General features: G+C 38.4%; 1 protein-coding gene and 1 long non-coding RNA gene across 2 annotated transcripts; both read right to left on the reverse strand.

The window, feature by feature from the left end:
• Window positions 1-21192: 21192 nt before the first annotated feature.
• Window positions 21193-25444, reverse strand: LOC139725641 (uncharacterized). The gene is made up of 3 exons (XR_011710559.1): window positions 24775-25444; window positions 24307-24404; window positions 21193-24146 (listed from the first exon to the last, which is right to left on the reverse strand). It is a non-coding gene; the product is annotated as an uncharacterized lncRNA (long non-coding RNA).
• A 924-nt stretch (window positions 25445-26368) lies between these two features.
• Window positions 26369-30060, reverse strand: LOC139725640 (uncharacterized). Its single transcript, XM_071636732.1, has one exon. The coding sequence runs from the start codon at window positions 29296-29298 to the stop codon at window positions 26620-26622; it is 2679 nt and encodes an 892-aa protein (XP_071492833.1). The 5' UTR covers window positions 29299-30060; the 3' UTR covers window positions 26369-26619.
• Between the last annotated feature and the right edge of the window lie 42029 nt (window positions 30061-72089).

Here is a 72089-nt window from a genome sequence, read left to right on the forward strand (position 1 = left end):
TGACTAAAATAAGGGATCAAAGACTCTATTGTGATAGCACAGTCTATAGCGATAATGCTGTTGTTTGATTGGCGTGTGAACCGTCACATCCAAGTCCTTGTACTGTTAACACTGCTTCGGTAAAGGAACAAATTGCCTGGTAATCTATATCCTTGAATTTGACCATGTAGATGGTCACCTTGGTAGTATTCAACTTGACACTTTCAATTACCAATACAGTAGCCATGGATACAAGCATTTGGTAGTCCAGGAAGAGTTATCTGTTTGAAAGAATACCTTACCCGTGTTCTTTAAAACACTACCGGGTACTTACTTTTTATTGTTATTTCCATTGCACCCACCATCAATATTCAGCATGCATAGGCTGGTTCATTTTTCAGCTCTTCTCTTTTGGTGTCCTGTTACATCAATTCTTGCACTTCAGTGCCAGATTTCAAAGTGGTTGGATGAGGCAGATGGAGATTTTTGCGTACGAATTCGTACGCCTGGACTCTGTAAAAGATGTAATGTAACTGCAATCTTTTTTTAACTTGTCTGAATAGCGGTGGTCAGTTCTGTATTTCTTGTTTGCGGTCAGTTCATTTTCGAACAGTTTTTATTTCCAAAATATCTTTCAGGAAAAGGTTTTGCTGAACTTGGCTGAGGGTATCTTTTCCCTTCATGTTTTTTTTTTTTTTTTTTTTTTTTTGGGGGGGGGGGGGTGTTAAATATCAATTGTGTTTCCCTCCTTCCTTGTGGAGCAATTAAGTAAATGTGTATATCGTGACATGCTTACACCACAGACTCAAGGGAGGTTACGAAGCTTATCAAACAAGCTGTTTTCGGCTTTTCTGAGAGGCTGTCATATCTTTCAACTCAGCGGGCTGGGACGTGGCTCTGTCAGCCAAATCGCCTTGCAGTCAGATTGAATTAATTGTTTGGTGTCTCGACGCCTTTGAATCTACGTGAATTAGAATTCATGAAGTCAAATAACTTGACAACTGTGCTGATGAAATCTGTCGTCTTTAGGCTTTCTGCGAATTGCCTGAATCCCAGATTATCTCAAAAAAAAAAAAAATCGATCGCATCTGCAGCTGCACAATTTAATGCTTAAGCTGCAACTTCAAGTTCATCCCCCCCCCCCCTTGTTGCTTCCACCAAAGATATTTTGCCTCGTAGTGTTTGCAAGATACAATCATTTTGTTGAATCTCATAGAGGTATTGCACGTTTGACAGATATTGGTTGGTCATTATGACTGTACCCATCGTTGCCAGACAATTCGGTACTAGACAAGATGACATGTGCCGTATGTACTGGAAGTAGACTTTGTCGTCGGGATGTAATGCGTGACATGAAATACGGGGTCAAAGACTCTGTAGTGATGGAACAGTCTAGCGACGATGCTGTTGCTTGATTCGCATGTGTACCGTCACACACAATTCCCTGAACTATAAACTTATTTCGTATTAAAAGTTATGGGACCAATTAATAGGGTTAAGACTTCGTGAAACAATCCTGATAGGGTTAGCAAACGGCGTGCACGATGCAGGTCACGGCGCAGCGACTTAATACAGCTCAGCGACTCGACAGGTGCAGGGCTGTGCTGGGAAGAGAAGATGCCACCTCCCTGGCCTGGTATACGATATATGGCTTGCTCACACTCACTGCACAGGCGAGTCCTGTGGCCAATGCAATGTGGACAGTATTATGAAATTCGGTATTGACCAACAGCTTTCCATAATAGTTGCAGGTCTCCAAAATGTTTAGATATAGATCTAGATCTACATAGTTCAAACACGTAAACTGAACGGTAAAAATACAACTAAACTTACGAAACTTTGCATATAATATGGTAGAACTCTGCAAAGCAAAAATCCGTGGTGTACGGGTGCAGAGTGCATGCAGCGCCCTCTCAGCTCTCTAAATTTAAATCAGCGTACCTGCACGAAAGGCAAACCAAACCAGAAGGATGCAGAGTGCCTCTACGCCCCCTACCAAGTATCCATTTCTGCACCGCACAGTGTCGGGTACCCTGAGTACTGTCTTTAAACGCAAGATGTCATCCTTCTTGAACCTTTAACGAAAAAAAAAAGAAAAGAAAAAAACGTCATCGAAAAAGTGTCATTTATTGAATGAGGCTGTTTTAATATTCAAATATTATCCATTCCACTTCAGTCAAATTATGACATCCAGGAGAATCCAATGTTCGAAGTCAACCTTTAAAAAAAAAAGAAAGAAAAAAAAGTAGTAACTGCACAATCCTAAATCATCTCCCTAACAAATTTACGGATTCTGAAAAATGCTTATCACCATGAATAATGTACTCTTATTTTTACTATTAGTATTATTATTTTTTTTTTTTTTTGGGGGGGGGGGCAGCCCCAAGGCCCCCTATATGTACTACAGTTTGGACGTAGTCATTCAACGTTGAGTTCATGAAGTTGTCGATCGATCATCGCCTAAATGATATGGGGTCAATGCATTCTAGCAGATACATACAATTACATTTTATTTGTCATGACATTATGGACAGATAAAATCGTCCATAGCTGGCCTAGTAGTTCTATATAACGGACTGCTGCTAAAAAAATAAATAAATAACGAGCTCTGTGAGTTACCGAGTACATGGCAGAGAGAGAGAGATAGAAAAAAAATTATGTTTATGTTGCTCACCTAAAGTACGAATTGCACTCATCATCGTTCAAGCCATTGATATTGAATGCATCGTAATTTCTGAATTGAAAATCCGGGTTGAATGGTTTGTTAGCATCATAAAGAAGAATGAACTCCTCGTCCTCAAGAAATCCAGTAAGATAGGTGAAAATAACCGCCTCTTGAACGACGTGCAAATTTCCTACAATAGATCGTCTGCTAACGAGCCATCTGATCTATGTTTTGATCGGGAGAAATTTCCCACGATACAACGAACGACATATGGGGGCGCTATTTTGCCTTTGCGTAGTTACGTCCCAGCGTAATCTAAAGCTACTTTTCAGCACAACGCAGGGGAGAGGAGATCGTCCACCGCACTCGTCGTCTCAAACGTCCGCGCGTCAAAATCTAAAGCTCCCTAATATCAAAGTGAAACCACAATACTCTCCTCATTATATATGTTAGGTCTCTTGGCAAACAGTCAATGAAATGCATGTTAATAGGCCTTCTTGGCTCTGCAAGTCAAAATGGTGAATGTAGATTGTCTTCTCAGCTGTATTAAATTGACAAAGCTCAGCCAACTTGGTTCTAAAATTTGAACACCAAACACCAAAGAGCGTGAGCATGAAGCACATCCAGATGGGGGATATGCGTTGCACTTGAGTTAACGCTAAGCTAGTAGATACCAAAACTTTGAAATATTCAAATGACACACATTAGACCTTCTTGGCTCAATAGTTGCAGAAATCATATTAAATACTGTGCATAAGTGTAATATATCATTTGAACGTATCTGTAAATTTTAAATTCCTTTTTAATCTGTTCTGTTACAAGTAATGATTAAAACACATGTGAAATATGGAACACAGTCGCCTGCTTGACAGAAGGGTGTTAACTTGAGCATCAAGGACATCCAGCCACAGGATATGCATCACACCTGAGTTGATGCTAAGCTAGCAAATGCCCTTCTGCCAGCTGGGTGGAGCGCGTTGCTCTCGAGTGCTGTAACACCCTTCTGCCAGCTGGAGGACGATATACAAAAATTCAAATGAAGCACATTAGGTTCCTTTTGCTCAAAAAATTGATTGCAATGAATTACATCAGGCCTTCTTGGCTCTATAATTCAAATATTCCTATGAAATACAGAAGCTTAGACAATGAACAATAACAAAGAGCAATATAGTACATGTACGTGTAACCATTCAAGCACATGTGAAACTTGTAACATGGAAATGAACATATATGTCTTCTTGGCCTTATAATTTGAATATTGAAATGAAATACATTAAGTACGCCATCTTGGCTCTTTTGGACTGTTCAAATTAGATACAGAAGCCTACTTGGTTTCTATGATTTAAAAATAGATTGAAATAATCATTTACTCAGTCATTTTTAATTTATGTAGTATTATAATGATTTAAGTATATGTGAAATTTGTAACATTGAAATGATATCCGTTAGGCCTTCTTGGCCCTAAAATTTGAAATTTCAATCGACATACAGCAAACTTTCTTGGGTCTGTAATGTAATATTCAAAGGAAGTACATCAGCCCTCCTTGGCTACATAGTGCAATATTCAAATGAAGTACATCAGGCCCTCCTGGCTCTGTAATCTAAATACTAAATTGGCATACAATAAGCTTTCTTACCTTTGTAATGTAACATTCAAATTAAATATATTTGGCCGTCTTGGCTCTGCAATATAAATAAATGGCAGAATGAAATACTTTCACTAAAGATGAAACAGACAATTCCATGCAGAGGATTTGCTAGTACATCTTCCAAGGCATTTTCTATCTTCTCAGACAACACGATCAAACTAATGTCCAGAAAAAAAGACTTTGTGACCACAACATTCATTTTACAGACTAAGTTACTGATTGAAGACCTAGGAGTGTATATTGTTTATCTCTTTTTTTTGGGGGGGGGGATCCTAATAGACTGAAGAGCTGACAGACCGCCGATTTCAGAAGAGCTATAGCCTTTATCTTTATGGTTTTATTCTAAAGGCTGTGAGTTTCAGTAAACATTGTCACACACATATGCACCCAAAACCAGGGTCCCGTTACATAAAACTAATTAGTAATGTTAACTTTGGTATCTATGGTAGCTATTATGGTAACTCTGCTCAACAGCCAAATTCAATTTCAGTGGAAGTTACCAACAATGGTTAGTTTTATGCAATAGGGTCCCGGACTTTGAATTTCTTTCCCTTTTACTACTAAGTGGAACTACAGGTGTATGAGTTACTCTATCCGCACAGTATGAAACAACGCGGCTAAAGAAAATGTGGAAAAAGTTGGAAAGGCATAAAATGGCATTAATAAAGTGATATCTAAGAAATTTAAAACTACCTTATTCACCATCAAATAACTTCCCCCTCATAATCATATAGGAGCAACATACAATGACAAAATTTTATTATAAGCAATTTGTACACACACAATTTCAGGTCTTCTGGTATGTCAAAGCATATTCAAGTTCATTGCAAAGTGTTTTAGCCCCCCGTTGTTGGTCTATCCACTCTTTAGTTTAGGATATGACTTTATTTCGTTTTTTTCTATTGGTATCTGTACTGGACAGATTGTTGAGTAAAGGCCTTTTAACCTTATAACGGTACGTAGTGTTTAGGATTAAATACTTCTAAATTTTTACTGCTAATAAAAATTGTATTTAATGTCAAGCCAACGTCGTCGTCGTAGCCGTTGTATTGTGGTTCGTTCGGAGTGTTTGGTTGTTGCTGCTGCGGTGTCTCTGGATCGTTTTCTCTTGGTGTATCTGGCGGTGTGTCAGGCGCCGCTTAAATCTCCCGTCTTTTCCTCTCTCTTTTGTCCGTGGCTTCCCTTTTGCGTTTTTGATTGGCGTTTCTGTACCTAAAGTATCTCTGTCTGTCTCCCATTTCTGGTCTGAATAATTTGTCCGTATTGACTAATTTGTCTGCTACGTATCGTTTTGCTGCAAATGCACCAACCGCTCTGTGAGCTAATGGATTTTTTGATAGTTGTGTAAGTCCGTCACCGATAAATTCGTCGTCTGCAGTCTTAGTGTTGCCTGATTGTCCGTACCGTACGTCGTGGTCGTATGCTATTTCGTCAAGTCCTCTGAATGCTCTGTCTTTTATTAGTTTTGTCTTGTCGACTGTGTTTCCTGGTCCTACGTGCGTGTGGAATGGTAGTCTGAGGTACGGTGGTTTAGATTTTGACATTTAGTCAGTTTAAAATTGCGTCACTAAGTTGTTGTTCAACTTTCCTGATATCACGGTCTTGTTGTATTTTAAGTGCTTGTTTCTTTGCGTTTGCTAAGTCCCGTCTTTGTTGATGGCTGAACGGAGTGTCGTCGTTTCTAAAACATGTTTGTGTGTCCTGTAGGTAAATGAGAAGGAAGGTTTACATGTCGTCAGTCTCCTCCTGCATCTGTGTGTCTGTAATGTGCAGGTCGTTGTCATAGTCATTGTCATTGTCACTTTCTTCATCTGAACTGCCGACTATGAACTTCTTGAGATTTTGCTGCATTTTGGTTTTGAGATCTGCGCGGAGCCAATTGCGTTTGCCGCCTGTTGCTGCTTCGCGATCTTGGAACCACTCATCCTGCTTTTCGGTTGTTATTTCTTGTTCTGTTCAAATTGCCATTACTGTCGGGTCAGTAATGTTGGCTGCTTCCCATGCTTTGCGGATGTGTTTTGTTGCTGTACTTTCAATGTGCTGTCCGTCTTGTGATTCGTGTTGTGGTTCTTGTTCAAGTTTTGCCGTGTCGATTTGTTCTACTTCTTGCAGTGTTTTGTCGCTGAAGGTGTGTATCAGTTCGCCCATGTCTTCCTTAGCATGTTGCATTACAGTTTTGAGATCGAGTTGTGTTGTCATCATGAATTCCTTGTATTCTTCGACGTGTTTTGTGTCTTTGACTTGTTTGAGTTGTTGGACTGTTTGGATGTAGTGTCCGATTGCATGTCGATCGTATGGTCGGATTGTCGTTGTTTCGTAATCTGTGAATGCGATCGTTTTTCCGATCGTTTGTCTGATGACTTCTTCGTAGTGTGTTTCTTTGTTGGCTGTCTCTTGTTGTGGAATGTGAAGTCGCTTTGTGATGGCTTTGACTACTTGTGTCATTCCTGCTACTGCTGTATCCATTCCTTGGATGATGTTTCTGATTGTTTCGTTTGTTTCTCTCTGTTGTGGTGTGTAGTCTGTGTTTCGGAGTACTCCTGGATGCATCATTTTTTGTTTGTGTTTGTTCAGTACGCCGCTTTTGCGCATTTGGACGATGTGCATCCTGTTTGCCATTGCCTCTCTGTCTGTGACTGTTACGAGTGTGTTCACAACGTTTGTGTTTGCCGTCCAAATAACTGGCGTTGGTGTGATCTCGACATCGTTCGGTGAATGTTTCTTCTGAACATAAACCGTGTCTCCTCCGCACACCCCTTTGAATGTGTCAACCATGTCTCCTGCTATGCGTGTTTCTTCTATTGCGATCATTCTGACCCCGTTACAGCTCTGAAATGTGAATCGGTTTCCTGTATGGCTACCGTCAACTTTTGCACTTGATGGTGCAAGTTTTGTGAGCAGTTTGACAATGTACGATTTTCCAGCGTTACTGTCTCCTGTGAGGTGGATCGTGTTCTTTTTTTTTTTTTTTTTTTTTTTTTTTTGGTCTGGTTGTGTTCGATCGTACCAGTTGTGCAGTGTCGTTATGAAGCCCGTTCCTAGGCCTGTTTGTTCGCTGATGAAGTTTTTCCAGATTTCTTGTGATTTTTGTAGTGTCTTGTTTCTGTTTCGTGTTCACCGTAGAGTCGGATGTATTTGTCAATTCGTGTCTCTAGTGTGTCCGCGCGTCCCTCTGCTGCATTGAATGCATTTGCCATGTCGATTGTATTTTTTGTCTGTACCCCTAATGCTGCCATGTTGTAGAGGTTGTTTGCTTCTTGTGTTCGTCCTTTTTGTGTTAGTGCTTCAATCACTTCTGGCAGATCATTTGCTGTGGCTATTTTGTAGCCTTCTGTGATGAGATTCTTGACTGTTTGCATTTTTGCCGTTGTTGTGTTTGTTGCTGTGATGTTGTTCATCTTTTGTGTTGTGTTTGATCAATGTTTGATGACGTTGTAGTAGTCAACTATGTCTTCCTCTGATGTGTGTTCGTAGAGATAGCGGAATTTGTTGTCTTCATCTGATGTTGTAGCGAATGTCTTTGGCGCGATGTGCATGTAACTAAACATTGCGTCGAATGATTTGACCGCTTGTTGCTCTTGTTTAATTGCGATGCCGATGTGTTTTGTCTGGATTTGCGTTGGAGAACGTCACTTGCATTTCTCCATGCGCGATTGTCTTTGAGATCTTGACCGTTTCGTAGATTGAGTGGTTTACCCGGATCGTTTGGCCGCCATGTTTTGATCATGAGTTATGCACATGATAACTTTGGTACGCTTGCTGTTTGCGTGGCTCTAGTCTATCTGTTGGTCCGTGAATTGCAGTGATTATGTTGCTACATTGTCGGTGTAACCATCGCGCAATATTGATGCATATCTCGATCTGTTCTTGGTCCGATAGGTTTGTTTGTGTTGTCGGGAGATTTTCGATGCTGAATACCCCACAGTGCCCTTCTAACTGGCCCATGCCCCGTTTTCGCATGTTAAATCGATTCATGAAGCCAATATGTTCGCTTTCGGGAAGCCATGGATGTTCGAGAGCGAGTTTTGTGTACATCTCACCTTGATGTTTCGTAAGCGGTAGTAGGTTGTCTGTAATTAGATGAGAATATGGTAATGGAGTCAAAAGGGGCCTGAGCTTTCGATCCTAGCAGAATCTTCGTCAGAGGCAAAATGACAAACAAGCAGGGAAAGCAATCACATATAAGGACTTCACACAACAAGAACAGACAGGGACAGGCTGGGTACACAAAACAAAGAAAACAAAGGAGAGGGTGGGAAGTCATGGGCAAGGAGCCCAACAGGCAAAGGGAGGGGGATTAGAGCGAGCAGGAGGGTGGACAGACAAAAGGCAGAGGAGAGCGGACAGACAAAAGGCGGAGGAGGGTCAGTAATGATCATGAGGATCAAGGAGGCAACCATTGAAGGAAAGGATGAATAGGGAGGCAACATCAAAGAAGATAAGGAACACCAGAAGGATATGGAAAGGGAAAGAGTGAAAAAAGCAACAGCAAGGGAAGGGGGGGGGGGCTGAACAAACAGGGAGCCCTAAAGGTGTACCAGGAGGAGGCAACAAAAGGAAGTAATCAAACATATCAAAGTATATACACATATAATAATGGCAAAAGTGACAATGGAATAACAGTAATGAAAAAAATAATTAATATATATATATACAGATAGATAGATAAAAGAAATAAAATAAAGCACATGTGAAAACTAGGGGAGAGAAAATTGTATACATGTATGTAGATAAGCAGGCAGGGCAAAATAAGCACAAGTATGTATAAACAAACAAACCTAGTGTGTGTATGTGTAGGCGGAAAAGGCTGTATAAAAAAGACTCGGGCTATAGGAAGGAATAAATTGGGGAAAAAAAGGATCTGCAAATGAAAAAAGCGCAAAGAAAGAACTGTTCTTTCTTCCTATTTTGCCCTGCCTGCTTATCTACATACATGTATACAATTTTCTCTCCCCTAGTTTTCACATGTGCTTTATTTTATTTCTTTTATCTATCTATCTGTATATATATATTAATTATTTTTTTCATTACTGTTATTCCATTGTCACTTTTGCCATTATTATATGTGTATATACTTTGATATGTTTGATTACTTCCTTTTGTTGCCTCCTCCTGGTACACCTTTAGGGCTCCCTGTTTGTTCAGCCCCCCCCCCCCCCCTTCCCTTGCTGTTGCTTTTTTCACTCTTTCCCTTTCCATATCCTTCTGGTGTTCCTTATCTTCTTTGATGTTGCCTCCCTATTCATCCTTTCCTTCAATGGTTGCCTCCTTGATCCTCATGATCATTACTGACCCTCCTCCGCCTTTTGTCTGTCCGCTCTCCTCTGCCTTTTGTCTGTCCACCCTCCTGCTCGCTCTAATCCCCCTCCCTTTGCCTGTTGGGCTCCTTGCCCATGACTTCCCACCCTCTCCTTTGTTTTCTTTGTTTTGTGTACCCAGCCTGTCCCTGTCTGTTCTTGTTGTGTGAAGTCCTTATATGTGATTGCTTTCCCTGCTTGTTTGTCATTTTGCCTCTGACGAAGATTCTGCTAGGATCGAAAGCTCAGGCCCCTTTTGACTCCATTTTACTTCATTGGCTCGCCTTCATTGGATAAGCAGTTTTCAGCAGCTTTTTTTGCTACATTGAGAATATGGTAATATTTAAATAATTTATTTATTTTATTGTTTTGGTTTATTTTTATTAGTTATGTTAGAAAATTGTTTTACTCACCATTTTCTCCGTTTGGGATGTCCCTTGGTCGTTGTGCTCCCTGTCGTAAGTTTGTTGCGCACTGCTGTTCAACTGTTACGTCGTCCGGTCCGCCCGTTGCCATGTCTTGTAGGTCGTTCCGGAGTTAAGTTTGTAGCAGTTGTCGTAAGTGTGCTGTGGTTGTGTCTTCCACAGTAGCCCTACTACGTCTTCTGCTATCTTCTGTATCTCCTCGATTGTATAAGCTGTCTGAATGGACGTCGTCATGAGCACAGTAATTGTCCCATTTGATTTGAGTTTAGGTTTCTTCTTCTATTTATACTGTTTATATTGTTTGTGACCTTTGACCTTTCTATTTTTATTGACCAATGAGCTTTTAGTATTTGTTTGGTGTGATGTTGTTTACTTGTGTTTTGTCCAATCAGGTTTCTTTATTTATCGTACCATCTGTTTGTCTATTTATAATATCTTTTGCGCGTATTTATTTTGTTTTGCCCGTATTTAAGGTTTCTTTTTTCTATTTATAGTATTATATTGTTACATTTATTTCCGTTGTTTATTTTAAGGTTTATTTTTTTTTTTAGTAACATTTTGTTTCTTTCTTGTTTACTTGGTGGCAAAAGGTCGTGAAAAGGGCCTTTTGCGGTCAACCGTCATTTGACTTAAGTGACCTGAGATGTAGTGACCTACATCTTCTTGATTGTTTTTCCGGTCCTGAGTTCTGTTCGGTAGAATCGTGGTCGAAGGGTAGCAAGTCGTCGTCTTCGTCGCCTCTGTTGTCTGATCTTCTTTTGCCTGAGTTGTTTCTTCTTCTCTTCTCAGTTGTCTTCTGCTCGTCTTGCGATCTCCTTTCTTCTCTCGCTTCCGATGCTCATGAAGATGTTGCTGTACCATTCGCGTGCCTGTAGTCTCTGCTCTTGTGTCGGGAGGATCACACAGAGGCAGTCCACCATCTTTTTCCAAAGACGGTAATACGCGTTGTACAGTGCCTTTGCCCTCCAGATCTCGATGTACAAGACGCTTCCACATCTCCACTTGAATTGCCTCATCCCCGCTTGTCCGCCTTCCCATATGTCATTTTTTTTAGTAGATCATGTCGCTCCACCACTCGACGAGGAGCCTGTTCATCCAATTCTCTACGTCCGTAGAGAGATTTAATGGCTCACTTCTCTCGATTGTTTCGACGACTTGATGAGGAACGTTGATGGCAAACTTCCAGAACAGGGTTAGGACAGATAGTCCGTGGTTCGCCCAGTTCTCCATTGCCTTGTTGTTACACAACGTACAATGGCAGATTGGTTGCGATTCGGCCATTGTGATGTTCGTTGCTTGCTAGTATAGAACGGAATGATCTAGACTGTTGTGGTACCTTCTTTTATACTGTTAGTTTGTCACGTGACCTTGTTAGTATTTAAGGAGGAGGACCAATGAGCGGCGCTCATCGTGTTCCCGCCTGTTTACGGCCCGCAGGGCCAGGCGACGATGACCCGGTATTACGTATCTCACTGCCCAGTATCTCGGTGATAGCATAGACGTCAAGTGGGTCACATTCCTACCTATCGTCAGTAATGGGACACAAACACCGCTTTCAAATAACCATCTTCTGACACTAAATCAGACCTCGACCGTTACTGTGCACTGGTCAGGCCTACCCTAGGCACACTCGATTGAGACACCTGTTAAATTTACTAAAAGTATTGAGTGAAAGGACAGACACACAAGGAGGATAAGGGGGGGGGGGGGACAGCAGCTTGCCATGACCAGGACATCAATCGCCAGATTGCAGCTAAGCCCTTGTAGTCTAAGCATCATTGAGACTCAACCTTCAGCTAAGCATCAAACTTGTCTTTCATCTCGAACCCAGTCTCTGATACTGCAACATCATCACAACTGCTGGCTTGGCATGGTACTAGTAACACGTCACTCATCAAGCTGTAGAATCTTCCGTCAGTCTTTCGCCTCATCAGGGAATGAAAGGAAGGGGGAGAAAGGGGAAGGGGAAAGGAAATCTGCCCAACACTCATCACAACCTACACCTATATTTATAACCCATTCGGCATTCAAATAATTAAAGAGCACTATTACTGTAGCATTTCACATCTTCATAAGATGTTAAACTAGAATCCATATCACACCTCATTATCAGTGTCAAATATTCTAAGTTCACAATGCTCCAAAGATGTCTAAGTGCTGTCACCATAGAATATTCTAAGTTGCCTCTCTGAAAATATCTCAGTGCCATTGCAACAAAACACTCTAAGTTTACACTTCCCCGAAAATGTCAAAGTGCTGTCACCTCAACATATTCTAAGTTGACACTCCTCTGAAAATGTCTAAGTTCTATCACCGTAAATTTTTCTAAGTTCACACTTCTTTGAACATGTCAAAGTGCTAACACCGTCAAATATTCTACGTTCACACTTTCTCCAAAAATGTTTAAGTGCTGACACTATTATATTCTAAGTTCACACTTCTCTGGAAATGTCTAGATTCTAAGTTATATCATCGTAGAATATTCTAAGTTCACATTCCTTTGAAAATGTCAAAGTGCTGACACTGTCAAATATTTCGAAGTCACACTTCTCTGAAAATGACAAAGTGCTGTCACTATCAAATGTTAGAGTCACACTTCTCTGAAAATGTCGAAGTGCTGACACCATAAGATATTCTAAGTTCATACTTCTCTGAAAAAATGTCTAAAGTCTCAACAACTGTCTCATACAAGTGCAGCACTAACAGTTAGATTCTAGACAACAATAACTAACATAGAATTCTAACGCAGTTTAAATTCCAAACACCCGTTACCAATGTCGATAAAAACAATAATTAGATTGAGTCTATCCTACGAGACAACGTTCATGGCCCCCTATCCCAGGGTCCAAGACCCTGCTTTGCTTCATCGCCATCTTTCTGTTCAACAAAGAAAATTACCTCTCAGTAGATTTGCCTAAGAGGCTGTGAGCATGTAAAACAATTGGAACACCATACTTGTCCTACTCTATCAAAAAACAAAGAGTTTATTTTCGCCTAAGTCACACGGGAAAGAAACCCTAAATTCGCTATCCATCTTCTCAATGGAATTGATTGATTCCAATTTCCCTAGCTAGGAAGACCATCAAAAATATTCCCTAGGGCTAGGTATTTGTTTATATCCTCATGTCACAGTTATAAGTTCTAAGATAATTTACTAACAACAATTTACGGACTTATCTTAGACTAACGATTGCTCTAACTTAGCCTCAGACTGTAAGAATCAGATCACAAAGCATCAAGAACATCAAAGACGTACAGAGTCAAAATCATCATCAAAATTGTCAGCCAGGGTAGGTTAAAGATTTAAGCTTCCCGGGCCCCTTTTATACCCTTTGACCCAGAGTCCTAAAGTGCAGACAATACGACTTTGAACGCTAATTGGCAAAAAAGTTTTTACGTCACACACAGCGGTAATTTGATTGGAAAGTACACTGCAGTAACCATTGTTCGCTGCGGAATTAACCTGGATTCAACAAAATTTACGCTCTCATCTTTGGATATTACACTTGCAAAGCAAATTCTGGCTATTCATCCACTTATTTCTCTTCCCCCAAGGTAAGCAGTGAGATTACACGTCTTGTAATGTCATTGCTCGGACGTGAATACACTTATCTTACCTCAGTCCCACATGCACGATTCTATGTTCTGTAATTGAGCTATAATAAGCACACAGGATTCACCGTTACCGATTAATTCTAGACATGCCAGTAAAACCACATAGTTTCATCTCATAATTGTAAAAAACATTTAAATGGCTTCAAACGTTGCCGATTAATCTTACACATGCCAGTAAAACTACATAGTCTCATCTCATACGTGTAAAAACATTTAAATTACTTAAAGTTTCTTCCAAAATTTGTTTATAATTAGCACACAGGATTCACCGTTGCCGATTAATTCTAGACATGCCAGTAAAACCACATAGTTTCATCTCATAATTGTAAAAACATTTAAATGGCTTCAAACGTTGCCGATTAATCTTAGACATGCCAGTAAAACTACATAGTCTCATCTCATACGTGTAAAAACATTTAAATTACTTTAAGTTTCTTCCAAAATCCAATCTTGTATACCAAAAAGATTTATAAAAGCCAAAATCTTTGTCATTAATTCTGAATACGTCTGTTGACATTCAGTTGTACGGTCACTATGACATACACTGTGCAATTGTCTATTGTAACCTGGGTAACGTCTACACTTTGGCATTTACGTGTGCATCCTGCTAATCTAATGTCATTACTTTCTTTGTTCATTACACATGTCCTTCAATAAAATCTTCCTTACTAAAATATACGTTTCCTATGAAAAGTTTCACATTTGTTATTTGGTATTTCTCAGAGTTTCATTTGCATTCAAATGATGTGTTCAAACGTTAACAATTTTGAAATGATCATTAACACATTGCCTGCATTCAGAGACAATATCGACATTATGTACTACTTGTATTGTTCTTCTTTTTCTTGGGGGGGGGGGGGTAACAGCGTTTTCCTCACAATATTAACAGTTCTGCCCACTTCCTGTCTTCAGCTCATTTATATCCCCCTCCGAAGATGCATACTTTCAAGTCTTTCAGTGAATGACTGGGGTCACTGAAATGGTTCGCTGCTGAGAGATATCCTGTCGGTTCTTTCAGATCGAGCTTTTGCGCTATATAGTTTAACTTCTGGGCATCTAGCGTAAATGATGCAGTAGAGCACATTGTGAGAGTCGCATGTATGGTTAGGTGGTTGGATACTGAATGACGGAGAAATGTTTACCACTGGTACTGTCACTAGGTGGTTGCAAGTTTGGCAGCGTGATTTACCGCACCTCTTGTTACCTTTGGGGATGTAGGTTTTAGTATGAAACTCACTCCGCACCAAGAGTGACCTCAAGTTGGACGGATGTAATGTGTGTGTGTGTGGGGGGGGGGGGTATTACTTAATGCCGCTGAAAGTTTGGGTCAAGCTAAATGTTTGCCTTTTCCTTCTTGGTGGTGGAAGCAAACTCTCGGACCTGAGAGTGATATGCAGTTATGTGGAGACAGTGTTTCCCGTCGAACACGAAGTAATTGTGTTTCAAGATGAATTCTGTCATGGACGTTATATCATCGATGTTACGATTGATAACCTAACTAGGAGCTGGGTAGTACTTCTCAAAATCAGTACTAGGTGAGGGTCAGACGTATTCAACTTTCAAGGTAGGAATTTTGATTTACTCCATTCGATTGTCCGGTAATGACTAATGTAGTAATTTTCATGTTTGCTAAAGCAAACAATGTCAATGTTGAGGTTTCAACGGGTACGGTGCCTTGATTGACATGGTTTTGACTTGTGTCAATTGTGAGTCGGTGAATCCAAGTCTAACGTTAGGACCTTTTCTTTACCGGTAATGGCATTATTATTATTATTTTCTCTTTTTTTTGGCATAATGACCTTCCAAATTTTTCTCCACATTTTTTTCTTTCTGAAATGTGCTTCTGGCAATCTCGAGCCTTATCTCAGTAATATTACTATTAAATTATTAATTTAATTATTATAAAATCAGAATCAAAACTTAGAATTGAAGGTACATTTTGGCCCCCCCCCCCAAAAAAAAAAAAAAAAATGTGACAAGATATAGTCGCAATCCTATACATATCACACACTAAAGAAAGCACACGGGTTTTTTTTTCCACAGTTGGGAGTATGTGGTTCTTTTTATTTTTAGCTTTAGAACCACATACATAACAGTAGGATAACAGTAGGTGTGCTTTTTTTAAATGTGCTTCTGGCAATTGAAAGTTATCTGGGTAATATGACTTCAAATTAACAGATTAATTGGTTCAATTAGAGTTACAGAGTCAGGATCCAAACTCACAATCGAAATAAGCATTTGTTGCGAATATTATAGGCCAATAACAACCAAAAACAAGAGGAGGGACTGTGAAAATACCTTAAAGCTGCAGAAACGAACTATTACGGTAAGTTTTTAAAAAAATTATCAATGGAATGAAAAATACTGCTTTGTGTTTCCCACTGCTGCAAGACGCCGCGGATAGAGTTGGCCATAGGCATGGCAGGGACTAGGCAGGGACCTGCCCATATCGGCGATCGTGCGAGCTGCTAAGTCGAAAAACTGAATTTAATCATTTCAGATTAGTCTGGAATTACATGTAGATTAAGTTTTCATCACTAATTCGAAATTTTGTTACTAATGTTAGCAGGATCAGCTCAGGGAATATAGAGAATAATGAATTTAATGAATTAAATGAAAATTTGTAAAAATCTAACTTTGAAGTTAAGCCTAACAAGTTTGAAAGCCAAGGCTAAAACTTAAGTAAGGCAAAGATGGAAGAGATACATTAAAGTCACAACATTCAATTCAAGTTCAAGTTTGTGAATTAAAGATTCAAAAAAGACTTACCTCATTTTCAGGCCACACATTGCCTGCGTCACCGATCGGACGATCCTGGTTATACTGTTGGGATGCTCCGGCCGTGGTGTACTGCACTATTGTCGAGGACTGAACCATGTCGCGTAGAAACACAGTGCATTAAATCGTCGGCGACCATCCGAACCGTCGTATACGTCAGCGGTGTGCGAGAACACGTTTTCGAGAAAAACGCGTTTGAAGTTTGGGGGTCCTTTGAAGTCTAGTGTGAAGAAATTTCTTGCTTTTATTCCCGATCTTTTTATATGAAAAGAAAGGCAAATTCCAGACGATTCGTATGATATATGTGTTTAGAATCATTTATGAATAAAACTAATGCTACGTTCACAAAAAGAAAGGCTTCCGCACAGGAAGAGTCGAAAAACAGGTATACGACGGTTCGGAGATCGCACTCTCAGTACGCGCGGTCATCCGAACTGACGTATCGGGGTGATACGTCAGTTTGCTGAACGCGCGTACCGACAGTGCGATCTCCGAACCGTCGTATCCTATTCTTATAACACGCGCGTCTATGCGGTATGCATGGTTACTTGGTATTTATCTATAAAACGAGTGATTTCGTGCATATTTTTGTGTGAATGCAACTATGCGGTGTCATAATTTCATGAGATGTAGTACAAATACGTCCAAGGTCTAGTTTTGACATGCATGATGAAACACTGGTGGGGGAGGGGGGAGGTTCCTCTGCAGATTTTTGCTGTGTTTTTTGTTTTTTTTTCACATGAATTACGCTTCAGGCATCAGACGGGTGTTCCTTTGATGTAAAAAACAAACAATAAAAAAACCCACTCCATGTTTAGGACACATTATCTTTAATCAGTTTGTATCTAATTTGTATCACGCAAAAAGTGGTTATACATGTATTGTGAAAGAGGTGGGGCCTACGAAATTATTGCTTTTTCATTGCAGCCTGCCTCTTCTTTTTCCTCTCATTTCATCTTCTCACTGCTCTCCTCCACCTCTTTCTTTCCCTTGCCACGCTTTAACCCTCTCTTCCACTCTCCAATACTATAAACAAAAACCAAAATCACACATCCAAACCTTGCTATTCTTTGTTATAATTCATGTCGCAATCATGACTGTAATGACCTAACTTTCATTCTTTCTAAGCTGCCAGGATGGATACCGGCTGTACATTTGAACCCATGAATAAAGATTTTCTTTTACAGCTTTAAACCAGACCACATGCATGGCAGACATAATTCATGATCATTCAGTTGGGTAAAACTCAATTATCAGCTTGCTCATCAGAAATAACAAGCAAAAAATTTACTTAGCCACATGTCTGTCTCACATTTTTTTTTTTTTAATATACGTTCAGGACTCTGAAACAGATGCAAATTAATTTTCTACACAGAAACATCCACACACACAAACATGGATTGTACTTGTTCACACAAATGATAAAAGGTGTATTGTCCTACAGACTTAAATGATATTCAAGTAGTACTATGAATATCATTTCACTTCCAATTATAAATACCGACATTTTAGTGTGCATAATAACATGATTTCCTCATGATATGAGATCACTGTACATAGAAGAGCAAAAACAAAACAAAACAAAGAAAGTGAGTCTTGAGACAAGGCTGCATGAAAATGCAGTGCACTTTAATATTTACAATGTATTTCAAAATCAATCCATATCTCACATCCAAAAAGAAAAGAAAAGGAATGAACATGTCCTTAAATACAATGGTCAAATTTTATTAATTTTTTTTTAAATTTACAGAATGATCAAGATGTCTGTGGTACTAGTAAAATAGATGTTGATTTAAATTCATTGATAATGAACATGTCCTTTTATACAATGGTTACATTTCCTCGAAAATTTTTTAATGTACAAATCAAGATGTCTTTGGTAAAATAAATATTGATCTAAATTAATTGTTAAACCGATTTTAACATGAGAAAATTGTACACAATACAGTTTATATTGAATTACATTCTGAAACATTCATTAGATGGAAATGGCTTAAAGCAGAAGGCCAACTTCCTCCTAATATTAGTGAATCTCTGATAACTCAGGTCTTAGGGCTAAAAAAAAAATCAGAATGATATGAGTTGTTATTATGTGCATGTTTGTGATTGTACTTTCATTTCAATATAACAGTAATATCTACGCAATGGTCCTGCAGAAATCAAATCACATTTGGACGGAGGAATAAAGCTATAACATGTACATCTTTCACATGAAAAAATATGACAATTATTGTTACAGAAATATCAAAGCTTATTATGATATCATAGAATGTTCAATAGCTATAGAATAGACAAATCATAACATGGCGAATTGTGGTGGGGAGATAGAGCTGAGTGATAAATTATCAAAAATATGAATACATGGACTAAATTGCTTTTGCATGCACAAACAACTGTAGGCATCATAGGCAAGCAATAATTAGTGAGAAGTTGGTCAGAGCTGACATTTTGCTGGGATGGATCTGATGGTGCTTCAGTGTTCGATTCTGGTACAAAGTGTGTATTGGTATCTCTTGAATGCAGTCCATGTCCTTGATGATGCCAACTAGAAATGAAGAAAACAAAAAGAAAAACAAGATACACATGGTGCATAAATATTACATTTGTTTTATCATGTTTATTCAAAGACTGAATTTATCGTTTCTTTGAAAGGACAAGATGTCATCCAGAGTACAACTCGTGGTGGATCCATGTGTGGACATATGGGGTGTAAGATGCCCTTATTGTTTTTGTTTTTTTAAACAAAAAATCAACAGAAAAAACTGGAGGACGTGCGTGTGCCCCCCACCCCCCCCCCCCCCCCACACACACACTTTACAGAATTCCTGGACCCACCCCTGACAACTGCAAAAAAAAAAAAAATAAATAAAGGTACATATTAGCCCGGATGCTACATTCTATGCTTGTGTATAGTTGATGTCATCCTTTCTATTTGTCATTATATGACAGCAATAGCATCATTTAATCGGGATTACTAATGGTTATTCCAACAAGATTGAGTCAGCAATATCTGGTTGGATTTCCCAATTAGATTAAGTGCTTTCCAAACACTCACCAGTGAGAAGTTGGTCAGAGCTGACATTCTGCAGGATGGATCTGACGGTGCTTCATTGTTCAATACTCGCATTGGTATCTCTCGAATGCAGTCCATGTCCTTGGTGATGCCAACTGGAAATGAAGAAAACAAAAAGAAAAACAAATACACATGGTGCATAAACATTTAATTTGTTTCCATCATATTTATTGATAGATTGACTTTATAATTTCTTTGACTAAGATTAACCTTTTTATAGCACAATTTTCAGATAGCCCTTTGCAAATGTCCACAAACAAGAGGGTATTTTTTGCCCATCAGCACTAGAGATCGGACAGACTGGTGATCTGCATTAATGTGAAAGTAGTCAAACGGTACATGCATCCTCATTTGAGAATTGCTCATAGATTAAATATCACTCTGCTTGGAAGGTCCAGGTACAATTGGCAGACAAGCTACATTCTCCAGTTGTGTGTTAGCCATTTGCTACAATATGAAAAGAAGGATAACATGTCATCCAGATTGCAACCACCGGTTGATTCATTTGGGACACATCAAGTGTAAGATACCCTTTATTTTTGTCTTTTTTTTAAACAAAAGAAATGAACAGAAAAACTGGAGGACATGTGTGTGGTCCCCCCCCCAACTTCACAGAATTCCTGGACCCACCCCTGACAACTGAAAAAAAAAAAACACTGGTACATTGTAGCCGGGATACTACACTCTTTGCTTGTGTGTAGTTTATGTGATCCTTTTTAATTGCTATTAAAGTGTATAAGACAGCAATAGCATTATTTCATCTTAATTACTAATGGATATGGGTGTTTCCATTTATTAAGGTACCAATGTGTGACATAGAGTGCAAAATTTGAAAATGGTTAAATCTTTTCAAACAATTCTTCTAATGATGGTCTAATGTGTTAATTTTTATAAACCGGTAAATTTTTCCAGATTCGATTAAGTTTGTCTGAGCAAGAACAGTTCAAATGGGCACGCGTCTGGCAAATTCCCCGTGTAAACGGGACACCAAAATGTAAAAAAGTCTTTTATACATAAATATATAAGTAAGTAAAACTATTAAAGTTTACACCAAATTAATACTTCTTCCAGACTCGATTAAGTTTGTCTTTTTAAAATTTAATGACATTTGGTCGAATTTCAAAGTTCGTTTCGACCAAAACCATATTTGGGCGACCGCATTTTCACAATTGAGGCCTTTACATTGTCATTTTGAGGCCCATCTTGGTTCAACATATTTTTTTAAACACCAAAACTGAATAATACCCAACTAAAGAACACTCTAATTTGTGGTATAGGATGTATTCAAACTATTTTGAAAGCATTCAACTGATTGCATTATGTACATGGCGAAATATCAAGCATTAAAAAATAAGTTCCCCGTGTAAATGGGACACCAAAGTTTTGGTGTCCCATTTACACGTGGAACAAACACCCAATTTCAATGGAGTTTCCGCTTCCTGTGATACAATTAAATCTACTGGAAAGCATACATCTTAGGTAGTCAGGAGCACAAATTACTGAATTGGAAAATGCACATAGGGCCAAAATATGCACAAAAGGTTCCCTCTGTAAACGGGACACCAAAAGTCTTGACGTCCCATTTACACGTGGAACAAAAACCAATTTCAATGGAATATAGGTTTCCTGTGATACAATTTAATTTGCATGTCTACACATACTTAATGAAGATTGTCAATAGCACAAAATTACTGAATTTTAAAATGCTCACAGCTCCACAACATGTACTAAAAGTTCCCCGTGTAAACGTGACACCAAGGTCTTGGCGTCCCTTTACATGTGAAACAAACACCTAATTTCAATGGAATTCAGGTTTCCTGTCATAACATTAAATCTGCGCGTCTGCACATACTTGAATACGATTGTCAATAGCACAATATTACTGAATTTGAAAATGTTCACAGGGTCAAATTAATAATCAGATGCTTGAGTAACATAATCTTATACTGTAGAACAAATTATCTGATCTGCTTTCCCTTTCCCTTTTCTCCCAATCATAGTTTTACTTTTACAAGACTGAAGTCCAGCATTTGAGAGAAGAAGATGTCGAAGACTAATCTCCCTGCCTAGCATGCAAGACCCATTAGCAAGAGTTCAGGCAACAACTACACCATGAAGAACTGACTCAAGACTAAGTTAGCCTCCCAGCTAGTATAGCACCTGACTGAAGTGTGAAGTCCTGCAAGACTGAAGTCCAGCATTTGAGAGAATTAGATGTAGAAGATTAATCTTCCTGCCTAGCATGCAAGACCCATTAGCAAGAGTTCAGGCAACAACTACACCATGAAGAACTGACTCAAGACTAAGTTAGCCTCCCAGCTAGTATAGCACCTGACTGAAGTGTGAAGTCCTGCAAGACTGAAGTCCAGCATTTGAGAGAATTAGATGTAGAAGATTAATCTCCCTGCCTAGCATGCAAGACCCATTAGCAAGAGTTCAGGCAAACAACTACACCATGAAGAACTGACTCAAGACTAAGTTAGCCTCCCAGCTAGTATAGGCTGTAATAGCACCTGGGTGAATGAAGCGCACTCACCATTGTTTCAAGCTCAAAGTGCTACTTAGTTAATGGGAAACAATGGACATTGCAGTTTAACTTTATACAGAAGGAAACTTTACAATGGACATTGGACATTGCAGTTCAACTTACACTTTTTACAGAAAACTTTTACTTCAAAAGTGTGAACTGATGTTTGATTATTGTTTAATTAATCATAGTTTTCTACTTACAGTGTAATTTGTAAGTAGATTATGCTTCTAATGTAAAGCGCATTGAAATTCTTTGCAAGCTTGAAATGCGCTATATAAGAACCAGCAGCTATTATTATTGTTAATAATAATATTCCATTGCACAAAATATGGTGCTCAATACAATAATAACATTCCATTTCAGTATAATAACAATATTCCATTTCAGAAATCAACTGTAAAACCCATTTAAACTTCCACTGATCATCATGTCTCTTTATGCCCATGAGGTTTAACATAGATCTGTGGACAGTTCTCTATCTGGGGGAAATTCAAGGTTTTGCAGTTTCTTAAATTGAGCAGTAAAACTAAAATTGCATTTCATATTAATACATTGTACAAAGAAAAGATTACTGCACTTCAATAGTACACTCTCTTGGTTATATTTTAGTACTGTGTGAAAAAAAATACAAGTTCAAATACTAATATATTGGTTTGTTATAGCCTGATTTTGCAATTTGGGTACATCCTAGAACAGTCAGCGCTTGCCATTGCAAGTGTTGACGACTGTTCTAGGATGTACACGACAGACTATAATGTGTAATAGACCTACTAACTTAATACTGTAAAAATAAAATACCATAGCACCTTGTGAATATAGAAAAACGAATAAAAAGCTGTATCTTAATGAAGTATAATAAAGAGAAAGCTTTCAGTCTCATACTGATTTGTTAATCCACACCATTTCCAACAGGTTGTATTTTGTCTGACAGTATGGAAATAAAATTGTGTAAGCAAGAGGCATTTCTTTACCTCAAAAATTTCAGTTTCATGTGTCCACATTTCAAATTTGTGGTAGAAATAGGATTGTCAGTTGAAAGTCGTCGGGTTAGTGCAATATAGTTATCGAGAAAGAAGCGATTTTGTGTTTCAATTTCTTTACTTCTTCTTTGTTTTTTGACATCTTATTTCCATCATACAAATACAACTGCATACATTCAAGGCTTGTAACACCCCTTAAAATGTGTGTATTTTCCTATATTTATCAAAAAACTCAATTGCACTAACCCGATGAAGTCTCAAATATGTTAACATTTTAACAAACATCAATTATTAACAAACATCAAGTCTTATCAAGCATAAAAGTTTCAACTAACATCAAGTTTTAAACATACTTACACTTCATGGAGTTAATTTTGAATTATATTGAGACTAAATTAATAGGTTTTTAAACTTCTACGCTACTTAAATTGACGAACTCACTGGAACGTTTTCGCTGGATCAACCAGCATCTTCAGCGGATGTTACTGCTCTGATTGTTGCTAGTGTTTCTAGGAAACCTCTGATGACGTCAAAGTTGGTGACGTCAAATGAGATGTCTCGTCCCCTCCCCCTTTGTTGCGGGAGGTCAAGAGGTTGTCCCAGACGGGGTCAATTTCCAACCCCAGGCATCTCATTTGACGTCATGACGTGAGGTCGTCAATTTAAGTAGCATAGAAGTTTAAAAACCTATTAATTCAGTTTATTACCGCTACGTATGCATACCTACAGCACACCTAAATATCTGGAGGAGTGGAATTTTTAGCACACCAGACCATTTTTAAAACTCAAGGCCTGCGTATGAATGGTCTCATAACAGAATAGGGACCAAAACCCGCACAGGTTTTCATTTTTCAATATGCACTAGCACTACTACAAAAGCACACAAATGTCACAGAGCTGTCTTGGTAAATAGTTCAGTACTTTTCTATTGTACTATTGTTCTATTTTTTGAAAAAGTCTTTCAGCATCTGTTAGGTCCATTCTATTTAGAAGGCGTGACCCAACCCAAACATATTCTGGTCCTGGAAGTTTGCATATTATATCGCGTTGTGGATGGGTGAAATAGACTTCGTCTCCTTGTGGCCAGGTATAAAGATTTCCGCTGCTTTGTACCATATATGACAGGCTGTATCCATCTTCAAGCACCGAAGCAACCTGTAATTTAGACACAAAAATGAAGAGTAAAATATAATTTTGAATCTTTCTGAACACAGTGTAGCTGTATAAATATGATCATGGAAGCTCTGTATCAATGAAATACTGAGTAACTTGATGTAGGGAGTTAGGTCCTGACAATGATTTAAAGAGAACTTACCTTAGCAACATGCATCTGATCTCCTTTGTTCTTTTTGCCAGCACTTTCCACTCTGACGGCTACAAAATCATGTACCTTTACCATATCAGTAGCTCCACCTATTTGATAAACACAACCAAATTGAATCAAGATTAATAACAATTTGTATTAAGTTGTTCTAAAATACTACTTAGAGGTTAATAACTGCGCATCAGTTATTTTGAGGGCATTGTGGAAAAATCTAACCATTTTGCCTTTGGAACTGAGGTCTAAAGCAAATTGTTAAGATTTTTCATGCCGCCTGAAAAATGACTGATGCAAAGTTATTAACCCCATCATACATAACCGTGACATTTCCTTCAGATCTATAACGACATTTCCACATTTTCAGAAGTAAATTCACTTTAAAATGCATTTTTTTAACAGTTTGTTGTGTATCTTTACTAATAAAGCATTGTACATTGTGTATACATACTAGTCGCACATTACCTTTATCACTGTCATCTGCCATGGTCTGGCTTTGGTCAACTCCGCTGTTGTCGCATTTACTCTCGGACTCGGTGTCATCTACAGATGGGGAAGCATCATCAAGATCAGGGAGTTTGGGGTTGATATGGGAAGCTTCATCATCATCAGGGAGTTTGGGGGTGACATGGGGAGCATCATCATGATCAGGGAGTTTGGGGGCGACATCTTGCTTGGCTCCAACGTCTTGGCTAGCTCGCCTGGCTGTGTCATGGCTGGGGGCGTCATGGCTAGTGGTCACCTTTGCTGTAATGACAACAAAATAAATTGTACAGAAACATAAATTGTGTGTATAGGAGGTTGTGAGCAGTGCATGATACAATATAGACCTACAGGTTGTACTGGAAGTGTCTTGAATTGAAGGTCGATAGATGTCAGCCGCAGGCCACCACCGCATAAACCGGTAAGTTTTAAGAATCTCTGCTCTGACATGTCTTGAACAAACTTTCTAGGAAGTCATCTGTAACATATAGCATTGGATATAAAGTGCAAGCTTTCAAAAGTGAACTTTTCATGTAAAAATTAAGACACAAAATTGTTCCCCAAAAAAGTACATAAATAGTTGTATTTCTTTCACTACAATGACTCGAGCATCTACATTGAAATTTACCCTTACTGGCCACATGCTTTGGTAATTGATGTGAACAATAAGCAATTACCCAAAATGACTTTATTAAGTGGTTAACAGTATTCATTTTTTGATCTAGCATAACAAGTTTATTTACCGGGGGGGGGGGGGGGGGGGGGGGGGGGGGGGGGGGCGCCTCCAGTGACGGTGGATATCATGCGCGTCCATGGGGTTTCAAAAAGCACCCTAAACACGTATTTTCCCAGTTCTGAAAAAGCACCCCTTAACAAGTATTGGCGTGTGAAACTTTACCCTTAACAAGTATTTTGTACGAAATCGTATCCTCAACACATATTCCGATAATTTGACCCCCTAAGCAAGTAGGTTACAACGATAATTTAACAACCCCATCATTTTATAAGTGCACGCTGATCCCTTTTTTATTATATCCCTTATCTTTCTGCTTTAAATTGATATATAACACATTGTATAAAAATAATCGGCTGCGGAGATATCGATGCTTAAAAGAGAGCATGTCGATACGTCTGGGAAATCTCTGTTTCGAGAAAAGCGCCCTAAAAGTTCTCCTTGCCACGCAATCACGATCAAAGCACACGCAAGTCAGTTTTCACCTCCGAACAATAGAAGGTAAGCCCTAGCAACCCCCGAAATGCTCATTCAAACACAGCGTCGGCGGTCTCCTCACCGACCAATCAGTGACCAGGATGGCAGGAGAAGCGGCTGGGCATAGCGCACCCCGCCAGCACGCACCAGTCGACTGGGCAGTGTGCGAGCTTCACGCTTCGGTTAGCGGCAAGCAGCAAACTGACCAATGAGATCACTCTGGTCGTTGTTAGGGGCGGAGCCGATGTGTGGCGCTCACTCCAAATGTTCGAACCAGTTTCTGCTTCGTTGAAACGCCAAAAAAAAAAAACATGGCCCAGAAAATTTATAAGCCTACCTCACTCGCAAATCGGACCCTAAACGCGTAGTTTTGGCTCAAAAAGTTCCCCCTTTTAGGTATAATAGTGTTTTTTAATACCCTCGCAAATCGAACCCTTAACACGTAAGATTCCGTGCGAAAAGTATACCATTTTTTCAGTATTTTAGTGTTTTTGACACCCTTATCACGTTACGTACGTTACATGCCCAGCCTTGAAAAAGATACCCTTTTTACGTGTTTTCTTGGACACGCATGATATTCACTTGTCAATGGAGGCCCCCTCCCCCCTCCCCCGGGTTTATTTACCTGTACTTAGTTGAACTTGCTTCCAAGGCTGTACATAAGCTGCATTTGCACATCTGCCACCACCACCTCTGAGACATGGGTAACAAAAGCAGGAGAGATTCCTTGTGCCAACTGTTCCTCCCTTTGTGCTCTTGATACTGTGTAACTTCCTTGTTCCTTTAACAGTTCTTGGGGCCCTCCCGTCTCGCCGCTCTCGCGAAACTTCTTCATGTTTTACAAAAATAACCGATCTCCTAAATGGACAGCAGCATTTGTCTTCGGTAGCTTCTTTTGTAACATTGGATTTCAGAAAATGATATAGTTGATCTGGGGTGCTGATTGTGGCAGTTCCTGCTCTGACTGCTTCACTTGCTTTCCTCTTAACAACTCCACTCTCGCCATCACTGGTGCCCTTACCATGCCTAGTCCCCGAATAGTTGTGATGTATGATGTGTCCAAAATCCTCCCTCCCGTAACTTATGTCCAAAATAGGTCCCTTGCTTTTATATTGGCTACTGCAGCCGTCAGAGAAACGGTAAAACTTAGTAATGTTCAACCCCCTGGTTGCAGTTAAATGCTTGGTGACTCTGCGATGGAATTCGTGCACAAGATGGTGGTCGTGGGTTAAATCATCACTAACCATTACAATACTCTCCGTCACAGTTTCCAAACATGTCGGACAGATGTAATATGTGACCACAGGGTGGACTGTTGCAGCATCGTGTGAATAATATGCGCTTTGAACCTCTCGCTGATGCTCGCACTTGAAATTTTCAGCAAAATCATACACCCCCAATACCTCATTCATTTGCAGATTCTTTCGGAGATTTTTTTCTTGATTACCTTGCCAATCCTTGTTAAACAAGTGTTCACTGAATGGGTCTATCTCCTCCTTAAGCTCCTTTACCAAATCCTGCACTGTTCCTTGTTTCTCTATTGGCTTACGTTTCTTCACTTCCTTGGTTCCCTTTTTGGTGTGGCATGTTGTTTTTATGATTGTCCACCGTTTCCACTTTACAATCATGGTCTTGTCAAGGTCTGCAAGGATAGGTTGCAGTCGTTGGTCTAACATATCCACGCCACATTTCTTGCACTTTCTGCTGATACAGGAATGATGGTTGAAATCCCATCCCGGTGGTTTCGGGCACATTGTTGCTTTGACAACATCATAGCCGTCTTTGAAGGTTCCTTTGTGGAGGCTGTTGATCGCTTGTATTTTCAAATTTATGTTTTCACAGTATTCACAAAGACAACCGATATATTTGGCTTGTCCTCTAGTTTTTACATGTTTTGGTCTGTAGCTGTAGAACATCCCTGCACTTACTGGGTTATCTGGATGTGCTTTGGTGTACTTCTGGTATAGATTTGCTATGGATGACTCCATTACATGTCTTGGTTTGTAGGTTTTTTTACTTACGAGTTTTTTATCTGGCAAAGTATTTGAGTTGGCTTCATAGAATTCTTGGACGAGTTTAATTGTTTTCAATGAGAGCGCTCTTCGGCCTGCTGATTTTTTTATTGCATTTCCCAGAAGTTTGCGGCTACAACCGAAGTATCTTCCAGCCGCTCTTTGTTGTTTATACTTCTTTATAGCAGCGAGAGACATGGCCATTTGCTTCCGTTTTGCAGACTTTTTCGGTCCTGAAAGGGCATCTGCGACGGCTTCCATCACTCCTTCATGCAATGGATTTCTGCCTGTTATTCCTGCCTTCTCCAGTGCAGCAGCTTTCAGTGGTGAAGCTTTCTGTACGAGGTCAACTGTGGTAGAAACAAAATGCGATCTTTGTTTTGGAAAAGCTCTTCTGACGCGTTGAAGGCTCTTTCGTCTGGCAGTATTAGATCTCACATCGATAGCGTCTTCACCTAACTCGGCGTTCTTTTCACGCATCTCAATCTCCTTTTCACGTAACTTTTCTTCCACATCTTTTACCTTCTGTTCCATCTCTTTCAACTTTCGATCCTTTTCTTCGTTTATCTTCTGAATCTCCATGTATTTCTCTGCCGCATATTTCTCTCTTCTTTTTTGATTTATCTTGGCCATTTCTGCTGCACTTTTTTTAGCACGTTGTTTCCTCTTCCTCTCTGCTTCATATGCTCTTTTCTTCTCACACTCTCTTCTAGTCATGGCTTTTTTTGTTTTTCCATTCTTCTCATCTTCCTTCTTTCTTGCATTCATCTTTCTCATTCTGTTTCTTGCAGTTTCATTATTACGTTCTTTTCTTTTCTTCCACATCTCGGCTTCTTCTCTTTCTTCTTTTGAAAGATTTCTTTTTTTCAAAGTTTCTTCCGCAGTGGCACATTGTAGCCGGTAGTACCTACTGTAGGTCTTGTCACGTTTTTTCAATTCAGCATGCTTCTCAGGGTTTTTCTGTTTTAGATTGTCTCGCCAATTTTGCGTTTTTCCTTTTCCCTTTGATTTGGATGGCAAGGGAGTAGTGGAAGTACCTTCATCTAGATTCCTATGCTCGCACCTAATTCGTAAGGTGTATGGTAGTGGCTGCCTTTTTTTCTTACGCTTTTCTTTCGAGCCATTTGCAGTGGTGCTTGTGGAAGCTTTTCCATTCCCCGTGTACGGTCGCATTTTGGAGCACCGCAAGCAAAACCTACAACAGCAAAGTACATTGGTTGACATTAATATGTGAAAACTTTGTGACAAAAATGGACCATAGGCCTGCAGTAATATGTGAACCATTCCTGGACAGCTTAATAATCATTAGACCGATAAGATCTGTCTCTAATTCGGGGGCTTCTCATTTATATATTGACTTTCGTCGGTCAGCTCCCCTCATCCGTAGACAGATGCTATACGATAGACCTATACTTAAGTATATTGGGTGTTTGTTCCACATGTAAATGGGACGCCAAGACCTTGGTGTCCCGTTTACACGGGGAACTTTTAGTACATGTTGTGGAGCTGTTAGCATTTTCAAATTCAGTAATTTTGTGCTATTGACAATCTTCATTAAGTATGTGTAGACATGCAAATTAAATTTTATCACAGGAAACCTATATTCCATTGAAATTGGTTTTTGTTCCACGTGTAAATGGGACGTCAAGACTTTTGGTGTCCCGTTTACAGAGGGAATTTTTCGTGCATATTTTGGCCCTGCACACGTTAACATACACCGCATACACACGTAAAATCGGCCCCCGACAACAACTGGCTAAATAAAATCAGGTTTTTCTTGGTATTGCAATAGTAATTCCAGGGGTGATATTCACTCTTGAAAAAAAAAATAGACAGGGTCTAAGTCTACTTCCGCGAGGGAGCGGAGCGACCGAGGAGGGGGGAGGGTGTGGGAGGGGGTGTCCCCCTCGTACGGTAAGGACTTTTTGCATTTTGGGACTTTAAATTGTGCAATTTTGTGCATACCTGGAGGGGAAATTTGGGCTTAAGATTTACTGTATCAGGACAAACATGTTATGATTTAAACAAGAAATCATATAGATCTAGATCTTGTTAATAACTTGTACCAAAAAAAAAAAAAAAAAAAAAAAAAATAAAAAAACTAAAAATCGGAATTCCGATTTAAATCTGAGGAATATCACCCCTGTAATTCATACATCAACAGCTTACAATTGCTTTCAGTAAGTTGTTGATGTATGAATTATTATTGAAATAGCACGAAAAACCCGGTTTTATTGAGCCAGTTGTTGTCGGGGGCCGAGTTTACCACAGGCACAGGTGCAGAGTTCTCCCAGTCCCACATGTACGGTAATTTGTTGAGATTTTAATCACAAATCCTTTATTAAATGCGACTGGTAGTATCTCAAAGTATATAGTCTAGATCTAGATATCTGAACATGCAGAATAATAAATCATAAATGTAACCAGAAGCTACAATTGACAAAATTATACACAACGTAAATCGGGACACGATTTAATTGGTTTTCTTTTGCACAATTTACGATGGGTTTACAACTTTCAATTTGCCTTTCAATACGCCTTTCAATTCGTCGCAATTTTCATCAAATCGCTTCATATAACTATTAAAATTAACCGCTTACACATAAACTTATCATTCATTAATTAATAGCACAATTAAGATAAACAGTGGGCGGCTACAAGATGACAGCGTAAATCGGGAAACGGAAATTTTCGTGTCCATATTTACGTTGTTCAACAACGACAATGCCCCTTTGGAAGCTTCTCAGACGAACACGCGCTTGCGACGTATTTTGGCACTTTTTAACAAATTAAGAGCATCAATAAATACAAAAATACGATACATAAGTTAAAGGAAGAACGAAATTACTCACGAATTTCTTGCTTAAAGGCAAATCCCAACCGTAAAAAGGTTCCACAGGGGCATCGTAAATGATGGGACACGAAAACTGTTTTCGTTCTCCGTCGATAGGAAGAAAATGGCGACCGTTGTCAAGAAGTACGTTGTAAGAAGCACTTCCGGGGCGTTGAATCACGTGGTCGTTCATTCATAAAAATGACCGATGGACTACTCCATTCTCAAGCGAATTCTTACGACGTAAATAAATCGTTGGGACACGAATGTTCGTATTTTTCGATAAAGTTGTAATATTTTCGACATACGGTGCTGGATGTTTTTGCTAAATATACCCATTAGTTAATTTATGTTTATCTACGTGAAGAACAACTGATTTGCCGCTTGCTATCGTTATTTTAAAAATTTACAGACCGTGGGAAAATGGGAATCCCTACGTAATGTTTGGGACACGAAAATTTACGTAGCGACCCCAACGTTGATTCATTGATTGCACAATAACGATGGGTTGCAAAATAGGCAACTTCTTAGGATATATGTTTATTCGTGATTTTTTCACATTATAAGCAAAACAATTAAATTCAAATATCATATGAATATTTTACAGCACTTAAAACAAAGGACATTATCTATATGTCACAAAAAAGCCTAAAAAAAACATGGGACACCACAGATTATTTGGCGCCAAAAATAAAAATCCCGAGATTTATATTAATTCCAATTTTGGGGTGGAATACCTTCATATGTATTTAATAAAGATATAAATATTTTTAAAATGTGTGTAATTGTTCAGAAGGGGAAAAGGGCCATTACAAACTGCATACCCATGAATTGACAACTGGCCCCCAAATAAATGGAAACACCCACATTCCAACAAGATTAATGCAGCTATATCTGGTTTGGTTTCCCAACAAGATTAAAGGTAGGGGATACCTTTTACAGACCTCCCAAAATGGAGAAAACATTAAATATGAACCTCAGGGGACTTGTTTAGGCCACTGCTGAGAAATTTGGAAGTCAACAGTTATCTACAATTTGAATAATGCACAAAACTCAACTACTCAGTAGTTCTGTGTGTCAGCCACACTTAAGCCTTTTTGTTGCAGTCTTCTCTATTTTTTAAAAAATCTATAAACACAAATCTAAAAGTATAAGAGCTGATGTAATAACATATAGAGTGTGTGACAAGAATGTATATAGAAATGTTTGTAAGTTTTGACTCATGAACTTTCTTCACAAAATATACATGATGGACACACATGCAGTGCATGGGTCTGCAAAAGTAGCCTAGTAATGTACTGGAATTTACGGTGAGCCCCGAAAAAAATTCAATTCAAAATCTAACAGTCAATAAAAATGTACTAAATGTGACCGTGCACCTCAAAACGAACATAAAGTCGCACACACTGATTTTGCGTGAGGACTAAAAATAAGTGAAACGGGTCAACCTAGCCGAACTTGACTTTTTCATATTTTCTGAAAGAGCGGGTCTTATTTTACATTATGCTAAAATTTGGTATCATAAAACGGGCAGGAAAGTGTGTTTTTTAAGCAGTTTATCTCAAACATATTGGATAGAACAGTGTGATTAGGTGTGTCTTTAGAATCCCTTTTTCATTTCTGAAAAACCTTGTCCACAATCTTCACTTTCAACTCTAATAACTTTTGAAAGGATAGCCCTACTGCTTTAAAAGTTGGCATTAATTATGGAGAGAATGTGTTAATGAGGCATGCTTAATTTCAGTTTAATCTGATAATCCCTTCATTGTTGTTACTGTGGTGGTTTACTTCCTGTTTTTTGTCCCATTCATCGCACAGCCAGCACGGTTTGGTAAAGATTAAGCGCTTGAATAGACACTGTACTTCAGAGCCTCTTTTCTCAGTTCACACTTTTCCTGAGTTTGTGCTTTCTTTCCAATATTTAGATAGGTTAGGAGAGTCCATTTGATTTGAGTTATATATCATTTTAAAGCTTAAAGTCTGCTCTTTTAGAAAATGGTCTAAACTAAAAATTCATGCCTGGCGACTTTTTGTTTGTTTTGAGGTGCACTGTCACAAATGTTACCTTCCACTTTCAATACTTTATGGGAGTTTCTAAAATGATACTCTCTTCAACATACCACTGTATTTATACAACTCTTCATTTAAGGCATGCAAATGGGATTCCCTACCTTTAAGGCTTTACAAACACTCACCAGTGAGAAGTTGGTCAGAGCTGACATTTTGCTGGGATGGAACTGCGGGTGCTTCGTTAATTGTGGTATTGGTATCTCTTGAATGCAGTCCATGTCCTTGGTGATGCCAACTGGAAATGAAGAAAACAAAAAGAAAAACAAATACACATGGTGCATAAACATTTAATTTGTTTCCATCAAATTTATTGAAAGATTGACTTTATAATTTCTTCGTCATCCAGATTACAACCCATGGTGGATCCATGCGGGGACACATGGGGTTTAAGATGCCCTTTTTTTTAAACAAAAAAGAAACAGAGAAAAACTGGTAGACGTGCGTGTGGTCCCCCCCCCCCCCAATTTACAGAATTCCTTGACCCACCCCTGACAACTGCAAATAATACTGGTACATGTTAGCCAGGATGCTACATTCTTTGCTTGTGTATAGTTGATGTCATTCTTTTTATTTGCTATTATATGACAGTAATAGCATAATTTAATCCAGATTACTAATTGATATTCCAACAAGGTTGATTCAACCATATCTACTTGGGTTTTTGAACAAGATTAAGGCTTTACAAACACTCACCATTGAGAAGTTGGTCAGAGCTGACATTCTGCTGGGATCGATCTAACAGTGCTCCTTCACTGTTCAATACACTGTACTAGCTTTGGTATCTCTGGAATGCAGCTGATGTCCTTTTTTATGGCAACTGTACATGAGGAAAACAAAATACACATAGTGCATATATTTTTCACTGTTACTATCTTAATTTTTTAAAAGTTGAATCTATTTTTGTTTTTATCAAGATTAACATTTTAATACCACATTTTTCAGATAGCCCTTTGTAAATGTCCACAAAAAAGAGTTTTTATTTTTGCCCATCAGCAGAGATCAAACAGACTGGTGATCTGCATTAAATGCAAAAGCAGTCAAGCGGTACATGCATCCTCTTTCCACAGTCAACTGCATGTACTTATGAAGAATACAAAAACATCATTGGAAGTGAGGCACAAAAATAGCATTTGCTGATAGGCTTACAAACTCTTTTGTTACGTATAGGGCACCGGAATGGGGGCAGCAAGTCAAAATTTTTTAAACTCAGCCTTGCTGGTTACACACATAGATCTTCAGTTTTGCAGCAAAACAAGGGCATTATAAAATTGGAAAAAGTAACTGAAACACAAAATACAAGCAGATGTGACACAGAAAAAGAAAAGATACTGATAGAAAGTCTGATCTGTTCATTAAAGTTTTTTTTTTTTTTTTTGTAGGCATAACACAAATGAACATGAATTAAGGCTACATAAGTACACGCTCATGTCTTTACTGTGAAAACATGGTATACCAGGTTGTGCTGTATATGAGTTGACACCATGAAAATGTAATATCCCAGGCACTACTTAAATGCATTCATACAGTATGGAGTAAGCTACTTCTAACATTACAGCACAGTTACGAAGTTATTAGAGGCATTGAATAAACACACACACTGTATACTGTCCATACTTTTTACTACAAGTATGTATTCATTTGTGTGCGCACAATCTTACCCAATTTCGCCAGGTAAATGTTGTCATCATTGCCATAATCAGAAGTATCATCTTCGCCACTGCTGTCTGCGGTGCTTGTGTTTCCATCATCGCTACTGCTTTCAGAATTCTCTCCCCCATACACAGCAGTAACTGTGCCTTTCCACAGTTTCCTGTGCCATCGCATTGACACACAAACTCCAAGTCGTGGGAAGCATGCCCTTCCTGAATTTCAGCTGATCAACAGCTACGGTATTCCTTGTACTATCTTTGTCCCAAAGGACTTCAACATCTGTTGGTTTCCCTGAGGACAAAGACCTGTAACAAACAAACACAAAAACATTCACTACAAGTGTATTAAAAATATTTTTAATTCTAGCAGAAATGTTTTACCGCAAGCTTATTTAGTGGTCTATTTTTACATTGATCATAAAAATGCCAAAGTACAATTCAACTCATATTATAGACGGATAGAGGGCGAAGATTCCCTGTGCTTATGGTACTGCAAAACTACTCTCTAGAATGTGTGGGCACCTATAGCCTAGCTAGGCTAGATCTGACAATTGGAACATTGCATTTAGACCTCAATTTATATACATGTATTTTAATTGTAGTGGAACATCAGCGTATTACTATTAGATATCACAGGAGGGGCTTACTCAAGTACTGCCCTCTGGCCTCTTAACACACTAAAGCCTTCATTGTAGTGATTTCAATATCATGAAGACTTGGCACTCACAGCGACATAAAAATGCATACGATAAAAATTCATACTCAGTAACGGTACGGTACAAAGCATTTGCAGTTGGCTAGATCTCTGAACAACACACATGTATTTAAGGGCCAGCATAATCTAATCCTACTCCTAGAGTACTAGGAATCCTAGTATCAGATAAATTTACAGACGTTGGTAAAATCATTCATTTTCACTATAGCCAGTATAGGCCCTACTTTAATACTACTACTAGATCCTTGGCTTACATTGGCAAATTCACATGAGATACATTACACTCAGATTTGGGTGTTTTTCTTTGTGTGTGTTTGCAAGCTTGGGGCTCAATCGGCCATAAATATAATTATGTTATAAGTAAGTAGAACCTTTCATCAGAACTCTAGGGCCCTACACTCAATGATGAACCAGCGATTAGCGGCTCTAAATTGTTGGCTGTGACTATACGTAACTTGTTAGACTCGTCTTACTCTTAGTAATCTCGTACTTTTTGTGTGGTAATTCCCAAACAATTCACCCTAAAGTGTTAACAGTTTGGCATTGCCCACACCCACTACGTATGAGGTCCATATATGCACCATAAGCACATAAAGCCAACTCAACGAGATCATTATGAACGTTGTTTTCTAGACTACAAAAGGGTCTATGATTTAAACCCTACTACTGAACTAGAGTATCCCTGCCTTTGTACCCACATATTTATCTATACACAGGACTACACCTACCAACACGACGAAATATTTTGGAAAACCCACGACAATCTGCGTATTTATCTTGACAAGTGACAATCTTACGGATAGAACTTGCTTGGGTATGTTCATTTTATTTGAAATTGCATGATTTCATAGCTACTCATTATAAAACTCACCGGTCCTGGGGAGGGTCTGGTTGGCGCTCCATCGTCTGCTTCTGCCAGTTCTGGCGATACGACACCTTCTCTGAACGCGACTCGACGTTTCGCGGCCACCCGAACCGACGTATAGCGATACGTCGGTTCGGATGGGTGAACGCCTGTAGCCAATTCGCGTTCAGGCAAAATGACGTATATCAAATTTCTCTGTTAAAAACACAAAATCCGGTTTCAAAATTTTGTGAGTAGAAAGAGTGTGTGCTGGGCTTTCTTAAAACGGCAAAATCTGAAATTCGAAAAATTTACCGAATTTTGACATATACGACGGTTCGGGTGGTCGTCGACGAAATACTTGTAGACTGGAAGGCACAGCATGGTTTCTTCGAGTTGGGTGCTCAAGCTAGCCTCTCAGTGTGTTGATAAGTATTTGCACAGCTGCACGAGTGAAATAATATTTTTTGAACATATCGATGTCATATAGTTCAAATGGGTGAAAACAATCCCTAAAAACTCGCTCTCGCCTCATTCCTCGTTGAGCACGCTCTGCCTCCAGCAGTAGGTACGCCATCTTGGTTAGTTGTCACTTCACCACTGGTTATTACATTGAAAGTTTACTCTTCAATGTTAAACGATTATTTTAGTCGCACGTATATAACCAGCGACAAGTATCTGCAACTAGAACGACTATTTTTGTCGTTCCAGCTGCTTGTTAGGAAAGTGGCTTTCAACGACAAAATTCAGAATAGTCGTTGAAAGTGGAAGATAGTCGATAGAAAGAGGACTTGTAGTTGTTCCACAGTAACTTTATGAAAAATGGAGCCCTGGGCCCCGTTGCATAAAAGTTACAATTATGGTAACTTAGCCATCCAATGGTAACTTCCTTGGAATTCTTGATTTTGATTGGCTGTTGAGTATTGTTACCATGGTAGTTACCATTGGGTGGCAAAGTTACCATAATTGTAACTTTTATGCAACGGACCCCAGGTGTATGGGTTGGTGACTGAATCTTATTCAGATAATTCGGCGTGTCTTTCTACTTGATTTTCGATTTTCATTTTATTAATTCGTAAATAGTAGACAGATAGTCTCCTGTAGACAATAGGACTCACTTTTCGACTCCAAGTCTTCCTACCCGTCTCTTTCCAAATAACTTCTCTCAGTAAGGGCATGGTTAACTCACTCCAATTAAATTAAGAAATAAAGCAATTATGAATAAAATCCTTCATTAACCACTCCGGTCACCCCTCAGAGACTATTATCCTTTAAAAAAAAACTGCTGCACCACACAAAAGACTACAAATGCGCCCCATGTACACGTTGTCGATGGCCACGCGTTGCTGCCTGTCTTCGGCAGAATTTGGCCTCAATTAAAAGCCTACACAATTTTACAGTGTTTTCCATTAAGCCTCTAAGCTCGTCGACTTGCTCATGACTGGTATCGCGACTTTCTTAAAACAAAAAGAAGAAATTTTGTTATGTCAACAAATTAGTATTGACTACTATGAGTCTTTGGAATAATTAGTATCAGGCCAAGTTGAAAAGTAACTTGTTACGTGAGTGTTTGAGAATGTAGCTTGCTACTATCTAACTGAGGGTGGGGAAAATTGAAAGGGCTGGAATGGGGGGGGGGGGGGGGGGTAAAGGGTCTGAACTCAGTCTGGTGAACAGCTTCCAATCTTCCCCAAATAGACATCAGTGTCACTACGCTCAGTCCATCAGCTACTATACGATAGGCCTGCTAGTCTGCCACCTTGAACACTCAGATACACAACTGTGTTGAGCACATTCAAGCTCTCAAAACTGGATAAGTGGACACAGCCCTGTCAATGTTGCCCTCAGTGGGTGCTTTCGGCCCTCCAAAGGGAAAAGGAGGGAGTGGAGAAGGTAGTGGACACCAGTCCCCTGTCACTGGCACAGTAGCACCCATCTGTTGATTTCGCTGTTTTCCTTAGGCATAGACTGCATTACCAGACCAATGAGACCCTCTCCTAAGGGCTGCAAACCCTGTCGTCGTCACTCTCCCCTAAGCCTCGCTTGTCCGCCAGCCCAATCGATTCCCAGCTCTTCCGCGATGTGGCCACGGTTGCAGGAGATGTGGAGAGTTGGGGGTGGGGAAACAGTTCCTATTCTCACACTCAAGTATTGTATATATATATATATATATATATATATATATATATATGTATATATATTGTATATATCATATATATATATATATATCATATATATATATATATATATATATATATATATATATTTGTTATACTAAACAGATGAGCCAGTTACTAATCTAATCTACGTCTTATTACAACCTTGGTCATATTCACTACTTGTGACAAAATGAAAGTGTCCTGTCAACGTTTAAGCTGGTACGATGCGTCTTCAAGCATCCGTTTTGATACAAATGTATTTACATAGAGCGTATAAGGTAGGCTCTCCATTATAAGAATGTGACGAGCATCTCTGTGCTCAATTTATTAATAAACAGTGCACATATTTACATTTGTTGTATACGCTATAGATTTAGCTATCAATGAGGGTACGCTTGGATTGAATCAAACACACACTATGTTATAGGTGGAGGGTACTCTATCCACTACACCTCCGTGATGTTAATTATCTGGTACGACTGGCATAAACATAAGAAAGATTAAAATAATTCTACTGTTCCGTACTTCCATGATACATATTTGTGTATAAAATCGACTATTAGGGACGCTGGAATGCATCAAATATATTTACTCACTAACACATCTATCAAAGGGCATTAATATCTACCAGAGATCCTAATTCTTAAAAAAAAAAATTATAAAGATAAAGATGGGAAAGCTTAATGAGCTCCAAAAATCCCTAACTCAAGTTTTAACTGGAGTTTCTAAACCAAATAATTGCTTTTATGCATTATTAAATTCAGCAAAACAAGCTGTATCTTCCTTTACTATGAATTATAACTCTGTTGAAAATAACCTTGAAACTCATACTGGATCTCGGAAGGAGTCATTCATCAAGTCAGCAATTAATTCCCAAAACCTGATAAAGAGCTTCAAAAATCAATAAATCCACTTTTACATGGAGGGAATGGACAAACAATGTACCGCCAAAACGAGCATACTGTGTAAAATAATCTTAACTCCAATTCTAACCCCAATTTTGACTAATTAAAATTTTTGTTCGTCAACTCCGTAGGCTACTGTGTTATAAAATTTCCCAAAACATGGTAAAGAGAGTAAAAATACCTAACTTCTGCAGTTTCATGAAAAAGCGCACAAAAACAACATTTCTACTTAACCAGAATATTATTTCCTATCATAATTGAAACAAATTATCTAATAATCCTGCATTCTAAAATTTATTTTCATTTTCTAACCCCTTTTCCAAATATTCCCACACTCTTCCTATACAACCTACATTGAATCATACCACCGTTGTACAACAGCAAACCCCAAAGACCTTAACTCCAATAGATATTCACATTCCACATGAAGTAATATCTTATATTATTCACATAAACCTTTAACCATCTCCTACTAATAGTAAAACCTATAAATCCTAGCATCTTCCTTACTTACATTGTCTCGGTATTGATCTTCAGCTACTTGTACTTGAAAGATTCGATGAACTCTGTTTGACCTTCAGTCAACAATTGAGTAGGGGTAGAGTAAATAAGTGTATCTACCCTGACTGAGACCCATTGGGCATACCGTGAGAATATGAGTAGTGGTGGCTCTCTCTTTGTGTTGTAAGCTGGATTAAATGATGACGCTGCGTGACGCTTTCAGTCTCCAGTTGAAATCAAGAATTTATTAGACAAATAAAACATCCCCTATAAAGGGTAAACAACACATAAATGATAGTCAAACTTTACAGTTATAGCTATGTCACACATGAAATGATTTCAACCATTCGCATTCTTGTGCGATGAATATAAATTACATTTCAACATCTCAATATTTTGATTTCATTCATTAATTCGGCACGTTTAACAGCAAGTTCAGTTCGGCTTAATAATAGAAATATGATAATAATAATAATAATAATAAGAAGAAGAAGAAGAAGAAGGAGAAGGAGAAAAATAATCATAATAAATCGAAAAGCCTTCACTCACCAGTCTGTCGATACATGTACTATATGATTACTTTAAACTCCGGTATTATCCCGCAGCTATGTATACGTACACGTACTGTATAGTGCTTCTAACAAATATATCAAGAGCTCGCAAAAAATACGTTCAATTGTCTCTGAACTATGGCATTCACATCTATCACATGTGATCATTTCTGTCGATGAAACCAGCAGACTCAAATCGTCGTCGTTTGTTTCTAAATCATCAACGTAAGAATCCTGGGACCTTTTTATCCTGGGCGACGTCCCAGCCAGTATGTCATCTCCTTCAGTTTGCTCGTCCAGTGAAAGGTACCGGTCTTTCCTGGTTGTCCACGGTCTTTCCCGCTGTCAAAAAGTCTTTTCCTGGTATTCAACCAAACTTTCTTGGTGGTCACTGATCAATCGAACAGGAATTATATGTGTGATAAACCAGAACGGCAAATTAAGGAAATTCCTTCCTGCCGGAGGAACTCACAAGTCACAATTGTACAAGCAGGTTGTCGCACTCTTCGTCAGCGGCCAGGGTGCGAAGAAAAGATGTACAAATCAAATCCGTTTTTGAAGCAAACGTACAAAATACGTTTGCTCGTGGCCGACAAGTCAATAAGTTGTTCACGTGTTGTCGTGATAATATCATAAGAAAACCCAAAACTAAAACCACGTTCATGATGTATTCACCAACAGCTTATTTTGTCACAAATTTTCGAGCGATTCACTCTTCTCAAGTGTTGATACTGTTCTATCAGTCAACAAAATTGATTATGGACGGACGGAAAGAGGAAAAGGCAAAGATATGAAAAAAAAATCAAGATATTCATGTCTCTACTGCATTGGGAATGGGGCAACTTCATGAAGACAATGCAGAGAACTTGCTCTTAAATTGATTTGGCCAAAAGATACATGATGTTTTTAGCAGTAATGAAGCAGTCGTATATGTATTCAAACTCACCCCATACAATGTGCCATAAAGCAGCCATTCTAATATAATATGCACACATTAGAAACATGCATACAGCATGGTGACTGTCGAGGCGTGACCACGCAGTGGTGGTGACCAGAACAGTGTTCAACTTCAAAATTTAATAATACAAAGTTGCCCATTTCTTTCACTTTGATTCCACATTCACTATCATTACACTGTGCTTACACTGTAAAAAGTCTCACAGATTCAAAGATCACATCCAGTACAGCAGATTTGTTACTGGCACACAGAGTCTTTCCTCCAAAAATCTATGTCATGATTAGTTCTGGCAAGTCTTAATGGAAGTTGCATAGTGAATATAACCTTCTACTACAAGGAGAAGCACTGGGTGATATACCACTCTCTACTACAAGGAGATGCACTGGGTGATGTCAGTAGACGGAGCTGGTCCACAGTCTTGTATTTACACTGTGCTATGATTTTGTCATAGAATGTTTACAGTTAAGATTAGAGCTCACTCTTCAAATCAAATATAATGAATATTATTGACAAGGTAATTAAGGATACCTTGCATGCACTATAGAACACAACACACTTAAGAGATTAAGATATATATCTGTGAGAAAAAAAAATGTATAGTTTTGGGAAAGAATGCATCAATACTCTTGGCATGTGATTCACAGATTGATGAAAAAGGGGTGTGTCTAAGCATGGGCAATTTATAGTCTTCATTTGTGTTGAAGCAGAGGCCCAGTTACTCAAGTTCTGAGACCTGGAATGTCTCAACAGGGAGGATCCAAATTCATAACGGAATGCTTAGTCTACTTAGGAATTATTTTGTTGATTTCTATAATGGTTCTTCATACAAAATCATTGGGAGTCAAGCATTAATAGTTAAGCATTGTTTTTATGAATATCATGTACGGCAGGTGTTTTATGAAAGAACAGTTGCTAGATCACTAGCTCACTAGTTTCAGTAGGTCACTAGTTTAAGAAAGTTTAGTATGACTTCTGATCTTGCCATGTCCGGGACCCACACAGTCATAATTATTCACATACAGTATCACATCGGCATGCAGAGGCACTTCTGAAAATGTGCACACAAGCAAACATCCACAGGCATATAATCATGCTCGCATACATTCACACATTTGTACGTATTTTAAATGTTGTGTGCAAGATTGAACAACATCACTTACCTGTATTATTTTGTATATTTACACTTGCAATATTATGTTATATTAAATTGGAGTTCTGTAATTTCACTGGTATATTTCTGTGTAGTAGGAAAAATATCACAAAGCTTTCGATTTCATCTTACAGGAGAATGTCTCATAATTTTGATGTGAAATATATATATATATATATATATATATATATATATATATATATATATGGCACCTACTAAACTGTGTAAACAACACATTCAAATTACTTTTGGAACGCAAAGAGTGGCAATTTTTTTCAAATCTTCCAGTGTATTGGTTGGTATAAGCTTGAGTAATGGATATTGGTAGATGAGTCATTAGTCGGAATTTCTGGTATAGAGAGGAGGTAATAGTAGCCAATCTGTGGTATGTTTCAAGATGTTACATGAGAATTTATAATTATTATCATGTCTTATAAGTTGTTTCATGTAATTTATTTTCATATTGTGACATGAATCCAAGAGGGGATGTGCGAGGAAATCGTGCTGATGTGCTTGTGTGGGATCTGGGAATCCTTGATTACATGTATTGAATTGTTGAATAGGTCTTTGTAATCATAACTTTGACATTCGGACCGTCTTTGCATGGATTATGTAATAGATCTGTATGAATAAAGTTTCAGACAATAATTATGGCTTGTCTTTGGAATATGGTTCAAAGTGTTTATACGTCTTATTCATGCTCTATTAGCATAATAATACCATATGCTTGCTGAGCCATGTTACTGTGCATATATATACGTTCTATAATAACAAGTGATTCAAATTTTATCGAAGCAGAACGTTGTAATAATTTCTTGTACTGTTCTAGTATACGAACCTGGTTGCCTGGCGTCATGATTAATGGACAGTGAGTGTTGGTGTGAAGTACCCGTAGTCATAACGTAACGTAGCTTATATAATAATAATAATAATAATAATAATAATAATAATAATAATAAAAATAATGATAATAATATATACACAAATGTCTATATATATATATATATATATATACCCTAAACAAATGGTCTTGTTTCAGATCAATGGTGTAACTAATGGACAAAAGGGCTACAATTCAGAATTGTTTTTCATGCTTCGAAATGTTGTTGGACATTTCATTTAGGGTTGGTATTTAATGGGAAAAAGGTTTCAGAACTTCCATTTCAATGAAAAGGAAATTAGGGAGAGCAATTGAAGCATGAAGCTAATTCTATGGAAAATTCATTTTTTCCATTTCTTGTCATAGAAGCATAAATATATTCAACTTCTCTATCCATCCTTATCAATATCTAATGCTTACAACAATAATGAACTCCACCTTTTAGTCAACATATTTTGATAAGGAGATGTAATTTTTGCATATCTGGGGGAGGAAAACTTAAATCATGTCAATTTTTCTTAACAAAATGACTCTTTCTTTTTTCAATTTCTTCCCCCCAAAATGAGAGAATATGAATCAGTGACAGTGGGTACAAAACATGCTCAGGAAGAAATACAATGATATCACCAGATTTCAGTCATTTTAACTTGTAGCGATATTTTTCTGACTCCGTGTTTCGGACGTGACGGTTAACAAAATGACATTGTTTCGGACGTGACACACTTGTTAACATATAACAAAATTGAATAACAAAGTAAGTATCACTAAAATTTCAAGCTTTAATGATGACTCAACCATTGTAACGCACAATTTTCACTTCAACTGTTTAACCATCAATAGAAAGCAGCTTACACTGTATTAACAAGGTCTGGGTGGCATTAAAGAAAGCCTGTACAAGGCAACTACACAAGAACTAACAACCAGAACACATTGAATATCCACCACGAAAGTCTCTTTCTCTGAAATGACCAGCCACCTAATTAGTCGATATCCATTGAAAAAAGAAGGCATAGCACAAAATATCAATACATGTACCATAGATTGTATGACATGTAAACCATGTTTCGGATGTGACGCACAATGTTTACGCAAAATGTATACAAAGCTTTCTTAAAGCCCAACTTGTGATAGAAAAGTCATTCAATGTTGTACATTGTATACCTCAAGCTTGCCTGACACATTGAAATAGTGAGGGAAATACAAAGCTATTACCTGATGGCAGAATTCACTTGTTGACAAAAAAGAAAGAAAGAAGAAGAAATGTTACAGCTGATTAAAAGCAAGTACCTGATTCATCAAAAAACAATATATTTCATTATTGGAATACAAGGTCATGGTAATGCTGAAGGATAATCAGGAACATTCAGTCTTGCATGATATGAATAATGATATAAAAGCCAAGAAGTATGTATCAGTAATGCTGTTTCGGATGTGACATTTTTTAGTTTACATGACCCATGATGAAATGAAGAACTTGAATTACACAAACCATTTATTATGTCAAGATGACAAAAACTCCTCTCAAAGATCCATTTCAAGAATCATGAAGATTACACTTGAATTTATGTTATATTCAGTTGCAATGCTTTGCTGACAAACCTACACCATACGATTGCAAGTGATGTACACAAACAAAATGTACAAAGCACGCTATGAGGTTACAGGGATGATCGTCCTTTCATGGCAAATGTTTTGGTTTTTCACCCACCGTCCCGTACAAATATTCAGCAAAGTCAATTTATAATACGAAGTACGGTACATCAGTCTCAACAATATTTTGTGTTCTACTGTAAATTCAAAACATGAACAACTCCCCAGCCGAAATCAGTATCCAGGCCTACACATATGATTCTGTAAAACGATTAACTGAGTTAGTAGTTCAGGCACATTAATGTCCATTTAACTCTGAAACATAGATACAGTGTATGTGTACATAATGCAAACAATACACAAGTAAGTGCAAGTAGCATTGACATCCTGTACGCCTGTGACAAAAGATTTAGTATTGCTCTCAAAATATTCTGGAAACTTTTAATACTGGAATGGTACTGTTCTCAACTGTCAGCAATACACACAAATTATTTGTTATATAAATGAAATGCTAGCTGTGCTCTTCTTGTGTTTTCTGTACTAACACAGTATACATGAACAATATTAGCTGGGTAAAACAACAATATCAATGTCTATAGATGAAGTCATTGTAATACTTGAGTTTAGGATCATCCCTTTTAATCTACTCTGTGTAGAATAAAGCAACATAATGGTACCAGTGTGTTTACAGTGTGATGATCAGTTAAGTATTCATGGTACTTATGTAAAATTCTTTTCCTGCCAGAAGATGAAAAAAAAATCTGAAAATCCGTGTAATTGCCAAACAGTTATGGCTAGAAGCAGTCTCAAGCTTCTAAGTGTTTATAATGCGGTTCTTTAATGTCTAGATTCTGTTGAAGATGCACTTGTTGAATCCAAAATGTCACTGCGATGTGGGATGTGGAGATTCTTCAATTGGACATGCAAAGGACTTCTTGCCAGTGGGATGACATCTGTCATTTTGTTTTGCGGCCAAACAAAGAAGTTTGACGATCCGGTGGGTTGCATGAAGGAGATTGTGAGATTTTCTCCAGAGACACCCTCGACTACTCCCGAGAACCACTTGTCATCATAGATTACGGCAACCCACGACCCATGCCCTATGTTGGAAAAGTGTGGAGCTGACGAGCTAGATGCTTCAGATACATCTGGTTTTTCATCTGTACATGGATCATAATTAAGGAATATTGGTTTTCAGAGAAATTTCAAAGGTAAAGTTTTAGCAACCAAGAAGTGATTATGAAGCCTGTGCCTACGGTTTTGTACTTCATGGAAAGGATACGTCTTTCATCTGAGCTATCAGGCGATTGCTCATCCTTTGGTTTGTCTGCGATCTGGACAGAGCTCTTTGGTATCTTCTGTTTTGACTTCTGCTTCCTCAATCCTCTAGTTTGGATGGAATGTTCAGGTTTCCTGTTTAATCGGAAATGCAGAATAAGAACAATTCAATTTCAATATTACTGGGTGATTTGAGAAGCTTTTCAGATTCGTTCTAGATTATGTGCATGTTATAATGGAACACTGCGTGTATGAGTACCTGTGAGTGAGTGTCCATTGTTTTGCTTGCATAAGTAGTGTGATATTGCTATTCCCCTACAGTCTTTCAGTATACTACATATATATCCAAGTTTATTGAGATTTAACAGATTTTTTCTTTCAAACAGCAACATAGCTTACAATATCATTCATGTATTGTGCATCTTTGTCATTGTAAAATACTCACTTTTGCTTTCCTTGTTTTTTTCTTTCAAGGCAACTTCCACTGAAACAAGTGTTGTTAAAGAATCAGTGGAAAGAGCTCTCTTGAGTAGGCAAGTCGTGATTGACTCTGCAACGTCAATGTACAAAAACTGCATGGCAAACTTGTCAATAGATGAGGTCAAAAGTCCCTATGCTTCTAAGCGTTCGTTCTTTTCGGTGGAAAGCGAGAGAATGAAAAAGATCAGCTCACAACGTGCCCCAGAACATGTTCTGGCAGTCATATTCCATTCGTAAGCAGGACACACAGAAGCATGACAGGTGTCGAGTCCCGATCCTCATGGCTCTGATGGCTCGAACGTTGTGGATTTTTCTCGTGTTTGGTACTGTCTGAACTTCTGGGGCACGTTGTGAGCTGATCTTTTTCATTCTCTCGCTTTCCACCGAAAAGAACGAACGCTTAGAAGCATAGGGACTTTTGACCTCATCTATTGACAAGTTTGTCATGCAGTATTTGTACATTGACGTTGCAGAGTCAATCACGACTTGCCTACTCAAGAGAGCTCTTTCCACTGATCCTTTACCAACACTTGTTTTACCATCTGACTCGCCCTTGCCATGCTCAGACTCATAAAAGTCTCGCTGAACTGGAAATCCGAACTCATCAACAGAGGAGCTGACATCTCTGAATGCGGATGCCTTTTTGTACTTTGCAGTACACCCATCATTGACTTGTACTTCAAGTTCAATGTTCAAACCTCTGACATCCTTCAAATAAGAGATTACAACTCTGTGGAACTCTGCCACAATGTTGTGATCATGTGTCATATCATATGCCAGACAACATCACAAGGGACTCCCTTGTGAATAACTGGGTTTGGGGATCCATATGATAATGTCACAATGGAATGGATTGTGACTTCTTTTTTAACCCAGTGTGCTGATATGATCTCATCTTGCAATTTCACAGCATAGTTGCGTCCGAAATCTTGAACAATGAGTAGCAGACCTGGGATACTTTGATTCTTTACAGCATCTTTGAGAACTCTTTCCACTTGGAAATTTTGCCGGCTTGATCTGAAGATGTGGTCAGGAAAGGATGACTGGGAAACTGAATGTACAGTATCAGAGATGAGGTCTTGGACTAGCTCACTTGCTGTTCCAGATTTCTGTACTAGAACCTTTCTTGTTGTTTCAACATCTTCGGTGTTTCCATTGTCGTGTCTTGTCACTTTTACACTTTGCTCTTCCATTTATTCCAGAAAAGTGGGTCTTGCCCAGATGCCTCAATGAAGTCCGCATGGAATTCTGTCATGGTTCTTTCAAGATCACCACTCTCCAGACACTTGCCAGTGATGCAGTCAGCTTGATGAATTCTGCGGTCAGCTGACTTCTCACCGAGAAGCATGTCAACAAAACCATATTCATCCCTGAGCCTGCAGTTTGCCAAGGTGATTTCCTTCTTCTGCATTGTGACTGAGCAAATCTTGTTGATGGTTTTGAGTTTCTCATGTTCAGACAGTAACAGTACACACAGAGGCAAGACAGATGTTTGGCCTTTGTGATTGGTTTGACATTGCGTGGGCGCAATCTGTAGAAAGAAGTGAAGGAAAGTGTGGTTTTGGGATTCTGCTGTTTTCACAGTGTAGTCGTCATCATGAGATACGTACGTTGGTTTCCCATCTTTCTCAAACTTTTTATTTGGTCTTGTCTGAGATACTTCTGGTGATGTGTAGAAGTTTTCCACCTTCTCTTGCATGTTTGGTGATACAGCATCAGAGCGTCTCAGTCTCATTGGTACTTGTGATGTACAAACGTATGAACTTTGGCAGATGAAAGCTTTTGTTTCTGGCGCCAATGGATCCGAAGTCTCTTTTAAGCAAAGTTCCAGGTTGTGTATTTTTTCCTGATAACTAATGATGAATTCTGCAGTCAGCTGAGTCAGCTGACTTCTCACAGAGAGGTATGTCAACGAAATCATTATTCATCTCTGAGCCTGCAGTTTGCCAAGGTAGATTCCTCCTTCTGCATTGTGACTTGGCAAATCGTGTTGCTGATGATTTTGAGTTTCTCATTAATGTTCAGACAGTAACAGTGCACACAGAGGCAAGACAGATGTTTGGCATCACGTTGGTTCATGGTATTTTGAATGATACGAGATGGCTTGCTGCCACTCTGACGAATGGTAGAAGAATTCACTGTTTCCGTCTCTCTTTCTAGGCCTTCATACAGTTTTCGTCGTCCCTTGTCATCTTTTGTGAAGCCACGCTCCCTATTAGGATGGTCTTCCTCTTTGGTGTGGCATTGTCAATCAGATACTCCACCACATCTGCGTACTAAGTATTGGTTAGGGTCTTCGGGTAAGGTTCCAGACACTTTCTTTCCCTTACGCTTTGTGTTCTTCATGCTTGAAGCAGCAGAAGACTGGGATGTATGACTTGCATCACTTACACCTGTATTTGTTATGTTTCCAGGTACAATTACGGTTGGTGTTTCTTCTCGATTAATGTGTTTTCTCTCTCTGTCATTGACTTGAAGTGCCATTTTTTCTGTCTTGACATCGTTTCTCGCCTCTTTCTCATGTATTCTCTCATGTATTCTTTTCGTGATTTTCTTTCTGATCCAGATGGCTCCTGTCTCTTTTCTAACTGCTTGTCTTTCTTTCTCGCTCGACAGAGTCTCTCCCTGATCTTTGCTTTTTCACTGTTTTCTTTCATTTTGAAGCGACCCTCGCGGCCTTTGTCAACTTTCTGCTTGTAATATGTCTGTGTCCTTCTAACTCTATCCTTTCTGAGCAGTTCTGCATATTTGCGTGGATCATTTTGTTTTACTCTTTCCCTCCACAGAGTTGATCTGGACTGTTGCTGGGAATTCGCTTTGGAAACACCCAGCTTTACAACAAGTCTCCATTTTTTTCTTGTTTCTTCTTCACCATTTTTCAGACTGACAAGAAGCAAGTCCACCATTGCCGTACACTATAGAAAACAGACCCAGTGAACGAAAAAAAAAGAGTATTATTTCCTTACTCTCTCTCTCTCTCTCTCTCTCCTTTCTGTTGTGTAAGGTGTTATATTGACGTGGTCATCCATTGTACTTTCATCCAGTATTTTCATTGTACACCACAATTGTCATTGTTTTTGTATAAAGTATTCAAGTCAAGCTATTTATTCCAAAAGCTGTGCATTCAGTTATTAACTTGCTTTGTGCTTGGTGATCACATTGACTATCAATGAACACCTTTTATTGTATATGTCGTGACAGTAAAATGTGCGACATATTCAGAGATAAACGCATGCATCCTAGTTATCCAATAATCTCACGATGTGAATACAGTCTGACATCGATCTATTCATTTTCATTTCCCAGCAAATCACAATTTTATTTTGAAGCTAACTCAACACCTACGGTACCTAGTTTTGAGTACATCTCTCATTATTGATGAATGGTAGGCCCTACCTTTGAAAGTGTATATTTATATTTCTGTATGTTACTATACCACAGTCCCTTTAAAGGAGTAATGAATGTTTTTCATTTAGTCCATAAATTTTATAAGATTTTACAATAATGATCTGGTTGTGGAAACTTGAGTTAAGGAAGATCTTAAACAGTCCACATTTGAGAAGGTGACCATTAAGAAAATAAAACTGCTCATTCCCTTCTCCCACCTATAATAATTTGACACACACATGTAATCTTCCCAAGCATATGTATGTGTTTATATATCTAAAAAACAACTCCTTACGTTTAGAAAGTTTGCTCAGCAATATTTATTGCTGTCAAAGTGTAGTGACACAATGATTCACTGCTGTCATCCTAACAAAATTGTCTTTTGATGGGACTGAAGTTTTGAGGAAACCAGTATGAGATCCTAGATCATAATGATTATTCTAAATCAGAAAAAAAAAATATATATATATGTAAATGTAGGTCTATTTTGCCACAGCACTCTGTGTGCTCTAGTCTATATAGATTTATTCAAAATTTGATGTAACAATATAGTAATGAAAGAGAGTGAAACTGATGATCCTTTCAAGTTTAAACTCACCATATACAGGATATCAGCATGACAGTGACTGAGAGCATGTGGCTGAAACACACAAGTCATTGTTACTAAGCAGCATTGGTACTGTTGAAGGGCATGTGAATGTCATGAGCACATGTGTGTACACACAACCACATTTACAAATGCTCAATACTCAAGCATTAGATGTTCTTAAAGAATAGAGGCTAAACGAAGAGAACTATGCAAGTAAGATACCGGTTAGTGATTGGCTAAACACAGCCACGTGATGGAGGAATATTATTGGTTATGTTCGCCCATGGGAGAAAAGTTTTGTATTGTTCTACCATGGGAAAACGTTTTCACGTAACAAATGACAGAAGGCCTAGAGCGATCGAGTACAATGTGCTGGTGGTTGACGTTGACGTATTTGACTATTTGACTAACCCATACAACATAACAGATGATGACTTTTGTTGTCGGGAACATGTACCAAACTTTCCACCCTCAGTGTTTGAAATGTTATTTCGGGAGACTATAAGTCCTACGACTTCGTCTCGTGACTTATAACCTCCCTCAATAGCATTTAGCACCCTTCGGGTGGAACATTCGGTATGTTCCCTCCCCCGCCAGCTATCATCTATATAATGTTGAAGTGAAAATGTTCTTGATAGTTTTTTTGTGAATGGGAAATTTACTGGAACTGAAAAAACAACAACAATCAAATAGTAAAAACTTGCATTGAATCCAAAGCATATCCATGTTAACACTGATGTGTCACATCCGAAACGACATTGCACTAAAAGGTACACAAGATCGTTTTTTTTTAAATAACAATAAGTCATGTATGTCTGAAAACATTTTGAGTGACAAACAATAATTATGTGAGTTATATTCTAAAGATAGTATACTTTTTCAGTCTTGTGTTGCTTGACGTTTTTCATGGTGAAGTAAATGAGGGAGAAAGATTTGCGATGACACCATTATTTTATATCTCAAAACCTGTAAAATAGTAATAATGCAGGGACAACTAAAGAGTCAAAGTATATGACTTTCTCCAGTCCATTATCTGATGTAGTTGTTAACACGTCACGTCCGAAACACAGTTTGTTCACATCACTCCCTACAGAATGCACAAACATACCTAGATTGGCCTGACGCTTTAATGTATTTGACCAGTTTGAGTGAAAGTCAGAAAAACAATGTATTAACCTTCTATGTTTGTTAGTAGATAACCTGATTTGAAAATTACACTGTATTGTGTTCATCTTTCGGACGCGACATGTATATTTACGGAAAACAAACAATTCAAAAGAAAATGTTTATTTGTAATGAAATGTTAAAATGTTACAGTCTCATGTGGATGTAAGAATAGGGATATAGAAGTTGTGAAAATATAAAATCATGTTTTCTTGTATTGATTATCTTCATCTGAGATATGTTTCGGACGTGACAAAAAGCTAACGGAAAATGTTAAAAAGGAACATATTTGCCCATATTTTCCTCTCAAGCAATGGTAACATCTTAATACTGCTATATGTTAAACGACACATCCCTGACCATGTATTTCATACACATTAATAACCTCTGCGAGAATTAACTAGTTTCTGTAAGACCTTAAGGTGTTAACGGAAAATGTCACGTCCGAAACACCCTTTTCAAGACTAGTGAGTATCCCAAGTACATATGAGATTTTGTTGTGTCCCAGTCATGAGGCAAATCTCTCTTTTGAAGAAGCTACACCCCTGTAGACAATGCCAGTGTATATCTTGGCAATCAAGGACTTAAAAACCAAAGATATAAAACACCTGTTTCTTGACCCTGGCCTAATCTAAGCATCAGTCACCGCCACAGGGGGGGGGGGGGGGGGGGGCTGGGGGCACCCGCGAGAGGAGGAGATTGTTTTGGTTTTGGCATGGGCTATGTAGCTCCATGGTGCATGTGTGTGTCGACAAACTTCTACAATGCTCTCCTTCTTATTCCTGTATTTTCGTTATCTATACATGAATAAATCCAATCCAATCCAATTTATGAGTCAAATTTTTTCGTTCAAAATACATAACGGATGACCATAGAAATTCTCAATAGAATATAAATTCTAAAACTTTAGAAAGAATAGAGAAAATTGAGTGCACTTTGAATGGTCTGCCACAGGCAGATATCCTTATCATGCTCTTACGTAATATGACAGCTGTTGCAGTCATTAAACCCTGGCTTGGCCTCCAGGTTTGCCACGCCTGAGTAGAAAGTTATTTTGCAGTGGACAAATACATCAACTCCCAACTCTCAAACGAAGAATCGTTAGGGGGGTATAGCACCCCATCAGCTTCGTTTGGCGATGGGGTCTCGCCTCAAACGGGGGTTTGACGGCATGTGGTGATAGGTATTTAGTATGACTCCTCTTCTATTACAACAGCGATAGCAAGATTTGAATTTAGAAAAGCTTTGTTAAAAATATTACCGATTACCCTAAAGTCATGTGAAATTTGTCCCTAAAAAATGGCATTTTGTGACCACTTATGACTGCCTGGTGAGGAGAAGGATTGACCGCAGAAGTTTGTTATGCTATGGGAGGTAGCACTTTTGGTGCCCTTTCAAACCACCAAAGAAAAGGCAATGCTACTTTATACCTTTTTAGCACAGTTCAATGCGTAGTCATTTTCAAAGTTACACCATTGATCTGAAACAAGACCATAATATGTTATATATGATATTTCAAACTTGTTGCTGTTTATTCTTAGTGTTTTATTCTGCGTCGATGCAATGTATTGTACTTATGAACAAACAGGTGCAAAGTGGACGAGACAATTCGTTCATGACTTGGTTATGTATGCGAGTGTTGACATGCTTATTGTAGGAAATGTTATTGTTAACACATATATTTTGTAATAATTGAAATGTTTTTGTTTTATTTCTGAATTTCACCTAATATGACAGAAAAAAAAAATCATCCAAGTACGATTATTCACTGGAACACAATACTCATGTACAAATCACACAATGTGCATATAGGCATGGTGATATACATGAACATGCAGGAGACCAATATTTCCAGAGAAAAATTATAAACTTTGGTGATGGATACATACTTTGAAAGAAATGCACTAGGACAAAATAATACTGTTTAAGACACCGTTGCCGACATTGATTTAAAGGCCCGAATTCACGAAGGTGGTACAATTGTAACCATGGTTTAAACCAAAGACGCTCTACTATCTTTGGTTTAAACCATGGACAATTTGTATGGAGCGCGAAGTGTCGCAATGGGTTATTACCTCATGACTATATGTGTGTGTGTGTGTGTGTGTGTGTATGTAAAATGTGGGTCAGAGATGTATTTTGGCGAAGAGAATAAGCTTTGTATTTATATTGCCATGATGCATGCATTCTTTCATGTATTTAACTGTAAGTTTTCAGTAGGTTTTCATTTCTCCACTTGTATTAAACAAATCAGTGTGACAACATTTATCAAAGACATTCACTCGTCTTGAAAATGAGTTATCATTAAAGATATGACTACGTAAATAATACGTACAGGGCATATCTTTTAGTATACAAGTGGAGGAGATCACTATCGATAAATGACACTGTATTGGTATCACTCTTCATACCTTTTTCCTTAAAAAGAACAAACATACAAACAAATGAACTTGATACAGTGCACTCTCGTTATAACGAACACGGTTGTAACGAAATTCTCGATACAACGAAATCAAAATTTAGGTCCCCAAATTATTATCTCTTTGTACATTATGGTGTTCGGTCATAGTGAAATTTCGTTGTAGCGAAAGAAAACAGCCGGTCCCGATGACTTCGTTATAACGGGGTACATTGCATACTAAATTCCCGACGGCCTGACGAAGAAAGACATGCGCAAACAAAGAAAACGTTATTGATATAGAATATTGTATAATTTATTATCATAATTGCGGGATAGGAATGCATGCAGTTCATTCGAGAGTTGTTTATTTATGACATAGCATACTTATTCTTCAGATATTTGTGCAATGGCTATATCCAGGCAAGATTATGGAGTCATACTTATAAGCTAGGCCTATATGTCTAATTTGTAGAATCACTTGTGGTTTTTTTTCTTTCCTTTTTAAAGATAAGCGTTATAACGGACGTTTTAGGAGAACTTATAATATTGCTTAGCTGTGTGTTTCCCGAAACCTTTGCAAACCGGTATGTTAATTATTGATATTGAAGGCGGTTTTTTGTGAGCTATGAATTGCAAAAAAAAAAGAAAAGACAAAACTTGTATCTTTAATCTCTCTGAAGTTGTTTGCAGTTTCATACAAGGTTGTTTTGCTATTGAGGGGAACTCGGCTTCGGAGTAGCAGTGGTGTGCGATGCCGGTATAATAGACGTACTGATAGCGCTCCATAGGAGCTACACAATTTGTAGAGTTCCCCGGAATCTCGTATGACAGGACGAGACTTCGATGCCGGAAATGCGTGGACGAAAAGTTGGAGCAGCTTCATCCCCTGTTGTAAGCCCGGATGTTCCAATGGTCACATTGCAAAGCATAGATGACAGTGACGGCAGTATACTCGAGGAGGATGGGATATTATGATGCCAAGATGACGAAGCTGATGAGAGAAATGCGGCTAGTACATGCAAGGTTACCATTACAATGTATATGTTATGCATTTCTCGGGGCGACGAGAGATCGGTGACTTTAATATCCTGAGGAGCATAGAGAAGGAAAAACGAGTACGTTTGGCACAAGTAATATTAATGTACCCATTGCGACATTAATTGATGGCCGACCCAGACGACACACGATGTTATAGGTCTAATCACAGGTGCAGGACTTATTAGATATTCAACAAGTCTTTCTGAAAAAGGGGGCAAAAACAAAACGATGGACCTTGATAATAAAGGCTTGATGGCAGATGTAATTTTTTTTTTTACTTCACAGATACTCAGATGTCTTTCAGTTGGTGTGATGTTACATAGCCACCTGATGGCCGATCATTGGTGAATGACTACCAGCGTTTCGCAAGGAAATGATTCAAGCGACTTTTAAGTGGGTAAGATGTTAAGGGAGGGTTTGATCACAGGTGCAGGCATTGTATGAACGCTCGATGAAAATTGAAACCAGAATAATGACGAAACCAATGTAAGGCTTGGTTGAGTGTGTGATTGATTCCAAAGGGGTACGGTCCCTTCCCCCTCCCTGCCTCGGCTCCTCCCTTCCGCACCCTCACACCAAAGAGCCTGTATGCCTTATATACACCCAAAGGGGTAGATGCTATTCTCAAACTAACTGTATTGTCATTGGAGATGTTTGTTCATGATATGGGTATCAAACACATTGCTGATACCGTAGTATAGATGCTTGAAAACATTTCGGAAATAAGAGACAAGCAATTCAATTTCATTTAGATATTGGCTTTAAGAAGCCACAGAGCTATGAACCCCGGTTTTTGTTTGTTGTTTGTTGTTTGTTTTGTTGCTTGTTTGTTTGTTTTTTTGGGGGGGGTTGTATTTTCTCTTTGTACATAACGGACAACCATGCCATGTTTTGTTTTGTTTTGTTTTGTTTTTAAATCTGGTAGTGAAATCTGTATAGTGGGCAAGTTCACAGATTCATTTGGGACGTTAGTCTGTTGTGTGGTCATTCCTAAACAAATTTAATGGCACTAGCTCGTTATTGTATTGATGCCACATGGGTTGATAAGAGCCTAATTTTAAATCCTGTTGCAGGAGGCGAGGATAATGCATCAACATTTATATCTACATCTAGAACGGACATTAGTTAAGAGTTACAGGGACTTTGTGATTGTTAGTTTATCCCTATCAATTTTTGTCTGTAGTAAATAATGATGGGGGGGGGGAACATGCAGCAACGGCATATCATAATAGTGATAATCAAATTTTCAGCAATTTTCGTTGTTACCTATTTTGTGATCATAGGATGTATAGGATAGCAGCAGCAACAAGGTATTACATAAACCCACACATCTGATCAATAACGGTTAATGATTAGCGGCATTAAAAAAAAAGAACTTATCTTTAAGGTGTTCTTTATGTCATTGATGCTGATAGACTGCCGCATGATGAACGCAACACCATTGTGGAAAGTTTGAGAAAAATGAGCATTAGCAAGCTGTTTCATAAAGATTGCTATAATTATGGGCCTACACATTCTATGTCTATGATGAATTGTGATGTATTCCATGAAAAAGGCTGTACCTATTAACGGGTAAGAGGAAAGCAGTCGCGTGTCATTTTGATCGATCCGATATTTCAAGAAGAAAATTATCATAATTAATGTATACAAAATGATACAGTTTTGACATCATCAGATTTTACATCAATGATCTCGTCAAATGTAAGCAATAATTATTTATTACATTTTTCGACCAATAAACTCAATTTCTATTCAGCATCACATAATAATTTTCTCATCCTTTCAAGGTTCGCATCCTACAGTTTCAATTTAAGTTTGGCGCATGCGCGTATGTAAAGTTTCTATAAAAATGTAAGCCAAGAGCTATACATTTCCTGCGATGCATGGTGTTTCACATCTTTCTTCCCTAATACTTAGAATACATCATCCCTGCCCTGTAGATGAAATGATTCTTCAACGCGATATCCGACTGCATTTATGCACGCGGAGAATACTAAACATTAAGTTTTTGCAATTTGTGAAAATACTTTATATTTTATTGATTTTATGCTTTAAGATTTTTTTTTTTCAGCTTGATGTTTAGGTTATAAAGACACAGATATTCTGCCATGAACATACACGGTTTATCACGTTCGGCTACAGTCAGAGTGGAAAGCGGTTTGAAGGGGACACTCTAGTCCCATGTTTCCAAGTCTGCGGTCATCATGTGAGGCACAGGCAAATATGGTGTAGCTGATACAAACAATACCAAGGCGCGATCAACACTGACAGAATAAACTCACCGTAATATCCTGTTTCTCTTTATTATGAGGGGAGGGGTGATGTGATTATGGAGAGCTTTCAGCTGTTCAGTTTGATAGGACGATATCCATAATAGCCTATACGAGAAGTATACGTATATCTCCTCTGTCACTGTAGTGTAATAATCAATATAAGTACTTTGGCCCTACTGTAATCATGAAGAGGACTTTGCCTTCTTTTTTTTCAATTTAAGCAGTTAAAAGGAGTTTGTATTCTGAAGTGCCTTTGGGGTTTTCAAAGAAAAATAATGTCGGAAATGATCGACTATTTCGATCGGGTTAGATTTGAGCAGATTGAGAAGTTGTGACGGTGTCTTTATTAATCGATTTTGCGGACAGCATAACAGAAGAATCGTTTGAGATATATGAATAAAGCTTGGCATACGTGTGCATGGGTGGACGAAGCCGTGCCTACCAACTTTTGGGAGCACACGTTCGAGGTCAGAGGTCAATGGTCAATGGTCATTTTTTATTTCACGATGTACTCCATATCTCTGCAATGCCTGAAGGCATTTTCATGAAACTTAATGTATACCCGGTACATGTTTTACTGTACCAAACAACGAATGTCATAGGTTCAACATTTTGGTCCATAGGTTCAAAGGTTAGCGGTCAAAGATCAGGTTAAAACGCCGAAATTTTACTATGTTGCTGAAATTACATTATTTTCTCGATACATCAAATTCAACTTAATTGGTAGAGCGTATTACGCTCAATCAAATTAGAAAGCAACCTGCGTTAATATTGCACAATAATTGTGTATGGAGAGGGTTGGGTCATTCGATCAGGGTCAAGTGAAAACGTTGAAATGCTACTCCATTGCCATTATTTGAAAAAAAGCTCAATATTGCCGTGAAAATTGGACATTACAAATCTCAGTGATTATTACCAGATGTGAATTTGTGGAGAAAGTTGTTGGCAATGGGGTCATAGGGCAAGAAGCAAAGGTCAAATGAAAAACCTCAAATTCATGAATACTTGCTCTCTAAAACCATTTAGCCATTAAAATGAAGCCCGTTTTAATAAAGGTATAAACGCTCAACACATTTGGGTTATGCCATCAAACTTTCAACCATGTCTTTTCAAATTTTCACTAGTCATGTGAAACTGTCATTCCACATTGTCAGAATGATGTACTATAAACCTATCGGGAGAATAATCATGATAATGCGAGATGGCGGAGGCATACCAGTCGTCATAGCGGCATTTCTAATTATGCCATGCATTCACTTGCAGAATCTAACAAAGTATAAGTTAGTATAATGTCGTTACTTTAATAAAACACATTGATACAAACAAAATTGTGTATTGCCTACAGATAAACATTTTCAATCAAAATAGAATTTCAAAAATGTCAGTAACTTAATCAAACATACTAAGATCAATAAAGAAAACCTAAAATCATTACAATATTGCGCTGATAAACATCAATTTCGCATAACGTTAAACAAGACATTCTCTTATCCACACTATGATATCGGACATATAAGCATGTATATATAAATAGAACATATGAATATATTTACATTGAATGTTACCATTATTTTTCAAGACATCGCATTCCTTGCCCTGGCAATAATCAAGGAAGACAAGGCAGTCATAAGTAACAAGGGATTAGTTCTCTGACCCTCCGGGGTGATTACCGGATTCATTCACATCAAAAAACTTGAGCGATCTCAACCTCTACCATTTTTGCTTCATTCCCCTATTCAACTAGATTTGTCTATAGTCTCTGCCGCGCGCTGTTTGACGAAACCCTCATACCAAGTCGTTGCTTACATCATAATTAGTATAAAAAGGATAAAAATGAATAAACAAATAACTAGAAATTTCGCTATGGCAACTGGTATGCCTCCGCCATGTCGTATCATTTTCCTATAGTTCTCGTAAGTTAACCAATCAGCACGTGTTGAACTTTCTGTTTCTCACGCTAATACATGTACAACCTTGTACAGATTATGCTTCTTCTGCTTGGGGGCATTGTCATTCTAAATCATTGGTCAATTTGTTACGTCTACAAAAGAGAGCAGCAAGAGTGGTGAAAAGCAATAGCATGATTATATTAATAGTCTTCAAAATGTTTTAGGGCTGATCATATCGAAGAACTTAAATGACAATTAGTTAAGCTTCGGCGAAATTATGTTTTGGCAACATTAATGTGTAAACGTGTATATGGTTTTAATAGCTCTGCTCGTTTGCTTAATGAGATAGAAATGGTCTATGGCAAGCATTCTCACAATACCCGTTCAGCTGACTCACACAATGTGGTCCTTCCAAAACCAAATCTTGCTTGTTTTAAGAAGTGTTGTCGTTCTTAGGAGCACATGTGTGGTATGCATTACCAGCCACCTTCCAAAATGCATGGACTGGTGTACTGAATTTTAAGCGCGTGTATAAGCAGAGATATTTCCTGTAACATTTACTTCTTGATGTTACCATCTCAGCTGCAGAAAATATTTTCTATTTATATTTGTTCTTACTGTTGAATTTTATTTCGGTCTTGAAAATTGTAAGTAGTTTTCTTATCTTTTTTTTTTGTAACTTTCTCTTTCTGCGAGAGACTGCGATGGAATAACATCGTGTTTCGTATGCTCGTTAAATTTTTGATAATTCATCTTTTGCATCGCTATAGCATATACTTTGACATAATCATTTATGCGTGCTTAATGTGTGAGAGAGTGGATGGATCTTATGTGCTCAAAACCGTGTGTGCTAAATTGAGTATAGTTATTACTGTTATTGAAAAGTGTGCCAAAATAATTTATGTTGGCATTCATGCGAACGTGTTCTGCTGCGTGGTTGAGATTCTTTTTTATAGCATAATTCTCTGTCGTCTCCTCGTTGAAGGAATTGCAAAAAGCAAATCTGAAGATAATAATTTTTTTCTGTTGATAATCAACTAGCGATTTGATTAGTTATTTTAATTACTGCAGCCAATATGGATTTGTATACTGATAACATTTTTTTTTCATGATTTAATTTTTGTTTGTATTTTTATGTTTTTTTCTCAGGCCGTCGATGAAAAGCAGCTCATATGCTGATCAAGCAATCCTGAATTGATAAGTTTTTTATAAGAATAAATGAGTGACATAATTACATGAATGGATAGACCTTTGACCTTCGACCTTTGACCCCGAGGGTAGAGAACTAAAGGTTCTAACTCTAACTGTTACAAAAGAGTGATGATCAAGTTTAAAAGGGAAGGAAAGGGATTTGTCAGCAAACATCAGACAGCAGTAACTGACAATGACATGGCTAGGATTTTGTTTTGTTTGGTTATGTTTTGATTTGTTTTGTTTTTTGTTGTTTCAGAGATGAAGTCGTCTATCGGCCTGGTCTTCCTTGATCTCTAAAGTATATCGCTGACGGACAGTAGTATGTATTTGTTCTAAGAGCAGTAGAATGGTCTGCTGTGAGGCGTGGATTCTATTGACGCTAGAAAGGCTCTACAGACTTGAGACTCTACTCCAAATTACCGTTGTAAGCTGCCTGAATATCACGAAACGGTTAATCCTAAATTAGTACTCCAAAGCAGTTCTCGATTTACAAGCTCCATGCAGCATTTTCACTTTCACTGACCAAACTGTTACTTCTTACAACAGGCAGAATACTAGTATCAGAATACCACAGAACTGCTTATAATCTATATAGAAGTATCTATAGACCCTGTAGATTTTACGTGCACAGTGGTGTAAGTGGATGGACCTGCGGTCGTAGTGGTCTATTGCGGTACTGAAAAGCCAGACATGTTCGACGAGACTTCTAGATAGTCTCACCCTTTGTAGTTCTAACTTTAGTCAGTTGCCTATAGGATATAACGCCAGTTTCTGGACTATCTTGACTAGAATCTAGACCATAAATTCTAGTCCAAGTAAAGTTTTCCATATTGTTTCTATGTTTCCATGTCTAATATTTTAGCTAAGAACAGGCTTATTCATACCAATCCAAATTACAGGAATTCCTTGAATCTTGCCATAAAATGTGCTCCTTTCATATACATTCATTTACACGGAGATTGATTCTTCTTTTTTTTTTTCATTTCTTTTAAACAATCGCATGATGACGACCAAACAGAATCGGGTTAGTTCGTAGGCCTATTCTGTCAAATTCTTTTAAAATTTGCAGTGCCGCCCCTGTTATTATGAATATTGTCTGTCCGAGTGATTACAGCTAAGGTATATGATTATAGTTTCTTTAACCAACTGTAGTTCGCATTTGAAGCTTTTTTTTTTCGATGGACGTTCTCTCGAATCTATTGTTCTGTTCTGTTCTGTTCTGTTCTGTTCTTTTTCTTTTTCTTTTCTTTTCTTTTTCTTGCTCCGGCAAACCTTCGGGGATCTTTGTCTCTGTTGTACATTCCTTTCCATTTTGCTATCTCTTTGTTATGAGCTAGTTTTCCATTCTATCGTGTCTTCAAGTAAGGGTTTCCCTGTAAGTTGCTTTGTTGCTGTCCCAGTCTCGTTTCATGTTTGATTGTTTATTTCTTTGCTGTTGCTTTTGCGTGTATCTGTTTGTCCGTTTGTCTCTTATTGGGCTGCCAATTTTCTTTTTTTTTTTTTTGGTTGCTGTTATTGCTGTTTCAATTCACACTTTATACACAAGCATTGTCTTTTCAGTGGGTCCCTTCTGTCTTTCACACAGTGCATATTTCCCTTTGATATCCTCAGCACCATTACTATACTGTATAGGTCTCAATTATTGTTGTTTAGTCTGTGCAAATTCACATGCATTCCTTCCGTCAATAAGAAAGTAAGATGTATTAATCATCATGTTAATGTGGAAAAAAATCGGCAATTGATTTGAACTTAACTTGATAATGGATGGATTCTAATTTCATTCTGTAATCGTTGTTGCAAACTTGGCCATCACATTTCTGCTTCTCCACGTGTTCTGTTAAAAGACCTATAATTCTAAACTTAGAAACTTTCGACGGTCTAGGTGCTTTGTTGTATTTCTCCGGCCAATACTTATACGGGGATTATTTGATTTGTATTGCTCTTGATTTCGACGAACTACGGTTTCCACACAATAAACCTCACTCTGCTGTGCCCACGGCTCTAGATCTAGAAGAAGTTTTACCGGTAATGCTCCCTCGCGCATTGATGCAGTCGGCGTTAATGCAGTCTTTTTAGATGTCTATAAAATAATCTCTCATTATAAAGGTTTCTGACACGAATATTTACCCATGCACAATTATGAACAAAAGAATCAGTTCAGAAGACAAGTGAAGCACAAACTTCAAACAAAACCACAAAAAGCCAGTAGCATCACATTAAACAAAGGACCACTAATAAAGAGAGTCGAAGTAGTGCTCTACCCCTCGAACCTGTTATAGACCCCAAAAGGAGCCGAGATATGCCGATATTCAAGCTGACGTAGAATCTTAAAAATGATGATGATAAACTGCGTATTGAGAAAGTAAGACTGGCATTATCTTCTATATCCTTCATGCTACGGATGGTACGGTCTAGAATCGCGATCGTAATTTCTCATTCACAAATTTTGCAACACGTTTGTGCAGCGCATTTGCCTTGGCGCGTAATTCTCGAACACACTACTGGTGATGAAATCATGCAGTTGTTGTTCTTCCGGCACGGGTGCAGTGTATCAAGAACAACTTTTATCTGTGCTCCTCCTCCTATACTTCAAGTTTGCTGACGCGGATTACAGTTGATCCAAAGCTATCAGAGATTTTTTTTTTTTTAACATTCATATTGCAAAATCTTAATGCTCCTGACAGGTATTTTCTGGAGCCGACAGGACTACACAATTTGTTCGGGCAAGAAAGGATCAATTTGTGATGCATTTCATGCAATTCGATATCGAGCTCGCATAAACTGATGTCATGAGCTTGTAAAGAACCCTGATAATATCCCATCTCGCTTATATCATAATTATTAAGCTATACACGCATGTACTGGGATGATAAAAGTAGATTGCCTTTATATCGTGCTAATTCTAAAAAGATTCATAACTCAGTGTGATCATTGTGGAGCCGCTTGGATAATCATTAGAAGCATCATGGCGTTTTCTCGCCAGCCATAATGGGTTTGCTGAGCTCTAGATTCCAGCAAGAGACACGAAAGAAGATAACGGAACTGCCTGAGATGTATACTAAGGCCTGCATGTGACAAGATCCCAACAATTTTAGCGAGTATATGAGGAAGTGCTGCAGTGTGACGTTTACATGAACCCATTTGATATGAGGACGTGACGAAACAATTATGTTTAATCTCTGTGATAATGGTCATACTCCCCCTCCCCACTACAAATTCAGCGGAGAGACATGGCATGGTTGTGCATTAGTGGTAGAAACGCTATCAGTGCATAATTATACTATCAACCTGTATGATTTTCCTTTGTGATTCTGGAAATGAACCTGAACAAAACACCATTGCAACGTAATGATTGATGAAAAAGGAATAAATGACAAATTCTATAAAAAGAAACAAATTGACGGACAGGGTGATGGAGACCGTACCCAATGATTGACAAATTGAGAACAAATTTGTGAAAGGAAATGTGAGAGCAATGGATACCTGCAACAAGTGATCAAACCCATGGAAAAAGAACATCTGAATATTTAAGAAAAAGACATCTAAGCCCTGGGCGATGGATGCCCGGCCTGGTCTGCACCAGTGAGCTCTGTCGGGGTCTCGCCATCGTTGTCGCAATCGTACTCGCACTCCTCTTCGTCCACTTCGTCGCATGTGGTGTCGTTACTGAACTCGCTGTTGCTTTCGAACGTGTCACTGACATCACTCTGCGTGTCGACGTCGTCATCATCAGTGACATCGGTGAAATCATCACTGTAATAAGCATCGGCGTCGGCATCGTTGTCGGGCACGCTGTCATTCCTTTTCTTTGATGTCGGTGGCCTCGGCATCATAGGAGCAGATGGCTGCTGGGTGGCTGTTGTAGCGCGAGGAGAAGTGAGGAAAGTGTCAACCACGTATTCAATTGGAAGAAACTCGATTCAGTTCGCTGTCATTTCTCAACCACCACTGATCAATGAAAGTACCTTTTGATAAACAACGATGACTTAGAAATCAATACTACACAAACCCCGAAACCACACAACACAAGGTATCTGACGCTTTATGATATGTATACTGTTACTGTTACTCGGAAAAGTGCTTTGATTTTCTGTCAACGAGACATGATATGTATTGATCAAGTTGATATTAAAATCAAACAATACTGCAAGATTATAAAGTTGGTTTTGTTATGGGATTATAATCATTTTCACCATGCCCGAATTTCCGAAAGTGTAGGCCGATTTGTAGCAAAACCTGTATACATAAAATCTCTCTTTACTCAAGCTATATCAAAACACACAAATTCACACACGTACACACACACACACACACACACACACATACACACATACACACACACACACACACATGCACTGTTTCATAACCATTAGTTGACATACACGTCACTCGTCAAGCAGAAATCATAATGATATTTTGAGCAGCTGTAAGACGGATTTTGTTCCTTGTAAAATTTCTTTGAGTTCTAACTTAATCATCATAGTTTTTATAAATAAGATACCATGTTATTGATGTTTACTAACAACAATCCATACAACTTTAACACCAAAATTATACAAGAATAGTATTACTTTGATCAACATGATTACAATAATATGTGACAGTGCATCACAAAACAAACACAAAGTCGCACCCCTTGATTTGACGTGAAGACTCAACCGAGTCAATTTTGAATTTTCCATATTTTCTGAAAGAGCTAATCTTCTTCTACATTATCCTTGAATTTGGGACCATAAATTGAATGGGAAAGTTGGTTTTCAGCAGTTTTCCTACAACCCCTTTTTGGTAGAGTAGCGTGATCAGGATTTTCTTTATTGAGGTCCCTTTTCATTCCTTTAAAATCCTTTGCACACTATTTACTTTCAACTCTAGTAACTTTTGAAAGGATGATGCTCCTGCTTAGAAAGTTGACATTTATCATGGAGAGAATGTATTGATTGAGCATGCTTAAATTCAGCTTTATCTGATAATCCCTTCATTGTTGTTGCTACAGTGGCTTACATCATTTATTTTTTTGTCCAATTCATGGCACAGATAGCACGGCTTAGTAAAGATTAAGAGCTTGAATAGACCCTGTACTTCAGAACCTCTTTTCTCAGTTCAAACTTTTCCAGAGTGTGTGCTTTCTTTCCAATATTTAGACAGGTTAGTAGAATCCATTTTAATTAAGTTGTATATACATCATTCTAAAGCTTAGAGTCTGCTCTTTCAGAATCTGCCCTTAACTAAAAATCCATGCCTGGCGATTTTTTGTTGGTTTGGTGGTGCAGGGTCACATACAGGAGGGTTGCATACCTTGATTTTGTATGCGTGCTTCCGTGGTAACAGACATCAGCTCTCGGTCGGTGACCCGTGAGGGCAGCACGATTTTCCTGCCGTACTTGCCCGTCAGTCGGGATGTCACGGGTCCGGCAGTGTTTGATTCTGCAGCAGGAGACTCGCTGCGATTGTCCACCTTGGCACTTTTACCTATCAAAATTAACATCATGTCAATATGTCAGTTTAACCACCCCGTGTCGTATCCCAGCAAACTTTTTTAAGACTCTACGTTTGAGGAATTCCAAGGCATTGAGTGCAGGCACTGCTTACCTTTACTTCGTTAACCTGAAAACGAATTGTCCAGGGTTCTTTCATTTTTCATTCTCCCCCCAATTGCATGAATCAGAATAGGATTTGTACTCATGTATCTGCGCTGTATCTACGCGTCTGCAGTTCTTTGGCAAAACAATCAATTGCATTGACCTAGATCGTCTAAATTTTTCCTGAAATCAGCCGAGACATACTAGAAACTTGTTGATACTAAGTTGTAACAATAGCACACTAATAACATCAAATCAATCCACGGAGTTCCGTGACGTGTTCCCAGTATTCTATATGAGGATTTTTGCCACTGAGTCATGAAAGGGTTAATAGAGTAGCATTGCAATTCTGTAGAACAGAAATGTTGTATGTGCCAATACAATATTGACTGAAAGATGACTGCAATGGTGTGAAGAAAAGGTAAAGAGTTCTGATTTACGATCTTAGCTTTAAAAGATGAGATAAGAGAATCTAAAGACTAGACGGTATCAAACTACCTGGAGCTGGTGGATGAGGGGTCATGGGTATGAACTGATCAGGTTCATCTTGTCCAGTTTTCTGCAGTCTAGCTGTTCTGACTCGAGTGGTGCCGGTCTTGGGTCTGCCACTGTGTGGGGGCGTTGCATCTGGAGATGCCGGTTTTCTGCTCGGAGGTCTGGGATAGAAGACGGGAAGTTCCAGGTTAATTTTCTGCGCATTTGGAAGGACGCAGCCCACCATTTGACCATCGCTCAGCCTGTGCAGGACCACACGGGTCCCGCTGCCGGGTTTCGGTGCGTTCGGAGGTCTTGGGTTGGATGGCGCAGGTCGTCGTGGCGGTCTTGGTGTTGGAGGGGGCTGTGTGGTATCTGATGGGCCTACCACTGGAAGTGGTTGCGAAACCCGAGGTGCTCGTTGGTTGCCAGTAACCAGCGGTGGTTTGGGGGTGTTTGGTGGCCTTGGAAGGCGCTGGGATGGGTGTGGATTTAAGCTGCCTGATTGACGAGGCTGGGAAGAAAAGACGGCACTACCACTGGCTGTGGATACAGCTGGGAGATGGACACTTTGTGTGGTGAATGGTTCCAAGGCTCGTTCACATTCTTCGAGCTTAGCCGTCACTGAAATAATAAACAAAGAGCCCAATCAAAAAAACAAATGAAGGGACTAGAATGATTATCAAATTACTCTACCACGTCTACAGCCATGTACACCATTTTTAAAGCTTTTTAGTGCTTTTCTTTCATTCGGTATATCTATTATTTTTAACTTAAAGCATAACATTGTGTCAATATGCTAATCAATGTGCTATAACTATAAAGCTGCAACATGTAACGTCTCTACAGTATAGCTATAATCATACCACATTCCACCCAAACTTCTCTGCGTAAACGGCAAACCTAACCTAACAGGAAGAATAAGTGCAAGATTAAGAACAAAAACTCTAATAGATATAGTATGTTCTCTTTTTGTGAAGGCGTTGTTTTTCTTTCCTATTCTCCGCTAAAGGATTCTTCAGTGTTGTTTATTGAAGCAATAAGAGAAGGCACGTATGCTAGTAGTCTGTTGTGAATGGTAAAAAATATGAGTACAAATATGACTAAATAATTTCTTGTTTAAGTGAAATCTAAAATTTTAAACCGATAATTATAACTCGACATGCTAGTGACAAGATGAGAAGAATTGGAACAACATTAAATCAACGCCTACAAGCATGCCTTCACAAAACTACATAAAGGTAGTGTATGTCATGCGATACAATGCCGCCAAATTATCAAGTCATCTGTAGTTAGATTGTTTAATATTCACGTCGCAGAGATGCGAAGATCATGTCTGTATCAATGATGGTTCATGACACCATATATATAAACATATATATAATTATATTCAATAAAAGATACGTATGATTCTACTTTTCATGCATGATCCAGATCAAAGTTATCTCTTAAGGCGAACAAATCTTGGATAGGCGTGATTTACCAATCAAAGGAATACTATCTTACAAGTGCAAGTGTTCAACATGACTAACGAGTACAACTCTTTATTTCCATTTACAAGTCAACTCACGTTCTTCCAGTCTTCGCAATTTTTCAGCAAGACTCAAGTGATCGAACTCGTCACTTTTGACATCCCCGTCCACATCGGGGAAGGGCGTTCCCCTCCTCCGTGGGGATGGAAGTGGGAGGGGTGAGTCGAGGCGCGAAGATGCTCGCGGGGACCGGAGAGGGGGTAGTTTGGACTCCATCCCGTCCCGTCCGTCCTCGTTTAATCTGTCTGGAGATTTCTGATTGACCATGGTCATAAGCAGATCTCTCCTGGCGCTGAGAAAGATCGTACTTGAAATATACACTCAGATAACGAGATGCAATACTCAAGAAGGGTTTCCCTCTGTTCCAAATAGAACAAGTGATGTACATGTACAAGCAAAGTACACATATTATATCAATCCTTGTGTATGATTTGCTGTTGATATAGCAACGTTCACGACAATGATTATCTACTGTGGGATGCGCGCATTGTCATTATGACGTATTCAATGGAAGTATTGTCTCCAACACACTGTGACGCAGTGTCTATGCGCGTAGGAGTGACTCTTGTTGACGTGACGTATTGAATGAACCTTTGTCTCTAAAAGTGCTGTCTCACAATGGTACGCGCATTCAACTGCGCGATATAGCTTATTGTTCGTGTTTGTTTCATGTTCTCACTTTACACTTGCGTGAGATTACTTGCACAGTAGTGTTTATGGAGTGAATGAGTAAAAGGTAAATGTAGGACCATAAGGAAAAATTATCCATCATACCGCTTGTCATAAAGTGCCTACAGAGGTGTACTATTTGCATGAAAGCCACGTAAGCGCAGCAATGCACCATGGGAAAGCAAATGATATGTTTCTATCTAATTTAGAATAGCTTACACTCCTGCTTCACAGACGATGTCGTCGAATAAGCGAATACATTCAATAATTTTTTCATTTTTTTTTTCAATTCAAACTTTATTGCATTTTTCGAAAAGAACATAAACATTTCACTTTCTTTGGTAACAGAGAATAAGGTTACATGAATAATCAAAACAAAATAAATTGAGAAAACATAACTATGGAACCTTGGGGTGACAAATATGTTGTAATGAAAATTGATTGACTGAAGTAATATAGACGATATAACATTACACAAAATATCGACAAATGGAGGGACCCACTGAAAAGTTAATGCTTGTAGAATGTGGGCACCTCAGGTACAGAATGTCGATAGAAAAAAAAAATCTGATGCAAAAAGGGTAAAAAAGGTTGGGAATAAAGTCAGGAAAAAAGTCTGGAATACTGGAATAATACACCCCAATTATCATTGAAATAACTATGAGAGGAATGTATAAGTTGCTGAAGACACCTCTGTCTCCATTTGTTGTTGTTTTGTGTGTGTGTGTGTGTGGGTACATGTGCGCTTGCGCCAGTGGGTAAGATGTACTATATGACCTAATTTTGGCGAAAAGAGTAAGCTGTGTATTCATAGGCCTATTTGTATGATGCATGCATTCTTGCATATATTTCAGCAAGTTTCATTAAGTTTTATTTCTCCACTGATTTTGTTCAAAATCATGAGTATGGCAAAATAAAAAGTGATAACAAGTCATGAAAATAAAGACAAGAGTTATTACATATAGGCCTATATATTTGTATACATGTGTACATACTTTAATCCATTGACAAATCAATGGTGGGTTTAGCGCCTTTTAGAAGCAAGCTCTTCATATATTATATATATATATATATATATATATATATATATATATATGTATATATATATATATATATATTATATATATATATAAATATATGTATATATATATATATATATATATATGTGTGTGTATGTGTGTTGTTTGTGTGCGAGTTTGTGTGTGTGTGTGTGTGTTATTTGTGCGTGTGATATGATAGTTATGTGAACTAGAGAAGCACTCTGACATCGCAGACCTCCGCCAAGCATGCAGCTCATTTCCAACACTGATCTTGTTCTCCATGAGATCAGTGATTTCACTACTTTTCACTCATTCTCACTCATTTTCATGCTAAAGTTTGCCGATTTCCCATTATTGAAACCTTTTGTAATGTCATTTGTTACGTCATGCGCAGCGCCTCACCCGAGCGACCACGCACTTTAGTGCGCGTATGCACACCTAAAATGCACAGCTTTGAACCCCCGCCTGCCTGCCAAAATATCGAAAATCCTTTATAAAATCCATAAGAATTCCCGCATCAGTACCAGAATTTAATCATCTGTTTGATGTATCATTGTCAACCTTTCCTGTAAGTTTCATTCAAATCCGGTCACAACTTTTTGAGTGAAATGTATTTTGCACACATACAAACAAGCAACCATACAAACATACGCCGATCATTAGTGGAAACATAACCTCTTTACTTGGCGGAAGTAATCATACGTACATTATATTGATTTTCATGGCATATATTTCTATCAATCCATTATCGATGAATATGTATATGTGGTACCGTGTATTGATAGCACTGTTCGTCCTTTTTTTTTTTCTTATTATAAAAAAAAAAACAGCTTCACACAGAGAACTTTCGTTATAGCGAACACGGTTGAAACGAAATTATGTTTGCTACGACAATGTTATAATGGGAATACACTGCATACTAAACGCCCGGTAATTCGTTGATTCAGGAAGACAGATGAAAAAGAAAGAAAAGGTATTAAGATATCGTATAGTCTATTATATTATAGGACGGCAATGCCAAAAAAAAAAGTAATTCGAGACTTGTTAATTGATTACATACTAATATACATATTCTTCAGAATTTATGCAATGGCCATATCCAGGCAAGATTATGGAGTCGTACTTTAGCTAGATCTTTAAATTGCAAAATCACTTGTGTGTTTATTGTTTGTTTGACTGTTTGTTTTAAAATGGGGGAGCTTAATTGCTTTAATAGCTGTGTGTTTCCAGAAACCATGTTGCGTATGCTCATGTCAATATGATATTGAAGGATGTATTTCAAGCTATTGATATTGAGGGGAACTTGGCTTCGGAGTAGCAGTGGTGTGCAATTCCGGTATAATAGACGTAATGATGGCGCTCCATAGTAGTTTCACAATTTGTAGATTCCCCGGAATCTCGTATGACAGGACGAGACTTCGATGCCGGAAATGAGTGGACGAAAAGTTCGAGCAGCTTCATCCCCTGTTGTAAGCCCAGATGTTCCAATGGTCACATTGCAAAGCATATATGACAGTGACGGCAGTATACTCGAGGAGGAAGGGATATTATGATGCCGAGGTGACGAAGCTGATGAGAGAAATGCGGCTTGTACATGCACGGTTACATACATTACAATGTATAAATTATGCATTTCTCGGGGCGACGAGAGATCGGTGACTTAAAAATTCTGAGGAGCATAGAGATGGAAAAACGAGTACGTTTGGCACAAGTAATATTATGTACCCATTGCGACATTAGTTGATGGCCGACCCAGACGACACACGATGTTATAGGTGCAATCACAGGTGCAGGACTTATTAGATATTCAACAAGTCGTTCTGAAAAAGGGAGCAAAAACAAAACGATGGGCCACGATAATAAAGGCTTGATGGCAGATGTTAATTATTTTTTTCCTTCACAGATATTTAGTTGTCTTTCAGTTGGTGTGATGTTACGCGGCCACCTGATGGCCGATCATAGGTGAATGACTACCAGCGTTTCGCAAGGAAATGATTCAAGCGACTTTTAAATGGGTAAGATGTTAAAGGTTTGATCACAGGTGCAGGCATTGTATGAACGCTCGATGAAAATTGAAACCAGAATGTTGACGAAACCAATGTAAGGCTTTGTTAAGTGTGTGATTGATTCCAAAGGGGTACGGTCCCTTCCCCCTCCCTGCCTCGGCTCCTCCCTTCCACACCCTCACACCAAGAGCCTGTATGCCTTATATACACCCAAAGGAGTAGATGCTATTCTCAAACTAACTGCATTGTCATTGGAGATGCTTGTTCATGGGTATCT

The sequence above is a fragment of the Diadema antillarum genome, unplaced genomic scaffold, assembly GCF_040938485.1.
Source record: "Diadema antillarum isolate AM-2024a unplaced genomic scaffold, OU_Dant_1.0 seq00000053_RagTag, whole genome shotgun sequence".
In the NCBI taxonomy this organism is placed as follows: domain Eukaryota; kingdom Metazoa; phylum Echinodermata; class Echinoidea; order Diadematoida; family Diadematidae; genus Diadema; species Diadema antillarum.

What these genes read in the sequence shown, in the direction of transcription:
- LOC139725640 (XM_071636732.1), bottom strand. Translation starts at nt 29,298, where the DNA reads ATGGTTCACATATTACTGCAGGCCTATGGTCCATTTTTGTCACAAAGT.